This window comes from Globicephala melas, chromosome 15, assembly GCF_963455315.2.
Source record: "Globicephala melas chromosome 15, mGloMel1.2, whole genome shotgun sequence".
In the NCBI taxonomy this organism is placed as follows: Eukaryota; Metazoa; Chordata; class Mammalia; order Artiodactyla; family Delphinidae; genus Globicephala; species Globicephala melas.
In genome coordinates this window covers 58,751,402-58,823,490 of record NC_083328.1, presented here as the reverse complement: position 1 = coordinate 58,823,490, position 72,089 = coordinate 58,751,402, and the positions used below count along the sequence as shown (strand labels likewise).

General features: G+C 42.3%; 1 protein-coding gene across 2 annotated transcripts; it reads left to right on the top strand.

Moving 5' to 3' along the window:
• The first annotated feature begins 16,643 nt into the window (after positions 1–16,643).
• Positions 16,644–68,948, top strand: PSMF1 (proteasome inhibitor subunit 1). Of its 2 annotated transcripts, none has more exons than XM_030831004.3 (7): positions 16,644–16,944; positions 23,190–23,342; positions 24,857–24,939; positions 36,712–36,894; positions 66,632–66,685; positions 67,824–67,982; positions 68,524–68,948. In XM_030831004.3, exons 1-7 carry the CDS (start codon positions 16,816–16,818, stop codon positions 68,573–68,575), a joined length of 813 nt encoding a protein of 270 aa, XP_030686864.1. In that variant the 5' UTR covers positions 16,644–16,815; the 3' UTR covers positions 68,576–68,948. The 2 variants fall into 2 exon arrangements, with proteins under 2 accessions (XP_030686864.1, XP_060140490.1); XM_060284507.1 differs by having other exon boundaries at positions 16,863–16,982.
• The last annotated feature ends 3,141 nt before the right edge of the window (positions 68,949–72,089 follow it).

The window sequence follows — 72,089 nt, the reverse complement described above, 5'->3', positions numbered from 1 at the left end:
ATTTATCTCTTGTAAAAATAAAATACAGTGTGTGTGTGTGTGTGTGTGTGAGAGAGAGAGAGAGAAAGAAAGAAAGAAAGAAAAAGAAAGAAAAAGAAAGAAAGAAAGAAAGAAAGAAAGAAAGAAAGAAAGAAGGAAAGGAAGGAAGAAAGAAAGAAAGAAAGAAGGAAAGGAAGGAAGGAAGGAAGAAAGGAAGAGAAAGAGAGAGAGAGAGGGAGGGAGGGAGGGAAAAAAATTATGGTTTTCTCAGAGTATATGCCCTCACTAGGCTCTTTTGTCTCCCCAGGATTGAGAAAGGAGCACTGGCTCTGGAGTCAGGAAGTCTGAATTCGAGTCCTAAGTTTGCTTCTATTCTATTGTGTGACCCTGGATGCACCAGTTTCTCTCTGTGTGTCTTAGTTTCTCCATGGATAAAATGAAGTGGTTGGCTGATTATCTCCTATTCTCCCCCAAGATTTTGGGTTTTCCCCAAGCCTGAAGTGCCCACCAGACACTCAGATGAAGTTATGACCCACAGATGGGGGGCAGGCCTGGATGCTCCTGCTATAGAGAGTTGGTGGCAGCTGTCACAGACTTCTCTGGCCCAGCCTAGTTGTCCAGAGGCTTTAGGTGACTCTAGGGGAAGTTTTTGCCTGATGGGGCTGTCACTAATGACAGGGTCCCTTATCAGCTGTGCCATGGGGCCCAGGCCACTGATTCCCCTTCTGGTGCCTGGTCTGGTCCTCCGAAGACCAAGGAGGGCCAAGCTTGGAAGGGGTGGTCCTTGCTTCATCTTATTCTCCCCCCACTTCTCCCTATGTCAACTGCCCTCTCCACCAAAGCCTACAGGAACCTGACTCTTCTGTTAGGCCATGGAATAAAGAACTTGCTTTTCAAAAAAAATTTTCCAAGTATTTTCCTAATATTTGGCTTTAGGTGATGCCTCTGACCTCATCTCCCACCTCTCCCTCCCTCCCTGGGCTCTGGACACACATGCCTCAGACACAAAGATCTCAGGGTCTTTGTACTTGCTGTTCTATCTGTCTGGGATTTCCACCTCCTTCAGGTCTGTGCTCAAATGTCCCTTGTCAGTGAGACCCTTCCCTGTCCTCCCTAGTTAAAATATGCCCGCCTTACTCTTATCCACCCTTTCCCGTCCCCATTTCATTTTTTCCTTGGGACGGACAGTTTTGTTACATAAGCCAAAAAATTGTGGGTTTTGTCCCAACTAATTTGAATTTTCCTTCCTGTACAAACTAGGCATTCCTAAACATTACAGCCCTTGATGAAGACTTGACAGCTGACCCCTCCAAAGAAAAGGGCCCCTCCCTTAGCCTCACCAAAGCACTTGGCATAGAGTCGGGTACATCAGAGGCCATGACCCAAAGCAGGACAACCTGCCTTGTGGCTGCAGTTGGCACAAAGATGCTCTAAGATAACAGATGTGTGTAGGATGACAGCTGGGCCATGGATAAGGCAGAGGAAACACATTCATTCAGATGGAGCTGGCCTGTGCCCCATCTTTCCCATCCTTGCCAACCTAGGGTTTAACCCAGTGATTGGGAAATACCTTTTCTTTTTTCCTTGTTAAGGGCCAGCCAGGGCCAGCCCTTTCCACCGGGCCTTGTGAGCAAGGTTGAAACTATGGTGCTTCTGGGAAGGCTGAGGTTTGTGGCTAGAGGCTGGACCTGATCCCTGCCATGTCCCTGACAACCAGTCTCCCTGACCCTGCACACCCACGCCACCTACCCACCAGGCCATTCCCAGAGTTGCTCTGGCCTGGCCAGCTCAGCAGCTGTGGAGTGCCCCAGAGAGTGGAGGGAATGTGAGATGTCATTCAGAAGCCAGCTGATGCAACCCTCCTGGAGAGATGGGCAGACTGAGGCCAGTGAGGGGAGGAGACCCGCCCAGGGTCACACAGACGTTCAACAAAAGCCCAGGGCTTGTGAGACCAGACCAACCTGGGTTTTAACCCAGTCTTCGCTTAATTTCAGAGTGGCTTTGGGCAAGTTCCACCACCTCTGTGAGCCTCGGTTCCCTAATCAAAGGTCAGAACAGTCTCTCTTGTATTGGGTTGTGAGCAGGATGAAATGAGGCATCTACACAAACAGCAGGGGCCTGACCCCCACAGTCCATCAGCAGGTGGTGACTCCCCCCCAAGAATAGCTCTGGAGCCCCAAAAAGAGGAGGCCCCATCCTAAATGCACTACTCCACCAGCTCATTTCACCTTCACAACAGTCCTGGGACGTAATACGATTAGTAACCCCATTTTACAGATGAGGAAACTGAAACCCCAAAAAGTTGAGATGTGCTACACTTCCCCAGGATGAGAAGCCTGGATTGTTCCTGCCAAGATGTACCCCATCTTGGAAACCACAGCACACCCTTGCTGTCTGATTCTAGCCGTGTTCATTGTCTTTGAGCTATTTTGCACCTTTGTAAACCGTAGGTAACTGATGAATGTGCAAACTCTGTCTTGTCTGGTAGAATTGACTTCCCTCCCCTTTGTGGAAAAACTAGCATTGCCTCTATTTATAACTCAATTCCTTTACTCCATATAAGTTTGTGCTTTTTTGACTTTTCCTTTGGGCCAGTTATAACACTTATCTGGTTCTCTTACTGTTTAACAAGTAAAATAAAACCTTCAACACATCATTTTTAGATTTGTATGAGAGTCATGATTTTACCTTTTTCTGAAGGTTATCTTTGAACAAGGCCTAAGAAATCAGGGCCTGATCCTTATGGCAACAGTCCTGGAAATCAACTCTCCTGTCCTCCCTTGCTCACCTCCAGTGCTCCGGACTCAGCCCTTTCATGTGTATTTTCTAGATAATCCTCATATAGGATGCTACTTATCACCCTTCAGTTTACAAATGAGGAAATTAGGGCTCAGAGAGGCAAAGCAATTTAGCCAAGGTTACACAGCTAAAGCCAGCAATTTCTCCTTCTGGAGCTCTGTGTGTGTGTGTGTTTGTGTGTGTGTGTGTGTGTGTGTGTGTGTGTGTGTGTGTCCTGCCTCCTTGACTAGATTGTGAATCCAGCTCCAGGTGGAGTCCAAAGAATACATTTGGAAATGGTGTGGTGTGTGAGGGAGGCCAGGGGATACCGTTAAATAGCAGCTTCCAGAGGCCTTGGCAGGTCGCTCAGTCTCAAGGGAGTGAGGCTGCAGTGTTACAGTTGGCCGTGCCTTTGACCCCTCCAAATCCTGAAGGATAGTCCAGGCCTATGCGGTGGCCCCCTCTGTCCCTTCCTGTATCTCCCCACTGAGAAGGTTGCCCAAGGTCAAACAGTTTGTAAATGTTGGAGCCTACACTTGAACCCAGGAAGTCCAACTTTGCATGCTGCAGTCTTTAAGACCTGGACTTAAGTCCAAGGTTTTTCTTCTCAACAGTGTGTGACCCTGGGCAAGTTATTTAACCTCTCTGAGCTACTTAACCTCTCATGAAGTAGTTAAGATAATTGAATTAGATCATGCAAGCCAAGTGCCAGAAACATGGTAAATCCTCAATAAATAGTGCTATTTCCCAAGGCCTCATTATCTCAAATAATGAGCCACCACTTAGGACCCCTGCCATCTGCCAGGCACTGTGGGAGGTGCTTTGGTGACATCATCTCCAGGAATCATCCCAACAACCCTTGGGGAGAGACTATGGTGATCCCTATTTGACAGTTTGATGCCATTTGCTCAAAGTTACACAGAGAGTAAGCAATAAGGTTGCGATATAAACCAGGTTGCCTGACTCCAAGACCTAGACACTTTTCCACTCTATGCATTCATTAATTCATTCGATTCAACAAGTATTTATTGGGCATCTACTATGTATGCAAGGCAGCGTTCTAGGAGGTAGAGATACAGCAGTGAACCAAACAGACACAAATCCCTGTGCTCATGAAACCGACGTTCTAGTTACAGGAGCATCAAGAAAAGCTTCTGGCCTTTCAAGGTGAGGCTGGTCACCCATCCCACCTGCTTGACCAAGGCGGGGCAAGTACCTGATGGGACATTGGAGTTGGAGCTGGACATGGCTAGGGTAGTGGGCAGGGGAAAGGATCAGGACCAAAACTATGAAAAGATGAATACAAAGCTGTCTGCTGAGAGAAGTGGGGAATGGCCTCAGAAACAACAGAGCAGAACCTCAGTGCCCCTGGGACTTGGATTCCCTGAGGACTGTTTTTTCTCTGAGGTCAACAATGCCCAGAGCTAAAAGCAGGCATTTCCATGCATGAAGACTCTGACTACACTGTGGACAGAGCCTGCTTTGGGGCCCCCAATCTAGGGCTCCCCGAACCTCCAGGTAGATAGAATCAGGATGAAGGTGATACGTACACCTCACTCGGCACGGCTGCCTTCGGTGGATATTTGGGTGGGCCCAGGCGCCCTCTTGTGGCTTCCCTTGTCTATGCATGGACCCTTCATGTGTCCCTGTGGTTGGAGGGGCTGCCTGTGCCTAGACCATTTCTCTATTTCCAGCCTGGACCCTTTCCCCTATTCCCAGCTTTTCCTGCCTCCAGCTGAGGCCTGAAAAACTTACTCAGTTTTGTCATCTTTTACTGCGTAGACCTTGGAACACAAAATTGGGCGCCTGCAAGCCCTTTGATGCTATCAGCAGGCACAGCCATGTGGTGGTGTAGCACATAGGCACACCATTTGGTTCAAATCCTGACTGTATCCGTCACTTAGGAGCAATTGTACAGCCTTGCTGGGCCTTACTTTTCTCATTTTAAAAATGAAGATCATAATAGTTTCTACCTTAAAGAGCTATGAGAATTAAATGCGATAATACTCATTGGCCAATTTATCTGTTAAAGCCACAGTACCATTCCTGTTCTACACACACACACACACACACACACACACACACACAAATGCTGTGCCTCTCCCCTATATTGCAGGGGCCTGAAGCCTGACTTGCCATCAGAGTTCCAGGTTAGATTCAGCCAATGGGAGGCAGCAAAGGCACATTATTGCTTCTCCAACAGCAGTAGGAGAATCTCTAGTTTCGGGATTCAGTTTTACAGACACCTCCGCAGGCTTTTCCCTGAACACAGCCTCAGGATAGGAGGCAGCTGTGATCATTGTCAGTGGTTTCCTGCAGTTCCTACAACTTCCAGACTCTTTGAAAGCTGTCTCCAGCCTAATCTTTATATTTTAAGCCATCTAATGGTTTTGTAAGCTCCCAGTTTTTCATATTAAATCCATTCCTGCTGGATGCAGAGCAACTAGGGCTCTCACTCATTGTTCTGGAAGTACAGCATGGCACACCCACCGTGGAAATCCATTTGACGGTTTCTTATAACATACACTACTACCACATGACCCAGCAATCCCGCTCTAGGAATATACCAAAGACTAATGAAAACATATGTCCACACCAAGACCTGTGCGTGAATGTTAGTAGTAGCATTATTCATAATTACTCCAACATGGAAATAATCAAAACATCCATCAATAAGATAAACTGTGGTACAGCCATAGAGCAGAATATTATTCAGAAATAAAAAGGAAGGAACTGATACATAGAACAACATGGATGAACCTCAGACATGACGAGTGAAGAAAAGCCAGGCACAAAAGAGTGTATATTTTATGTGGCAGCCATGGACGTGTGCCAGTCTCTCTTCAAGAAAGAAACTGCCAATCAGCTGTGAGGAGTGAAGGTCTCCAATAGCCCACAGCTGTAGCAACTTTGATAATGCTGAGGCCACGCTCTTCATGGCACCTCACCCAGTGACAGGTCACAGAGGGAGTACAGAGGGATGCCCGGCTGTTTCAGCCCAACATGGGACTCTATGGGAATCTTCGTTCTGGGCTGGTTGAGATTTTCTAAGAACTGCACCGAAGCCTGAGGCTCCTCCTCTCCAGTTTTCATTTCTTCCCCCTCTTCTTTCACAGGTGTTAGACCTGCATCGTAGTATGAAAATCCTTCCTGTTCTCCTTTTTCTTTTTTCTTTTTTTTTTTGCGGTACGCGGGCCTCTAACTGCTGTGGCCTCTTCCGTTGCGGAGCACAGGCTCGGGACGCGCAGGCTCAGCGGCCATGGCTCACGGGCCTAGCCGCTCCGCGGCATGTGGGATCTTCCCGGACCGGGGCACGAACCCGTGTCCCCTGCATCGGCAGGCAGACTCCCAACCACTGCGCCACCAGGGAAGCCCCTGTTCTCCTTTTTCTTTCACAAGCGCTATCTGCAGTAAATCTCTAGAACCGCTAACTCCATTCTGACATCTGCTTCCCAGGACCCCAAACTGACATTCTTTTTTATGAAATTTTAAGAGGGGCCAAATTAATCTGTAGAGACAGAAAGCAGATCGGTAGTTGCCTGAGCCAGAGGTTGGAGAGACGGACTGCAGAGGGGCATGAGGAAACTTTTTGGAGTAATGTAAATGTTGTATATCTTGATTATCATGGTGGATACACTGGTGTATACATTTGTCAAAACTCATTGAAGTGTACAATTAAATCAGTGATTTTACTGTATACAAATTATACTTCAATAAGGATTTTTTTAAAATCTCTGCTTTCGAGAAATATCTAGAGTGTGCGTGGTAGTTATAGGACTGTGCACACTTGTCAAAACATAGACTTGTACACTAAAAAGGAGGATTTGTATTATGTATGCGTTATACTTTCATGAAAAAAAGAATGAATCAGGAAAATAATTTTTACTGATTATCTCAAGAGATGATATGTATGGGGCGGGGGATGCTCCATTGGAGGAATCACACTTCCTGATTTCAAAAATTACTACAAATCTACAGTAATCAAGAGTCTAGTACAGGCATAAAGACAGACATATAGCCCAATGGAACAGAATAGAGAGCCCAGAAATAAACCCTTGCGTATATGGTCAAATGATTTTTGACAAGGGTGCCAAGACCATTCACAGGGGAAGAACAGTCTTTCTAACAAATGGTACTAGGAAAACTGGATATCCACATGCAAAAGAATGAAGATGAATCCCTACCTCACACTATACACAAAAATTAACTCAAAATGGATCAAAGTCCTAAATGTAAGACCTAAGACTATAAAACTCTTAGAAGAGAACAGGGTAAAAGCTTCATGATATTGGACTTGGCAATGATTTCCTCGATCTGATACCAAAAACACAGGCAACAACAACAAAAATAAGCAAACTGGACTTCATGAAAATTTAAAACTTCTGTATATTCAAAGACACTCTCAACAGAGTAAAAAGCAACCCACAGAATGAAAGACATTTGCAAATTATATATCTGATAAAGGATAATATCCAGAATATATAAAGAGTTTTTAAAATTCTACCCCCCCACACACTCAAAATCCCAATTCAAGATCTATATCAGGGAAACTACAAACAACTCTGATGAAACAAATCAAAGAAGAACTAAATAGAGAGATATTCCATGTTCACAGATAGGAAGACTCAATATTATTAAGACGTCAGGTCTTTCAAACTTTATCTATAGATTCAATGCAGTCCCAATCAAAACCCCAACAAGCTACTTTGTGGATATCAACTTATTCTAAACTTTATGTAGAGAGGCAAAAATCCCAGCATAGCAAACACTATATTGAAGGAGAACAATTACCTGACTTCAAGACTTACTATAAAGCTACAGTAATCAAGACAGTGTGGTATTGGTGAAAGAACAGACAAATAAATAGATCAGTGGAACATAACAGAGGGCTTAGAAATAGACCCAAATAGATATAGTCAACCGATCTTTCACAAAGGAGTAAAGGCAATATAATGGAAAAATGATAGCCTTTTCAACAAATGGTCCTGGAACAGCTGGACATCTACATGCAAACAAACAAAAGAATCTGGACACTGACCTTACATCCTTCACAAAAATTAACTCAAAATGAATCACAGACCTAAATCTAAAATGCAAAACTATAAAACTCCTAGAAGATAACATAGGAGATGTTATCTAGATCAGCGGTCCCCAACCTATTTTTAGCACCAGGGACCGGTTTCGTGGAAGAAAATCTTTCCACGGACTGGGGGTGGGGGGGATGGTTTGGGGATGATTCAAATGCATTAAATTTATTGTGCACTTCATTTCTATTATTATTACATTGTAATAATATATAATGAAATAATTATACAACTCACCATAATGCAGAATCAGTGGGAGCCCTGAGCTTGTTTTCCTGCAACTAGACGGTCCCATCTCGGGGTGATGGGAGACAGTGACACCGGAAGTGTGTTGCTTATGTCCAGTCTACTCTGTATTCTCATTTTGGTTGCTGTCGCTGCAGAAAACCCTGCTTCACAAAGATAGGATGCTGGAAATGGAAGCAGGCTTTTCAGTGCTTTTGTGGCAATCTCAGGATATTCTGCCTTGCCTTTAATCCAGAACATACGGAGATTTGAAGTTGTCTCAAGCATACTTTTAAGGCCACCGTCATTTGAGATCTCAAGCAGTTGATCCTCTTCTAGCACAGACAAAACTTTCAACTGATTCACCTGGCTTATTCACAAATGGGTCGCGGATCCATTCCTTCCCACTTCAGGGGTCTTTGTTGTTGGGAAGTAATGCTCAAAGTCTTTTGAAAGCTGAGATAGGTGATCACGCACCAGCTGGGAGAAAGAAGGCCCTGGCTCAGTCTCTTTCAAAATCTCTGCTAATGTTTGAAACATGTCCAAAGTCCCAATGCTCACCCATCGCTCCCATAATTCCAGTTTGGCTTTGAATGCAGCCACTTTATCTGCCGACTTGAACACAGCTGTCGTTACCCCCTGAAGTGACAGACTGAGTTCGTTGAGCAGGTTGAATATGTCACACAAGTAAGCAAGTTTTGCGACCTATTCTGTGTCACTGAAATGTGCTGCCAGTGGTGACTGTTTTTCTAAAAGAAATTTCTGGAGCGGCTCTCGTTAACTCAAAAACTCTCGTCAGTGATCTACCTTTAGAAAGCCATTTCACTTCTGTGTATAAGAGAAGACGTGTGCTCTGGGTCCATCTCCTCACAGAGCTGTGCGAACAGACGTGAGTTAAGGGCATGTACTTTAACGTGGGTGATAATTTTAATCACATCCTGCAAAATGTTAAGTTCAGGTGACATTTTCCAGCTAGCCAGCATTTCTCTTTGGATGACACAGTGCATAGACTCACCTTCAGAAGCGACCTCTTTGACCCGAGTAGTGAAACCAGAAAACCGTGCAGTCGTGGCAGCTGCTCCGTCACACATATACCAGCACAAAATGACCAATTCCGTTTTCCTGATATGTAATCATTCAAATACTTGAATAATTATGCAACTGTGGTGTTCCCTGGCAACAAAAGTGCACATAACATAGCCTCATGCATAACCTCCTGAAAAATGTATCTCACAAAAACAAGCATTGTTGCCTTGTTGTCAACATCGGTAGACTCATCAACCTGGATTGCATACCACGGTGACTCATTAATCCTCTCTAACAATTGTCCTCAATATCCTCTGCTATTACAATTCGTCTAGTTATGCTGGTAGCCGAAAGAGGAACACGTGCCACTATTGAACTGCAGCCTCTCCTAATAGGTCACGACAAATGTCCTTAGCAGCAGGCAGGATCAACTCTTCACCGATAGTAAAGGGCTTCTTAGCTTGAGCAATGCAGTTAGCCACTAAGAATGATGCTCTCAGTGCAGACGCATTTGATGAAGTAGTGGCCTTCAATAATTGCTTCTGTTCCTCGTGTCCACATTTTTCTTTTGAAAAACTCCAAAGGCTTGTCTTTTAACGCAGGGTGCTTGGTCTCCATGTAGTGAAGCAGTTCTGAAGGTTTCATGGCTTCGTTGGATAGCTGGTCTCCACATATTATACAAAGCGGGCTTGGAGAATGTGAATCACCTGTTGCAATGAACCCATAATTTAAGTAGGACTCTTGGTATTTTCTTTTAAATGCAGCTTTCTTTTTGTTGGCAGTCTTAGAGTCTTCTGCTGTCTCATCATTGGGTCTTTCTTCCTTTTCAAAGAAGCTCTCCCGCGATGCTTGTGTTTTACTCATTTTGGCTAGAGTTAGCTTGTGGGCTTACCAAAACTGTGACTGAGACAAGTACGCAGTGCGGGAAAGAGGCACGGACAGAAGTGGTAAATAAAATAATGGGCGGGGGGTCACATGCAGACTAAAATAAGTGTCGGATTCTGTCTTAAAACCTGCCACCAGATGCAGCTGTATGATTGAAGTACATCAACTCACTTGCCACTTTAAAGCCTGCCACCAGATGCAGCTTGTCACTTACTGATAGGGTTTTGATATGAGTCTGCAAGCAACTGATTTATTATGGTTTCTGTGCAGTCACACCTCTCTGCTAATGATAATCTGTATTTGCAGCCGCTCCCCAGCACTAGCATCACCGCCTCAGCTCCACCTCAGATCATCAGGCATTAGATTCTCCCAAGGAACACGCAACCTAGATCCCTCGCATGCGCAGTTCACAGTAGAGTTCGTGCTCCTATGAGAATCTAATGCTGCTGCTGATCTGACAGGAGGCAGAGCTCGGGAAGTAATGCGAGCGATGGGGAGCGGCTGTAAATACAGATGAAGCTTTGCTGGCTCACCCGCCGCTCACCTCCTTCTGTGTGGGCCTGTTCCTAGCAGGCCACGGACCGGTACCGGTTTGTGGCCTGGGGGTTGGGAACCCCTGATCTAGATGACCTACAGTCTGGCAATAACTTTTTAGATACAATACCAAAGGCACAATTCATGAAAGAAAGAATCAATAAGCTGGATTCCATTAAAATTTAAAAAGTCTCCTCTGCTAAAGACACTGTCAAGAGCATAAAAGACAAGCCACAGACTCGGAGAAAATATTTGCAAAAGTCATATCTGATAAAGGACTTTAATCCAAAATGTACAAAGAATTCTTAACAACAATAAGAGTTGTTCAACAATAAGAAAATAACCTGATTAAAAATTGGGCCAAAGACCTGAACAGACACCTCATCAAAGAAGATACACAGATGGCAAATAAGCATACGAAAAGATGCCCCACATCATATATCATCAGGGAAATGCAAATGAAAGCAATGAGATACCACTATACACCTATTAGAATGGCCAAACTTCTGAACACTGACAACATGAAATGCTGGTGAGAATATGAAGCAACAGGACCTCATTGCTTGTGGGAATGCAAAATGGTACAGCAACTTTGGAAGCAGTTTCTTACAAAACTAAACATACACTTACCATACTATTCAGGAATTATGTTCCTTGGTATTTACCCAAAGGAACTGAAAACTTATATTCACACGCACGCCTGCCCATGTATGTTTATAACAGCTTTACTTATAATTGCTAAAACTTGGAAACAACCAAGATGTCCTTCAGTAGGTGAATGGGTAAACTGTGGTACATCCAGATAGTGGAATGTTATGCAATGCTTAAAAACAAAAAAACAGACCAAAAAAAAAAGCTATCAAGCCATGAAACATATGGAAGAATCGTAAATGCATATTACTAAGTGAAAGAAGCCAGTCTGAAAAGACTACATACTGTATGATTCCAGCTCTATGATAATTTGGAAAAGGCAAAACTATGAAGATTAAAAAGAACGGTGCTTACCAAGGATTAAGAGGAAGGAAGAGATGAATAGGTGGAGAGCAGAGGATTTTTAGGGCAGTGAAATTAAATTTCTCTGTATGAAAGTATAATGGTGGAAACATGTCATTATACATTCGTCCAAACCCATAGAATGTACAACACCTAGAGTGAACCCTAATGTAAACTATGAACTGTGGTAATAATGATGTGTCAATGTAAGTTCACCAATTATAAAAAATGTAGTACTCTGTGGGGGATATTGATAAAGGGAGAGGCTGCGCATGTGTTGGGGGAGAGGGTATGTGGGAAATCTCTGTCCTTCCTCCCAGTTTTTGCTGTGAATATGAAACTGCTCTAAAAATAATGCCTATTTGAAAACAACCTAATTCAAAAATGGGCAAAGGACTTGCACAGACAGTTCTTCAAAGAAGATATACAAATGGCCCATAAGCACGTGGATAGATGCTCAACGTCACTAATCATTAGGGAAATGCAAATCAAAACCACAATGAGATACCGCCTCATACCCATTAGGATGGCCACTATCAAAAAATAAAACCAAAAACAACAAGCGCTGGCAATGATGTAGAGAAATGTGAACCGTTGTGCACTGTTGGGAATGTAAAATGTTATAGCCTCAGTGGAAAACAGTATGGCAATTCCTCATAAAATTAAAAATAGAATTACCATTGGTTCAGCAATTCTACTCCTAGGTATATATTCAAAACGACTGAAATCAAAGTCTGAAAGAAATATTTGTACACACATGTTCACAGAAGCATTATTCATAATAGCCAAAAGATGGAAGCAACCTAAGTGTCCACCAACCGATGAGTGGATAAGCAAAATCTGATAGGTATAGCTATTCCATTAGATAGATAGATATATAAATATATATATAGATATATATCTATGATACAGATATATACATGGAATATTATTCAGCCTTAAAAAGGAAAGAAATTTTGAGACACGCTACAACATGGATGAAACTTGAAGACATTAAGCTGTGAAATAAGCCAGTTACAAAAAGACAATACTGTATGATTCCACTTAAATGAGGGATCTAGAGTAGTCAGATCTTTAGAGACATGATTCTACAGAAAGCAGAATGATGATCGTCAGGGATTGGGAAGAGACGGGAATGGGGAGTTAAGGTTTAATGGATACAAAGTTTCAGTTTTGCAAGATAAAATGAGTTCTGAAGATGAATGTTGGAGACTGCACAACAATATGTATGTACTTAATATCACTGAAATGTACACTTCTAAATAATTAAGATAGTTAAATTGTGTCATGTGTATTTAACCACAATAAAAGACTTTCAAAAAACTAAGTTATATTAAAATTATATATATACATATATATAATTTTTTTAAAGAGTTATCTCCTCCAGGTGTCAAATATGCTGGGCACCCATCGACAAGGGGAATGGGAAGTTCAGATACTATTGAACAGTATTAATCACGGAGGGCTTCTCGGAGGAGGTGTAGTGGTTGGGCTGATGCTAGGCCAAAGGGGCAGGATTCCAGTGGTGAATGATTCCACCTCAGTGTTCATCTGGATCCTGCTTCTCAGCTCACTGCTTCACAGTTTCCATGGAGACAGTTTCCAGAGAACTTGGAATACCCATGTTGCTGTCACTTGGCAACCAAGAACTGGTAGCTGCAGCAACCTGCCACGTTCTTTCCATCATCCTGGGCCCTCATCTCCGGCATGGGCTCTGTACAGCCCAGGCACTGGGGGCCCAGCTAGGGAGGCACCTTCCACCTGCTTTCCTCTCAGCCACTCACAGGCCTCACAGGGACAACTGAGACTCTTGTTGATGGAGGTAAGTCCACAGAAAATGCTAGATGGACTGGGGTCAGGACACAGACAACCTCCAGCCCCACAGGATTCTCCCATTTGCTTCCATCCATGGAGGATCCTGGGGTCCAGTGTGGATGGAACACAGTCCTGATCTCAAGGGACTCACAGCCTAGTGCAAGAGACAGAGCTCACTTCATTCTTTCAGTACCCAGATGCTAGTGCCTACTCCATGCTGGCTGCTGACCCACAGACTAGGGTGCGGGGGATGAGGCACAAAGCAGACTCCATGGTGCCTCACTCAATCCTCAGCAGGCACCTCTAAGAACCACAGGCTTCTTTCTTTAAACTTCGCAATTCTCTGCCTGAGGGCTTTTCATGCCCCCAGAAGCAGCCCTTGACCTGTGGCAGATGGGAGTCAGTGAACAAAACACACCAGTTCCCTTGCCTTCAATTGAAACAACTCTGAGACATGTCCTACACTGTTTGCCAGAGTTGCCTGGCAGGACTGAGCTCCAGGTGCCCAGAGCTCCTGGCTTGAGCACATAACATACATTGGCTGCCTTTCATCCCGTGTCACTTCTCTACTCCCTTATTGCTATCTCCTGGAATCAGCTCCCCAATAAACCACTCAAATCCTCATCTCAAATTAGCTTCTGAGGGAACCCAAGCTAACAGGGATGATGTATAACAAGGAACCAAAGTTCTGTGAGATGCGAGCTCTAACCGATAGCACGCAAAGCAGTGGCTGAACCAAAGGGAGCTGTCTGCCCAGGGCAGGCAATAGTGGTAGGGGGGACATTGTCTTTAAAAACTTAAAAGCAGTAATAGCATGGACCAACAGCCAGTCTACTTTTTATTATCACCATGAACCAGTCATTCTAACCAACTTCAGTGATAAAATTCCCCTCCCCACTGAAGCTGATAGATCTCACTGTCCCATGCCTGCTCCTTGGCACTCCACTGAGGCCAGCTGCACTGAGGAGAGAGTCACTGTGGGCAGGGGAGAAGGGGGAAGGCCTCAGTTTGTAGCAGTGACCTTCTAATCACCCAGTACCAGCTGCTTGGTACAGTCCTCCAAGTGCCCCTCTGCCATGGCAGTTTTCACTAGGATACCTCTATCTGTAATTTTTTTTAACCACTAGACAGTGAGCTCCATAGAGGCAGGAACTACGGCTTGGTCATCTGGGACTTGCTCATAGTAGACACTTAGGAATGGGGCTGCTACTGGGTGGGTACTTTTGTGCAGTGCACAGCCTGCATCACTATCCATGGCAACCCGGCCTGTGGAGGTTTAGTGAATTAGTGAATGAATGAATGAATGAATTGGTGAGAACTTCCAATAAGTGGGGAAAGACTTTGCAAGCGGAAGAGACAGAGTAAGCAAAAGTAGGAAGCTTGTAAGTGCAAAGCTTCTTAGTGGAAAGGGCAAATAGCTTTATGTCACAGGCAGTACATCTCAGGAGTTCCATAGCCACCAGCTTTAGCATCACCCAGAGTGTCGTCAACATACCTGCACTCCACTTCAGAAATGCTCAGCCAGAATCTCTGCAGATGGGGTTCAAGAATTTGGGCATCCCAGGGGAACCCCAAGAACACAAAATTTGGAAAAGTACAGGGCCAGCTAACAAAGTGAGTGGTGGACTGCAAAGCGGTGAGACTGGCCCAGTTGGCCTGAGCCCAGGCCAATAATTCATTCATTCAGCATTCATTCATTCAATAAGTATATATTGAGCCAGGAAGGCATTCAGGTATATACCTGTGCACAAGACAGACATGGTCCCTTCTCCCTTGTCACAGTTTAGTGGGAAGACAGTCATTAAATAATTAAGCAAATAAATATCTAATATAGTGTCAGCTTATGAGTAATGCTTTGCAAGAAAGAAAGCAAGGTAAGGGGTTAAGAATAGAAGGTTATTTTAGATGGGATGTCAGGGAAGCCCTCTGCTGAGACTGATAGGAGGTGAGGGACGGAGTCATTTAAAATGAAAGAGCAAACCATGCAGATGTTTGGGGAAAGAGCAATCCAGGCAGAGGGAGTATATGCAAAGGCCTAGAGAATAGAACATGTGGAAGAGGGAGACTGGTTAGGAAGCTTCTGCAATAGTCCAAGTATGAGATGCCAGAGGCTCAGACCAGGGTGGAGGCAGTGGAGGTGGGTGGAAGTGGTCCGATTCAGAATATATTTTGAGGGTTAAGTTGACTAGCTTTGCTGTTGGATCAGATGTGGGTGTGAAAGAAGAGGGGAGTCAAGGTTATTGCAGTCAAGAGTGCAGGGAAATTGGAGGGAGTAATGTTAGAGAGAGACATTGGGGTGGGGAGCACAGACCACAGGAAGGTTCCTGCAGACCATGGGAAAGACTTACTTTTCTTTTGAGTGTGATGGAAGCCCTGGGAGGGTTTTGAGTAGAGAAGCGATGTGATCTGGCATGTGTTCTAACAGTATCTCTAGTTGCAGAGTGTAGAACAGACTTTAGGGAGACAGAGATGGAGTATGGCAGTTTAGAGGCTGGTGCAGACATCCAAGCGAGAGATGATGACGGCTTGCAGGGTGCTGACTGGGATGGGAAAACTAAATTTATTTGAGTAAAAACAGTAAGTGGTAAAAATCATGAAGGAGACAGACAAATAAATGACTGACATTTGGTAGTGGATCAGGAGCGCCAGCTCTCCAGTTAGCAGCTGCGTCTTCTTGGGGGAAGTGGCTTCCATTCTCCAAGCTGGTGACAAATCTGCAAAATGGGAATGATAATGGAACATACCTCATAGAGTTTTTGATAGGGTGACGTGAATGTTTTGACACAGGATCTAGCACACAGGAAACATTTAATAAATGTTGTCCAAGGAGCCAGACTGCTAGATTGCAGTACCATCTCTGCCACTCACTCATCTTTGTGACATTTACCCCTCTGTGTGCCTGTTTACCCATCAGTAAAATGGAGCTATCAAATACCAACTTTATGGGGTTGGGTGGTGAGGATTAAATAAATGAATACAAGTAAAGCATTTAGAATAATGTTCCATGGAGCAAGCACCGCATGTGTCAATTATTATTCTGAATATATTATAGCCCTATTTCATGACCTCTTCTCCCACCAGCATACGTCCACCCCATTGTGCAGATGGGAGGTCTGTGGCTCAGAACAAGGTAACCTCTCTTCAAACGATGCCACAACCTACGTGTAGCGGATCTGCCCGCTGCGGGGAAGACGGAGATTCCAGCTTTGAGGGACCTTGTCCCCAAGGGTCCTGTCCCGCCCGCGCGCTGCCTGTTGGAACCCTTTAGCGTCTCCCTTCTGTTTCCAGCCGGGCGCGCTGGCGCAGCAGCGCCGGAGCGGGAAGCTACTTCCGGCGGCCACACCCCAACGCAGAGCGTCTCCATTTTGGCCGCGCAGGTGGAGACTCGACGAGAACCTGCGGAGTAGCGGAGTGGAGTCAGCAGAACTGTGAGGGCCGAATCGGCTCACCGCACTTTCTCCCTTTCTTCCTCCGCCCGCAGAAGCTGGGGGCTCTCATGGCGGGCTTGGAGGTACTGTTCGCGTCGGCGGCGCCGGCCATCACCTGCGCGCAGGACGCGCTCGTCTGCTTCCTGCACTGGGAGGTGGTCACGCATGGCTACTACGGCTTGGGTGCCGGCGACCAGGTACGCCACGGAGCCGCCCCGGGGCCAGTGTGGAGGGGGTAAGGTGTCTTCTGCCCAAACCCAGAGGACCGGAGGCTCGGTCCAAAGTGCCTGACCTTCCCTCCTCCCAGGTCTGGGTCCTAGGAGTCATGACACCGTGGGTACCTGTAGTCTACGGGTCGGGGAGGCGCTCTTTGTCCTAGCCTAGCTGGCACAACACGATTTGAAAACGCAAGGACGAAACTCGCTGCAGCACAGGCTGGCAGCCTCCGAGGCCGGGATTGTGCGGGTCTGGCAGCGAGACAGGCGTTCCTCTCCTGAGTACTCCTCACCTACCCGAACGCCGCCAAGCTCCTTCCCACGCTGCTTGGGTGGGGTGGGGCTGGACCCAGTACTACCCTCCTCATACTGTAGTCGAGCGCCCACCAGACATCTGGATCCAGGCACAGGTATGGGGGGAGGTTGGGCCGACTCAGCTCCAGTCAAGGGCCCTTAGAGCTCAGACAGCCCTTCACGCTTTACTGAAGGGCCTGGTGCAGCCCACTCACCGTTACGGTCTTCACTCAGGCTCCGGGGGAACAGCCACCTCCCACACACGTACAGACATGCACCCTGGGTGTAGGGCCAAGTAAGTTTCCTCCCCAACAGCTGTCCCATCCTCAGGCTCTGCCTCTTAGAGCAGGGGGCCCTGTGGTCATCCCCACAGAGCCCCAGGACTGGCGGGCCCGGCCGACCTCACTGATTCTTTGCCGCAGCATGCTCCCATCTTCCCTGCCGCTTCCCTGTGACTGTCCCCCTGTACGTCATTGTACACACCAGCTTCCTGTGAGAACGGGGCCTGGGCCCCTTACTGCCCCTTCATGTCCCTTCTGCTCCATCCGAGGAAATATCCTCCCATACACACGCTCAGGACTCACTGTCTGCCCCTCGCTGTCACTCTCTTCTCACTCTCAGAACCGAGACCAGCTCTGGGGAGCAGGGCGCTTCACTCCTTTCGTCTTACAGTGAGATTTTAACCTCACTCTCATTTCTAACTGCTTTAGTTCTCAGATACCCTAATCCTTTTTTAGTTTCTCAGATATACATCCAGCGTCTTAATCTTTCCTCTTCTGACACAGAGCTTTAGGGATCCCTCCTCAGACAGAGTTTACACATCCTGGGCTCCTAGAGCCAGGTTCGCCCCCCCACCCCCACTGCTCCATTTCTCTGTCCCTTAAAACTCGTGACCAAGACTATCACACCCCCTCATGCTTTACCCTCACCAACAGGAATAAGAAACACAAGAACTGTCATGGATTTCTGGCTTTTTTTCCCCCCCTCCAACCTCAAGTGTCTCAGTGGGACCCCAGATACACACAGTAAACTTCTCCACCACCACCTCCAGGCTTACGGGAAAAGACGGACCAGCCTGACACACAGACACACACACTCACCCACCCACACACCCTGGAAGCAGGAACCATTCTCCCTCCCAGATGCCTTTGTTCCTGGCCTTTCTGTTCACCTTTTACTTCCTTCCACTTACCTTGCCTTTCAGCACTTCAGACCTTGGGATCAGGTAGAGGCAGGGCCCAGAATCCTGAGTGTCAGGTTTCCACTTTCAGTATGTAATCACCCCAAAAGCAACCTTATGTCTCCTCGCTTGCCTCATTCCAGCTTTCTAATCTTTATCAGCTCTTTCACTTGCCCCAGGCATTTCATTTCACCTTTTCCTGGGACATTCTCCCAGAAAGCTGATGTGTAGGATGGTGCAGGGGACAGTGGAATTGGAGAGGGGTAAGACTTGTTCCTGACCTTCGGGCTCCCCTTTCGACTCTCAGCGCTGCCCCCCCACCCCTCCCTGCCCCTTGCCCTGTCCTTCAGATCTAACAGGTTTGCCCTGCTTTCTCCCCTCCTCATATACCTCACTCTCTGTATTTTACTCTCAGCTAGCTACTGCTGCCCTGACACACTGTTAGAATCTCTCCCCCCAGGAACAGGAACTTGTTACAGAGAGCCTGTGTGACTCCCTTCTCTTCTTCCCCTTCAGCACTGCAGATCTGCTCCCACCACTCGTGCCCTCACAAATCCTGTCAGCAACTCTGTCTGAGTCACTTTGACAGCTTAGGGACATCAGTTCATGTAGGTCATTGCCTCCTCCTAACTGGCACCATCCCCTTGCCATGTACTCCAGTCTTCCAAATTTTCAGAAAGAACACAATCTCATTTCAATACTGGTCTAAAAAAATGAATAAGAGATCCTTAACTGAATCCCAAAGGTCCATCTAATTCCACTCTGTTTATGATGCCACATGTCGAGTTCATGCAAGCCAGAAAAAGATTCTGGCTCCAGACATCCTAGGGGAGGCCCGGGGGAGTGCGGATGGTGGTTTAGAAGGCATTGCCCACTGTCCATCTGTCCACCCCAGTGCTGAATCAAGCATGTTCCCCCATGGTGGGGGATGGGCATTTGTTCTGCACACTAGAGCATGGTGTGTTTTTGCTTCTCTCTGCCCCTTAAGTGCCACTGGACTTCAGGTTGCACTTGTCCTCCTCTCACTTCTGCTGAGTTTACTTTCACTCAGAGTAGAAACCTTTTGGAGGCGCATCTTTCCTATTAGTTTATTTAAGAGAGGTTTTAGTTTTCCAGTGTGGGGCCAGCAGTCTCAGCTGAGACCAGTAGTATTTGCCAAGTTCAGAGGATGTTTATGTTGCCTCTCCAGCCACCTCCTGCTTCCCACCCTTCTGGGGGTGATAAGAGAGAGAGGAAGGTCCTGAAATTGTGTACTTGATCATTTAATATGTTGACAGTTAAATAGAAAGCTAAATTGTCTGCTTTTCTCTTTGGTTTTGTGTCCTCTGGTACAGGGGAATTGTGTACATAAAACTTGATTAGAAGAGCAATACAGCTTCAATAAAAAATTCAATATTTGAATTTCGATTTCTTTCTTGAAGTCAGCACCACTCCTCATAAGAGCTTTACAGCTGTGTCAGGTGGTTTAAGTAGCAAGGGAATAGAGATGGCCGTAGACTTAATTTTGAGAATATTGTTTTCTGTTGTAGGAATCTAAAGATTATGACAAAAGAGAGAAGATGCCCCAAATGATCTTCTTTGGGTGCATGTTAGCCCAGGGACACTGGAATGAACTCATGGCCATTAAAGAATGCTTCCAGCCCCAGGATTTTGCCTAAGGGGACAACTATCTTTACTTTTGGGGGGCCCATCTGGGGGACTTGGCTGGGAAGATCTCCAGCCATAGGGTGGGCAGTCAGGAGCTCTGAATGCCAAACTGAGCTCTGCACTTGACTTACCATGACCTTAGGCAGTTTTCAGCCCCCCTTAGATTTTTTTTCATCCAAACGAGTTAAACAGCACAACCATGTACTTTGGCTGCTTTCCAATCGTAGCTCTTTGGGAGGTCTGATATTTGATGTCCCGCTCTAGAGGGCAGTTGAATGCCATGTTTGGCTTGATATCACCAAGGCCAGTCTCTTTCAATCCCACCTGTTTTCCCATATCAGGGCAGCCCTTGAGCTGGGGAACATTGGTTCCACTGCAGTGAGAGGTATCAGTCTCACTAGGCCCTAGGATTCTCTCTTGCTCTGGAAGCCTGAGGTTATGGGAGAGTGAGCAGGCTGAATTATTTATACTCCAAGAAGAAATTCTGGTGGGTTGAATGCTGTAATGGAGGGTATAAATATAAATTCAAAGGCCTTTGATAGAACAAAGACAAGGCATGTCATCAAATTCTTGGCTTCCAAAGTAAACCTTAAATCCAGGACACTAAACATGGTTATAGGAAATTTACCCAGTTGAGGGTGAGGGGATAGTTTCTCTTTCTTTTAGCAGAGTGGGCTGATTAGTTTCACTTTTGTTTTCTGTCACTCTCATTTCTCTGCTTCAGGCCTGAGTTTCCTTGTCATTTAGCCAGGTTTGAAACCATGCCAGTTGCAATGTCTTGAATTTTATTTGGGACCACTTTCCCAGTTTGATTCCTGAGCCCCAGAGGTGACCAAAGCGGCCCACGATCTCTGTTCTTGGCCTTCTGTTGTCCTTGGTGAGGTGTGAGGTCTGTGTTGCTGGATCTTTGTCTTTTGTTGTTGTTTTTCATCTTTGGTCGCACTCCCTCCCGCTGTAGTCTCACGAATACAGATCTTCCCAGTCCACTTGCTGCGTGTTTAGCTGTAGAACTATGCTTCTATGAAAACAATATATAGATTTTTTGTGTGTTTTAAAATTTTTTACATAAATGGTACCTGGCTATAAATCTCATTTTTAAAAAATTTTTCTTTGTCACATTGTTTACTTTTATCTATAATACTGCAGTTAGATCTAGTTTGTTCCTTCTAACTGCTATACAGTATTCCACTGTGAACATATTTTGCATTTTAACTCCCATTTGGTTCCTCCAACAGGGTTGTGATGAAGATCCCTTGTCATATTCCCTGTGCCTCTGTGCACAGAATTTCTTCCAGGCGTGAAGGTTTTGGGTCACGGGGTGTCAGCTTACCTAATTGCACTGAATATTACCAGATTGCTCTCCAAAAGGGTTGTAAGAGTGTGAACGGCCACCAGCAGTGCCTGGAGGTTACCATTCTCCCCACACCCACACAAACGCTGGCAAAAAAATAGAAAAATAGATAACAGCAGTCTGATGGGTGGATCCTGGTATCTCATATTTTAGCGTATGTGTGTCTGAGTGCTAGTAAAGTTGAATGATCCTTTATACACTGTTAGCTGCTCTTATCTTTTGCTTGTTCATACCTTTTTCAAATGGGTTCCCGATTTTTATTGTTCGTTTTCCAGGCATTCCCTTTTTGTACTAGTTATTAATTTGTGTTGTGCCAGCTAGGCTAGGACATAGCTCATCCTAGCCCGTGACTGCCTGTTAACTTTGTCTGTAGTATCTGTTGTTTATCTGGAGCTTTAAATTTCGAGCAGTGTCAAAGACAGCACTTTTTTTTTTGTGGACTCATTTAAGAAATCTTTCCCCACCTGGAAACACTGTATTAGTTTTTACTATCAAGGTAGTTTCAGAACTATTTCTCAAACGTTAGTATGTAAAAAGAAAGTCCTAGGATTTTTTTTTTAAAGAGATGAGGCCATCACAACTCACAGTGATGCATTTTTACTCCCATTAGGTTGGCAAAAATTTTTAAATTGGACAATAGCAATGTTGCTGACCTCGTGGAACAAGAATTCTCATACATACATTGCTCATGGGAGTGTAAATCCGTACTTCTTTTGAAAACAATTTGACTTTATCTTATAAATTAAAAGTTCTTCCCCTAGAGATACTCTGTAGGAGTTCATCCATATGTGTACTAGAAGATGTGTACAAGAATGTTCATAGCAGCATTTTTATAATAGCAAAACAAATAAACTGGAAGCACTCCAGATATCCATCAACAAGTGAGTTTGTAACTTGCAGCATATTCATGCAATGATGGGCTATATGGCTGTGAACTATATAGCAAAAACTGTACAGTGAGTCAGCTATAGTTAAGTGCATTGACATGGATGAATCTCAAAACAATATTGATTGAAAACGGCAGACAAAAGTGATGCTGTTTATATAAAATTCAAAAACATTTGAAACAGTATATTTTTAGGGTTTGTGTATAGTAACACAACTATAAGGAAAAGTAAAGAAATTTTTAAAACAGCTTAGTGATTACCCATGAGGAAGGAGGAGGGAGATTCATTGGGAATAGGCTACTCAAGGCTTGAACAGGTTTGGCCACGTTCTGTTTCTTAAGCTGGCTGTAGGTACGTACATAGGTGTCCATTTTATAATTCTTTTTTTATCTTGTACGTGTGCTATATTTTGTATGAAAGTTGTTCATAATTTTTATTAAGGCACTACAGTAGTCTGGTGAGGTGTACATTAGAATCTGTAGTTTTACTCAACACTTTTGTGATCCCTTTGCAGATGGCCTGAATTCCAAACTTCGAGAAACACTGTCTTAGAATTTCACAGTATCCCTTTAGGTGACTGGCCTTATTCTTGACAGGGGGATAGAGAAGAGATTGTTAAACCAAGACTACAGATTCTTGACAGGTTCCAGTGCTCTGTCACAAAGGCAGTCAGATATGAGGGAGGATCACTAGAGCAGGAGTCCAGAGACCCCAGACCTCTGACTTGCTGTAGGACCTTGGACATTTTACTTCTCCTGACCTCCGTGTCTTCATCAGTGAAGTGAGGGAGTGGGATTAGATTATCTGTAAGGTCCTTTTTAGATCTGAGGTCATGATCTTTCACCTCTCATCTCTGGTGTCTTCTCAGCCAGGTCCCAATGATAAGAAATCAGAACTGCTGCCAGCGGAATGGAACAACAATAAAGACCTGTATGTCCTCCGGTATGAGTCAAAGGATGGGTCCAGAAAGCTCCTTGTGAAGGCTGTCACTGTGGAGAACAGCATGATCATCAATGTGCTGGTGAGTCCCTAGGACACAGAGGGCTCTGCTGATGGGAGTAGATCTTGGGATCGCCTTTTTGAAACCCATTTAAGAACCCTCAATGTTCGTGAAGACTTTACTCAGTGATCCTACTTCCAGAACTTTATTCTGAGGCCAGGACCCTAAATGTAGAAATGCTTTGTGTTCAGAGATGTTCCCTGCCTATTACTGTAAGAGGAGGGACTTTCCTTCACAGAGGAATAGTTAAGTAAATTAAGGTAAATCCATTCAGGGACAGCTTGGGAGAAAAAAGCTTATTGTAGCCTCGGGGGCTACTTTTAGTTCTTTAGATAAGCTTAGCTTTCTGCCGCCTTGGAGCCTGTATACTTCATGTTTCCTATGCTGGAAAGCTCTTCCTCTGTACCATTGCCGCCTCACACAGATACACACCCTCCACCCTTCCTTTAGCCTGACTGACTCCCTCTTGTTTTTCACTTACTCAAGAAGTTCAGTCCTGACTACTTACTCTCATCTGCCAGAAAAATCTAAATTATGCCTCTGCTTCATCATTTTATTTTCCTGCCTGATACTTAACACAGTTTGTAATTAGTGTGCTTATTTATGCTTTGGTGTAATATTTGTATTCTACCACTATAGCAGAATATTCTGTAGTCTATGTAATATAGACTATAAGCACCCTGAGGGCAGTGACCCTTTTTTTAAGTTTGGCCTGGTTGTCTGTATTTGTACAAAAGTATCATGCAGTCTGTATTGTGCTGCACTTTGCTTTTTTTCCCCTCAGTATGTTTTGGAGGTCTTTACATGGGAATGCATATAGCTATATCTTATTCATTTTAGCCACTATGTAGTATTCCATAATACCATAATTTGTTTATCCGTCTCCCTTTTGATGAACGTTTAGATTTTGTATCACACAGCGTTCTTAGTTATAAACGACAGAATCCCCTCAGGTTTGTTTAAACAGTCAGGTTTATTAAAAGAACTGGGATAACTCACTGAATTGTTGGGAGGGCTGGAGAAACAGTTTCAAGGCTGGGCTTCCAGGGCATTGCTCCAAACCATGCCATGGAAACCACTGCTGCTGCCACCACCCCAGGGCATTAGGTACTGGCTGACTGCCAACCCAGGTGCCCCTTCTCAGGAGCCACTGATGTTGTGACCCCTGCTGCCTCTGCTGCTACTCTTGATAGCAAGACGTCTGCCCCTTACTCAGCCTGTTTATCCATGGTGCTCACCTCCAAGTTGAAGTTGTGCATCCATTTGGCACCTCAGTTAAATGCCTGTGTCCAAGCTGCAAAAGAGCCTGGGAAGTAGGTTTTTCTGGGCTCTGCCTCAGAAAGGCATTATTCCTAGATCAGAGAAGTCCCCAAGCATGAGACATGCACTTCATCTATTACGAACAGTCCTTATATATGTCTCTTTGTATTTCTTTAGGTTGAGTATTAAATTGTTCCTCTCCCCCCACCGCCCCGCCGCTTACTCATTAGACCAGAAATACCCCAGTCTCTCATTTTCTGTTTTCATTTTTCTAGGAACATGGCTCACAGCAAGTGTCAGACTTGACCCTGAACTTGAATGATTATATCGATTCAGATCACCTGGTTGACTTCCACAGGTATTTCTAAGGGTTGGCCTTTCCCTGGGAAAAAGAAGAGAGAACCAGTGGTCAGATATAAGGAATGGACTTGAGGTGTCAGAGAATGGAGGAGGGTTAACAGAAGGATCTTTCTCTCTTGGGCACAGTCACTTCTCATTTCTCTTTTCTGTTTATTTGAAGAGAAGATTCACGTGGGAAATGCCACTTGAAATAAAATGATGCAGTCAAGAGTCCACAAGTCTACAGGGTAGAGATGGGGCCTAGCCAGTGGAGTCAGTCGGAGTGAGTTCCTAGGAGGAAAAAGTGTACCTAATCTGGTACACTCCATCCCCCAATTTTTAAAATAGACTTCATTTTTTACAGCAGTTTTAGGTTCACAGCAAAATTGAGTGGTAAGTGCAGAGAGTTTCCTTGAACCTCCCCCCTGCCCCGCACTCTCACAGTCCTGCCCAGAATAGTGCATTTGTTATAGTTGATGAACCTACGCTGGCACACATTATCACCCAGATTCCATTCTTGGTGGTGTTGGAATGTGTTTACTTTCGTAAGAAACTGCCAAACTGTCTTCCAAAGTGGCTGTACCATTTTGCCTTCCCACCGGCAGTGAATGAGAATTCCCTGTTGCTCCACATCCTTGTCAGTGTTTCAGATTTTGGCCATTCTAATAGGTGTGTAGTGGTATCTCATTTTTGTTTTAATTTGCAGTTCCCTGATGACATATGATGTTGAGCATCTTTTCATATGCTTATTTGCCATCTATGTATCTTCTTTGGTGAGGTGTCCAGGTGTTTGGCCCATTTTTTAATCGAGTTTTCTTATGGTTGAGTTTCAGGAGTTCTTTGTATATTTTGGGTAACAGTCATTAATCATATATGTGTTTTGCAAGTATTTTCTTCGAGTCTGACTTGTCTTGACTTTTTATTTTGAAATTTGCAACCCCACAGAAAAGAGGGTTGGCAAAAATATTACAATGAACACCCATATACCCATCACCTAGGTTCACCAATTTTTAACATTTTGCCACTTTTGCTTAGTTTTTCTGTATGCTTTTTTGTTCTTGAACCATCTGAGAATTATTTCCAGACTTTATAAACCTTAACCCCTAAATATTTCATCATGTATCTCCGTGTTCTTACACAGACATCCTCCTGTTACCACAATTAGGAAATGTAGGATTGATGCATTAATGTCATTTAATACACAGTCCATGTTCAGATTTCTGTAGTCATCCCAGCAGTGTCCTTTTTAGCTAGGCTTTTGGTTTTAGGTTTGAGGTATTTTTTTTCTTATCCAACCAAATACCACACATTGCATTTATTTTCACGTCTTTTCAATTACCTTTCATCTAGAACAGTTTCCTAGACTTTTGTTGTTCTTAGCATTGGTATTTTTGAAGACTTGAGGTCAGTTGTTGTGTAGAACATTCAGATTGTTTCCTCATCATTTGATTCAGGTTGAACATTTTCAACAAGAACACTATGTAAGGGAAGCTGTGTTCTCCTAAGTGTTTTACATCAGGCACGTGACATCTGTCTTATTGTTGATTTTGTTCAGTTTGATCATTTGGTTATGACAGTGTCTGCCACCTTTCTCTCCAGTAAAGGCATCTGTTTTCCTTTGTGTTTAATAAGTGATCTGTGGTATTATATTAGCAGACTGAATTTTCTGCCTCCCAACAGTCTTTTACCCAGTGGTTTTAGCATCTGTTGATGATTCTTGCATGAATCAGCTATTACTGTGATGATTATAAAACAGTAATTTTCTATGTTTATAATTCTTTCTACATTTATTAGTTAGATTTTTTAATTAAAAGCTTTCTATTCTCTGTCCCCCTTATTTTTAATTTTTTAAATTTTTAAATTGATTTTTGGCTGCGTTGGGTCTTCATTGCTGCACGTGAGCTTTCTCTAGTTGAGGCGAGCAGGGGCTACTCTTCGTTGCGGTGTGCAGGCTTCTCATTGTGGTGGCTTCTCTTGTTGCAGAGCACAGGCTCTAGGCACGCGGGCTTCTGTAGTTGTGGCGCACGGGCTTAGCTGCTCCGCGGCATGTGGGATCTTCCCGGACCAAGCTCGAACCCACGTCACTTGCATTGGCAGGTGTATTCTTAACCACTGCGCCACTGGGGAAGTCCCTATTTTTAATTTTTAAAATATCAAAATAGACTCCTGGGTTATTTTTATTCAAAGTTACATTCCATTTCTGTCATTCTTTGAATGCTCAGCTTGTTCCAGAGTTGACCAGTAGGAATTCCCTCAAGCTACCTCACCTGTCTTTTTGACATGTCACCATGTCAGAGCGTTTTCACACTTCCTGGCACAATAAGGTGTTCTGCCCTCACCTTGTACTTTACTTGCCCCTGCCTTGAAACCAGGGATTTTCTTAAGGAAACATGATTTCTGTTGGTGGGTAATAGTTTCCAAAATCTGGGCCCTGAGTGTGCTCATTAATATGAAGGATGTCATTGCTTTCAGGCTTTTTCAGAGAACAGAGCTAGGAAACTTTCCTGGAGTTTTTTTTTTTTTTCCTTAACATTTCAAACTGATACTTTTATTTTTAATCTAACACTGCAGAATTTGTATTCTCTTATTCTGTACTTGTAACTCCCTTCTGTGTTGAGAACCCTGATGCCCAACAGCCTCAAAATACTTAACTCATTTGTTTGATTCTAAAATACACACAGATAGTTTTTGAACTGCTACATCAGTGCCGACCAAGAACAGATCTACTAAGTAAAGTCACAAATACAATTTCTTTCCAGTTCTTTTTGTCCTTTGACTGTGTCCCACTGAGCATATATATTGTCAGAGTATTGTGTTCAAAATGTATTTAGATTTAATGCTTGTTGGTCCATCAGTGTAATGAAATTATCTGTTTGATAGCTAGTTGGGCCCATTTGTTTCCACTTTATTCCATTTTGGGGACTTTATCCCCATCCTCATTGACCTCTTCAGGGTTTTGGAGGAAGCCTGGCATCACTATAAATTCAGTCGTGAGAACTGCCTGGAAACCCTGTTGGATTTAATTGCATCTAATCAGCGATAACCATCTTTAACCCGCTCCACTTCTCTCAGACTTCGGACAACCTGCCCGCATCATTCTGGCCACCCCTCTTTGTCTCCATCCTTCTTTCATGCATCCTCTGTGTGAGGAGATCCCAACTTCCACTCCTGGTCATCACCCTCCAGTCAGTTTCCCACACAGCAGTTGGACCAGCGTTTTTAAAACACAGATCAGGTTATGATTAAAAGTCTTGCTTGGGGGCTTCCCTGGTGGCGCAGTGGTTGAGAGTCTGCCTGCCGATGCAGGGGACGCGGGTTTGTGCCCCGGTCCGGGAGGATCCCACATGCTGCGGAGCGGCTGGGCCTGTGAGCCATGGCCACTGAGCCTGCGCGTCCGGAGCCTGTGCTCCGCAACGGGAGAGGCCACAACAGTGAGAGGCCCGCGTACCGCAAAAAAACAAAACGAAACAAAACAAAAGTCTTGCTTGAAATCCCTCAGTGATACCACCTCACACATGTTAGGAAGGCTACTATCAAAAAAACAAAATAACAATTAGTAAGGATGTGGAGAAATTGGAACCCTTGTACACTGTTGGTGAAAATGTAAAATGGTACAGCAACTATGAAAAATGGTGTGGTGGTTTCTCAGAAAATTAATTACCATATGATCCAGCAATTCCGCTTCTAGACATAAACCCAATAGAACTGAAAGCAGGGTCTCAAAGAGATAATTGTGCACCCACGTTCATAGAAGCGTTTTTCATAGTAGCCAAAAGGTGGAAGCAGTGTAAGTGCCCATGAATACCTAGGACAGATGAACGGATAAACAAAATGTGGTATATACAGACAATGGAATATTACTCAGCTTTAAAAAGGAAGGAAATGCTAACAAATGCTTCAGCATGGATAAACCTTGAGAACATTGTGCTAAACAAAATAAGCCAATCACAAGACAAATTCTATGTGGTAATATGTATATGAAGTACCTAGAATAGTCAGACTCATAGAGACAGAAAGTGAAATAGTGGTTGCCAGGGACTGGAAGAGGGGAGAACAGGGAATTATTGTTGAATGGGTACAGAGTTTCAGTTTTGTAAGAGGAAGTGTTTTGAAGATAGGTGGTGGTGGTGATAGCACAACAACGTGAATATACTTAATACTACTGAACCGTACACTTAAACTGGTTACAGAGTTGGTAAATTTCTTACAAATTAAATCTAAAAAAGAAACCCCAAACCCTTCAGTGAGTGTTCATTTCTCCAGGGATGAAGAACAAAATCCTTGATGAGGCCTAAAGCCTAGGGCCCAGCCCCTCTAACCTCATCGTTTGCCACTTCCCACTTAGTTCCGGTGTCTCAGCTGTGGTGCTGTGTGCCTCCTCCCTCTTCAGCGCTCTCCCCTTGGCCGAGAGTGCTCTCCCCAGCCTCTTCCCACAGCCAACTACTCTTCTTCCTTCAGTTTCCATTTAAACATCAGCTCCTCAGAGAAGCCTCCCCTGCTCCCCCCATGTTTGAACCTTTTAAGCATTTAATAAGTGGGTATTTTATGATTAACTGCCTACTAGCCTGTGATCTCCTTGAGGGCAGGATCTGGGTCTTTTTCACACAGTAGACAAAGGAATGAAGGAGTGAAGTGAGGCCAGGCCTGGCCTTGGCAGAGCTGCTTTTCTGGGTGCTGTCCACACCATGACCCTACCTCACCCCTTCAGAGGGTAAAGGGAAGGACACTGAGAGTGTGGTCTCTCTCTTGACTTTTTCATTCTGGAATTCCATTGGGAGAGCAATTGACAAAACCTCTGGAAAAACCCAGGCCTGTACACCAGGCTGGTCATGCTCCTGAGAGCATTTAGTCCCCTCAGCAATACTGAGAGAGAAACGGTGATAGCCATTTTTTTTTTTTAATTAACATTTGTTGTTTTGTGTGTGCTTGGGGGTGTGTGTTTTGATTGCTGTAAAATGACATAGTAGGACTATGAGAATGAGATGAGATGTCAGCACAGAGTGCTTAGTGCTGGGCCCAGCCCTTCATGAATATGCAAACGGAAAGAAATCTGATCACAAGGAATCATCTCCGTGGAAACTGAGGCTCAGAGAGCTGGGGTATAGATCTCTCTCCTGATCATAAGGCCCTCCCTCTCCTCTGCCTTTCTGGCAGCAGCACTGAGCTGCCTGCTTCTGGCCCCCTTCCACCATCTGGCCCTCCTTGTTAGGTCGTCATGGCATGTCATGTCTGTTCTAGGTAGAAATCTGTGCCCCTAGTTGAGCAAACTGATTTGCTAAGGAGTATAAACCTGTTCCTTTCTGTCATGCCTCTACTATGTTAGGATGACAGGCTGTCTTTTGCTACTACCAAAATGGCAGTTCTCCTAAGGCTTAGAAATCATGCGAGAACTTCTCCTTCAGGACTTAGTAGTTTTTTAATCAGACCTGAGTTCTACAGGTAAACCTTTTGCATAGGGAGATCAGAGGGCTTCCACCTGTATCACACACAGTTCATCTGACTGAAAAGAAAGAGGACTTAGATATATCCCCGCTACCCAACTTGGTCAGGGAAGCAGCATGGTGTACAAAGTTCTGTGTTCTAAGTAGGAACCTGATCTTTGTAGGAATGTATGGACCACAGGCCCTTAGAACTTCTAAACCATTGCAGGTATTACACTTTTTAGTCATGGAACTCTTTATTCAAGCACGCATAATATTCCATTGTCTGTATTGACCATATTTTGTTTATCCGTTCATCTGTCCTAGGTATTCATGGCCACTTACATTGCTTCCACCTTTTGGCTACTTTGAATAATGCTTCTTTGAACATGGGTGTACAATTATCTCTTCATGTTCTTTAGGATTCTGGAGGAAAGAGTAGGGACAGCAAATGGAGGTCCTTGTGCCCTATCCACTTGGCTTTCTCCATTGCCCTTCCTGGGCCCCCTTCCATGCCAGAGAAGCCCTGAAACCACTGATCTAGTCTAATCTCAGTGATTTTATGGTTATGTAATAAGTGATTTTTTAATTAAACTTTTTATTTTGAGATAACTTAGACTTACATGCAGTTGTAAGTTGTAAGGTATAATACAGAGAGACTTGTATCCTTTATACATTTTACCTTTATACATTTCACCTCAATTATAACATTGTATAAAACTACCTTAAATATTAATAGTAAGGATATTGACATTGATACACTGACAGTAAGTATTTCCATCACCACAAGTATCCTTCCTGATGCTTTTTTATAGCCACACCCCCTCCCCCTCCCCACCCTTCACCCCCTGGCAACCATCATTTATTCTCCATTTCTAAAATTTTGTCTTTTTTTTTTTTAAATTTTTATTGGAGTATAGTTGATTTACAGTGTTGTTTTAGTTTTAAGTGTACAGCAAAGTGAATCAGTTATACATATATATATATACACCGCTCTTTTTTAGATTCTTTTCCATATAGGTCATTACAGAGTATTGAGTAGAGTTCCCTGTGCTATATATATTAGGTCCTTATTAGTTATCTATTTTATATGTAGTAGTGTGTGTATGTCAATCCCAGTCTCCCAATTTATCCCTCACCCCGCTGATAACCATGTTTGTTTTCTACATGTGTGACTCTACTTCTGTTTTGTAGATAAGTTCATTTGTACCATTTTTTTAGATTCCACATCTAAGTGATATCATATGATATTTGTCTTTGTCTGACTTACTTCACTCAGTATGACAATCTCTAGGTCCATCCATGTTGCTGCAAATGGCATTATTTCGTTCTTTTTTACAGCTGAGTAATATTCTATTGTATATGTGTGCCACATCTTCTTTATCCATTCCTCTGTCGATGGACATTTAGGTTGCTGCCATATCCTGGCTATTGTAAATAGGGCTGCAGTGAACATAGGGGAGCATGTATCTTTTTGAGTTATGGTTTTCTCTGGATAGATACCCACAGAGGGATTGCTGGATCATATGGTAGCTCTATTTTTAGTTTTTTAAGGAAGTTCCATACTGTTCTCCATAGTGGCTAAACCAATTTACATTCCCACCAACAGCGTAGGAGGGTTCCCTTTTCTCCACACCCTTTCCAGCATTTATTGTTTGTAGATTTTTTGATAATGGCCATTCTGACCCGTGTGAGGTGATAACCTCATTGTACTTTTGATTTTTGTTTCTGTAATGATTAGTGATGTTGAGCATCTCTTCATGTGCTTTTTAGCCATCTGTATGTCTTCTTTGAAGAAATGTCTGTTTAGATCTTCCACCCGTTTTTTGATTGAGGTTTTTTTTTGATATTGAACTGCATGAGCTGTTTGTATACTTTGGAGATTAAACCCTTGGGCGTCTAGTCATTTGCAAATATTTTCTCCCATTCTGAGGGTTGTCTTTTTGTTTTGTTTATGATTCCTTTGCTGTGGAAAAGCTTTTAAGTTTAATTAGGTCCTACTTGTTTATTTTTGTTTTTATTTTTATTACACTAGGAGATGGATCAAAAAAGATCTTGCTGCAATTTATGTCAGAATGTGTTCTGCCTGTGTTTTCCTCTAAGCGTTTTATAGTATCCGGCCTTACATTTAGGTCTTTATTCCATTTTGAGTTTGTTTTCATGTATGGTGTTAGGGAGTGTTCAAAAATGTTATATAAATGGAATCATACAGTATGTAACTTTCGGGATTGGCCTTTCTCACTCAGCATAATACCCTTGTGATCCATCTGAGTTGTTGCATGCATCAATAGTTTGTCCCTTTGTCTTGCTGAGTAGTATTTCATGGTATGGTAGGCATGGCATTTCACAGTTTGTTTAACCATTCACTAGTTGAAGGACATCTGAGTTGTTTCATTTTTTGCTATTACGAATAAAAGTGCTATGAATATACATGTACAGGCTTTTGTGTGGACATATTTATTTCTCTACAATAAATGCCAAGAGTTCAAAGGTAATTGCATGTTTAGTTTTTTAAGAAACTGCCAAACAGTTTTCCATAGTGTCTGTACCATTTTACGTATCCACCACCAGTGTATGAGTGCTAGTTTCTCTGTATCTTCACCAGTTTCTGGTGTTATCGCTATTTTTCATTTTAGTTATTCTGATGTATAGTAGTATTGCATTGTGGTTTCAAATTTGCATTTCCCTGATAGCTAATGACAGTTCCTTGTATATTTCAGATGCAATTCCTTTGTTGGATGTTGGTTTATAAATGTTTTCTCCCAGCCTGTAGTTTGTTTTTTCATTCACTTAACAAGGTCTTTTGCAAAGCATAAGTTTTTAATTGATAATAGCTATTTGATAAATTTTTGCTTTTATGGATCAAGCTTTTGGCGTCAAGTGTAAGAACTCTTTGCTTTGTTTTAGATCTCAAAGCTATTCTCCTGTTTTCTTTTTCTAAACATTTTATAGTTTTATGTTTTACATTTAAGCCTGTGGTCTATTTTAAAGTAATTTTTGTATAAGTTGTGTGCTTTAGGGAGAGGTTCATTTTCTTGCCTGTGGATATCCAGTTGCTCCAACACCATTTGTCATTGAATTGCTTTTGCAACTGTGTCAAAAATCAGTTGTCTGTACTTGTGTTGGTTTATTTCTGGGTTCTCTTTTTTTTTCCATTGATCTTTGTGTCTGTTCTTCTGCCAGTGTCACACAGTATCTATTATTGTAACTGTGTATCAGTAGTATACCTGAATATTGAGTAGAGCCATTCAAGATCGCCCAATTCTTCTTTGTCAAGATAGTTTTCACTATTCTTGAGTCTGTGCCTTTCTGTATAAACTTTAGAGTAAACTTCTCTTTGTCCATAAAAAGCCTTGCTGGGATTTTGATAGGATTTGCATTAAACTTACAGATCATTAAACCTAAAATGGAAAAAGTTGACATATTTACTATGAATGTGGTATGTCTCTCCATTTATTTAGGTCTTGCTCTGTTTCTTTCATCATCATTTTATAATTTTTAGCATATAGGTCCTGGACATGTGTTTTGTTCTTTTCGGGTGTGAGAGGTGATTATAAATGGTGTTCTGTCCTTGGTTTTGATTTTCAAATGTCCACTGTTAGTATATAGAAATGCAGTTTATTTTTGTGTGTTGATCTTTTATCCTGTCACCTTGCTGAATTCGTAGTGTTCTTGGAGGGGTTTTTTTGGTAAATTCCTTGGGAATTTCAAGGTAGACTGGCATGTCATCTGCAAATAGGAGCAGTTTCATTCCTTGTTTTCTAATCTGTGTGCATTTTCTTTGTCTTGCCTTACTGAAGTGGCTGGAACTTCCAGTATTATGTTAAATAAGAGTGGTTAGAGAGAACATCCTTACCTTGTTCCCAGTCTTAAAGACAAAGTACTCAGTCTTTCATTACTAAGTATATTGTTAGCTGTAGTTTTTTTGTAGATGCTCTGTATCATGTTGAGGAAGTTCTCTTCTATTCCTGGTTTGTTGAGAGTTTTTATCATGACTGGATTTATCGTGTTGGATTTTGTCAAATACCTTTTCTGTATCAATTGATATAACCATATCATTTTTCTTAGCTTATTGATATGTAGGGATTTGTAACTATTGAACCAGCCTTGCGTACATACAATAAATCCTATGGCATTAAGTCTTTTATATATTTTTGAATTTAATTTGTTAATATTTTGTTGAGCATTTTTGCATCCAAGTTCATGAGAAATAGTGGTCTGTAGTTTTTTGTTTGTTTTTTTTTTAATTTTATTTATTTATTTATTTTTGGCTGTGTTGGGTCTTCATTTCTGTGTGTGGGCTTTCTCTAGTTGGGGCAAGCGGGGGCCACTCTTCTTTGCGGTGCACGGGCCTCTCACTGTCGTGGCCTCTCTTGTTGCGGAGCGCAAGCTCCAGGCGCGCAGGCTCAGTAGTTGTGGCTCACGGGCCTAGTTGCTCTGCGGCATGTGGAATCTTCCCAGACCAGGGCTCGAACCCGTGTCCCCTGCATTGGCAGGCAGATTCTCAACCACTGCGCTACCAGGGAAGCCCTGTAGTTTTCTTTTTTTTGTACTGTCTTTGTCTGGATTTGATATCAGCATAATACTGGCCTCATAAAAATGAATTGGGAAATGTTCCCTTCTCTTGTATTTTCTGGAAGTGACTGTAAATTGGTGTTAATTCTTTAAATGTTTGGTAGGCTTCTCCACTGAAATCATGTGGACCTGGATATTTCTTTTGGGGGGTGCTTAAGTAGGAATTGTGTTACTTTAATAGAACTATTCAGATTATCTATTTCATTTTGCCTAAGTTGTTACAGTTCGTGGTTTTTGAAGAATTAGTCTATTCTAAGTTGTTCAATTATGTTGTTATTAGTATTCTCTTATCCTATCAGTGGCAACAAATTTGTTATAATATCCCATTGCATTCTTGATATTGGTGATTTGTGTCTTCTCTCTTTTTATGTTTGCTGCTCTTGCTGGAAGTTTATCAGTTTTGTTCATTTTTTGGAAGAACCAGTTTTTTGTCTTTTTAATTTTCTCTTGTTTTTCTGTTTTCTCATTTATTTATTTTTATTCTTTATTATTTCCTTATTTCTGCTTGCTTTTGGTTTAATTTGCTCTTCTTTTTCTAGGTTCTTGAGGTTAGAATTTAAATTGTTGATTTCTTTCCTCTTTTCCAATGTAAACATTTAGTGCTATAAAGTTTCCTCTCAACACTGTTTAGCTATAATCTCATTTAGCTATAATCTCACATAATTTAATATGTTGTACTTTTATTATTATTCAGTACTTTGTATTTTTTTCAAGACTTCCTCTTTGATCCATGGATTATCTAGAATTGTATTGCTTAACACCATGTATTTAGAGACTTCCTTCCAGTTTTGATGCTTAGTATGATTCCATGTGGTCGAGGAACATACTCTGTATGATTTCAGGTTTTTTTTGACATTTATGAGGTTTGCTTTTTTTAACTTATTTTTTATTGAAATATAGTTGAATTACAATGTTGTGTTAATTACTGCTGTACAGTAAAGTGATTCAGTTATACATGTATATACATTCTTTGTCATATTCTTTTCCATTATGGTTTATCACAGGATATTGAACGTAGTTCCCTGTGCTATACAGTAGGACCTTGTTTATTCATTTTATATATATTAGTTTGCATCTGTTAATCCAAACTCCCAATCCAACCCTCTCCCACCCCCCCTCCCCCTTGGCAACCACCAATCTATGTCCCTGATTTATACGGTTTGCTTTTTGACCCCGGATATGGCTCATTTTAAAACACCAGATTTTTAGGAACTCTGTGGAGTCCTGCCCACTCCCTGTTACCTCAGTCTGCCTCAACACGTCAGCTATAGCTCACATTGCTTGTCTCTCACCAGCAGAGAAAAAAGGCCTAGAGCGGCCTTCCAAGGGCCCCTGAGTTAGTGACAGAATTGGACATTAAGCCCTGAGAGCCCTGCCTACTTGGACTAGGAACCTGGTTCATCATCCCCGTGGAGACTTGCCTTCCATGACCCCTCCCATGACATGTGATGAACACACAATGAGGCTGAGGGTGGGGTGGGGTGGGGTGGGCAGGGTACAGAGGAGTAGCCAGTCTAGGCCCTGTGCCCCTACACCCTCACCGCTTTCTAATGGGGTGGTAAACGAGAAGGGGCAACTCAGATGCCTAAGAAGCTTAGGCCCAAATCTCGGAGACAACGCCAGGCTGTTACTCCCGTCACCCAGGTCCGCCGGGCAGCCCGTTCCCACCCTTGCAAACAGTCCAAGCGTGACGCCAAGAGCTATCAGCGCCGCCGCCGCCGCCGCCGCCGCCGAAATACTATACGCAGGGTTGCCAACCAGCTGCAAGCAGTTGACACCTCGTGTCCTTCCTGCAGGGTCTACAAGAAGAGTGAGGAACTTCGGTCTCGTCTTGTGTCTGGGATCATCACACCTATCCATGAACATTGGGTCAAGGCTAGCGAAAGTCCCCAACAGGAGTTTCCCCCTGCCACTGCCAGAGAGATTGACCCACTCCAGATTCACCCACACTACCCACATACCAGCCGGCAGCCTCCCTGGTGAGTACAGAGCCCACAGTGGCAGCCCATGCCTCTGAAGAAGGAGTCCAGCCATGACCATCTTGCCACTTGACCCCCCTCTGGCCCCCATGTGTCTTCAACAGAATTGTCAGAGTCTTGGTATATGGAGATAGAAAGTGGAGATGTAAGTGGAGCAGTGAGTTCTTGTACTGCTACTAGTCACCCCAATAACCCAGCATCCTAAGGCTGCCTGCCTCCTTTCTAGAGGCCACACACAGCCTCTGAGTCTGCCCAAGGGTCAGCGCCTCTGAGGCGTGTGTGCAGTCCTCCAGAGTTGCTGCCCAGGTAGTTCAGTTTTTTATTCCAGAGCTCTTTGTATGTGCAGGACCCTGGACCAGGCTTTTGGGGAAAATGTAGAAATACTGGAAGTTCCTGGAGGGAATATGTTCCCAATGTTCCCTTTCTTTGCCTTTCACTTCATTATAGTCCCCTGATCTCTTTTACAACTTGAAAACTTTGCCAAAACAGCATGAGGTATGAGCAGGTCATATACAAGGTCTTTGCAGATTAGGATGGCAGCACTTAGGACTGGAGACTTCTGCTCTGAGGGAGAAGACAAGGACCAGGGACACCTTAGTCTCTGGTTGAGATGGCATGTTCCAGTTTGGAGTCCACAGTGTGGTAGTAATGGTGGGGTTGTGGGGGAGGGCTCACTGTGCGGCCATAGTAAGCACTCAATAAGGGTTAGCTGCCATTGTTAAAAATGACTCTGTTTTGCAATTATATACCTTTGGTTAATTAAATAAATAGGAAATTTGTTTAATTACTATAATAAGTAATAATTGGCAAGTCTCTGGCAACCTTTGGAAATATTGGGTTCTGTGGGGAGAGTGGAGGATAATAAAAAGTGGTTGAAAGGTTGGGAACAGCTTGTCTGATTTAACCTCTTTATTTAAGATGACCTGCCTAAGGTCACTAGCCACTAATAAAGAGACAGAGCCAGGGCTGGGGGTCCAGGTGTCCTCACTCCAGCACAGTGCTCTGTTGTGATGCAACCAGAATATGGTAGGAAGATTTAAGGGTAAGCCCTGGACAGCAATCAAATTGGGGGAGACTTTTAGACCTTAAGTAGATAGTAATTCTCAGGTCTCTCAGATTCACTTCCTATTTCAAAACAAATATTCTCTGAAGTCTCCTTCACTGTCTCAAAATGGAATTCATAGATGATCTATGAAACTGTACCAAATGGACAGTTTCAAAAAGGATCAGTAGAAAGTCCTGACTATAATATAAATGAGAAATAAAAAGTGAGTAATTAATAAGATAATGTGTGTTTCATTGTGTAGATGCCTGAGCATGATTACACTGGAAAAGATAGGCATTTGCACTTGTATATGGAATTATTTTGAATTCGACAGTAACAAAAGCAGGCACGTGCTATGTTATAGTTACATTTCTGGAAAAATTTTTATTGAAACAGTATAAAAATACTTTGTGTTCACATATAAAATGGCCTTAGACTAACTTATGGTAGGTAATTTTATGTAGGCTTTACATCTCTATGAATGTCTAACAAGACTTTGGCAAGTTGTGTAGGATGTAGATTATTCATTATGTGGAGCTCTACTGTGGATTATAGAGCATGAAGCATCTTTGGTCTTTGCCTATAAATGCTATAAGCACTCTCCAATCACTGTGACAAACAAAAACACCCCCGGGGCTTACACAAAAACACCTCCAGGGCACCTGGAGACTCTGCCATCCTAATTGGGAATCATAGACCTGAATCTGGAATTAGGAAGGTAAGAAATCCTAGCCTTGGAAGAACAGAAAGAATGAGAAAATCACCATATTGCAGCTTCTACTGAAATAATGTAGTGACTAGGCACAAATTGTCAATGGTTGCTAAAACCATTAGGTAAAAGGTTGATGAGCAACTTTATAATGGATGAGTCAGACTGATAGCACCTGAACCCATAGGTCAATCTTAACACTAAAAGTGGGACAGCCAGACTTTGTGAATTCTAATATAATGCAATAGTAGGTTCACAACAACATGAATCTAGATTGAACTCCCAGTTTAAAAGAAGCATGAGAGGTAGAAGAATGAGTTAAAAAGACACATGAAGATACATGGGTTCCAGCCAATGTATGGAACATGAAAAATTTTTACAGGATTAATTGATCTTGTTTTTTTTCATCAAATAATGGCATGGGGAGAAAAGGGAGAGGGGGCTTGTTAATTAGAGTCTTATCAACTAAATCCAGTGTTGGACTTTGTATTGATCTTGATTCAAATAAACTAATTCTAAAATTATTTTTGAGATATTTGGGGAAATTTGAACAGGGACCAGGTATTTGATAATGTTACTGCTAATTTTCTTAGGTGACATAATTAAATTCTGGTTATGTTAAAAAAAAAAAGAAGTCTTTGTCTATTGTATATATATAATTTTATTAACTGAAATATTTAAGGGTGAAATGATGTGTCTGGGATTTGCTTTAAAATAATTTCACCCCCTAAAAGAGTGAGACATTGGGAAATGAGTGTAGGGGAAATAAGAATGGTAGAATATTTTGTTTTTTAATTTATTTATTTTATTTATTTATTTTTGGCTGCTTTGGTTCTTCTTTGCTGTGCGTAGCTTTCTGTAGTTGCAGCGAGCGGGGGCTACTCTTTGGTGCGGTGCATGGGCTTCTCATCATGGTGGCTTCTGTTGTTGCGGAGTACAGTCTCTAGGCACGTGGGCTTCAGTAGTTCTGGCACACAGGCTCAGTAATTGTGGCTCGTGGGCTCAGTAGTTGTGGCTCGCGGGCTCTGGAGCACAGGCTCAGTAGTTGTGGCGCATGGACTTAGTTGCTTCACAGCACGTGGGATCTTCCTGGGCCAGGGCTCGAACCTGTGTCCCCTGCATTGGCAGGTGGATTCTTAACCACTGTGCCACCAGGGAAGCCCAGAATGGTAGAATACTGATAATTATTGAAACTGATTGGAAAGGTACATTGGTGTTCATAAATTAGACTTTGTACTATTTTTTGGTCCCTTTGAAAATTTCCTTAATAATGAGTCTTTTATTGATACCAATCCTTCAAAAATTCTTCCAAAAAATAGAAGAGGGGGCTTCTCTGGTGGCGCGGTGGTTGAGAGTCCGCCTGCCGATGCAGGGGACACGGGTTCATGCCCCGGTCCGGGAAGATCCCACATGCTGTGGAGCGGCTAGGCCCGTGAGCCATGGCCGCTGAGCCTGCGTGTCCGGAGCCTATGCTCCACAACGGGAGAGGCCCCAACAGTAAGAGGCCCGCATACCGAAAAAAAAAAAAAGAAAAAAAAAAGAAGAGGGAGGAACACTTCCCAACTCATTCTGTGAGGCCAGTATTACCCTGATACCAAAACCAAAGACATCACAAGAAAAGTACAAACAAGTAGCCCTTATGAATATAAATGTAAAAATCCTCAACAAAATACTAGCAAAAGAAATCCAGCAACATATAAAAAGGGTTATACACCATGACCAAATGAAACTTATTCCAGGAATGTTTGGTTTAACATCTTAAAATACATCAGTGTAATATACCGTATTAATATAACAGTAGACAAAAAACACATGTTCATCTCAATAGAGAAAAAGCATTTGACAAAATCCAACACCCTTTCATAATAAAAGCATTCAACAATAGAAGGAGACTTTCTCAACTCCCAAAGCACACAGCTAACATCCTACTTAATGGAGAAAGATGGAATTCTTTCCCCGTAAGGTCAGGAACAGGATAAGGATATCTGCTATTGCTACTTTTCTACAACATGGTACTTGAAATTCTAGCCAGCATAATCACTCAAGAAAAAGAAATTAAAGGTATCCTGATTAGAAAGTTAGAAGGAAAGCAATCTTTATTTGCCAATGACATGGGATCCTGTATATAGAAAATCCTAAGGAATCCTTTTTAAAAACCTTCTAGAGCTAATGAATGAGTTCAGCAGCGTGACATGATGTAAGATCAGTAAACAAAAATCAATTGCATTTTCTATACACCAGTAGTGAACAATCTGAAAATGAAATTAAGGAAATAATCTCATTTGTAATAACCCCCAAAGGTATAAAACACTTAAGAATAAACTTAACAAAAGAAGTACAAGACTTATATACTGAAAACTACAAAATGTTGCTGAAAGAAGTAGGAAAATTGAAAGAAAAAGATATCCAGTGTTTCATAGATAGGGAAACAGTATTTGGCAATACTCCCCAAATTGATCTGCATACTCAGTGCAATCCCAATCAAAATCCCAGAGTTTTTTTGTTTGGTATGGGGTAGGGGGGTTGGAGGAGGCTTGTGCGTGTGGGTTTTTCTGGTAGAAATTGGCAGGCTGATCCCAAAATTCATATGGAAATGCAAGGGAACCAAAATAACTAAAACAATCTTAAAAAAGCAAAGTTGGAGGACTCACAGTTCCCAACTTCAAAACTTATTACAAAGCTACAGTAATTAAGACAGTGTGCTATTGGCCTAAGGATATGTAAAGCAAGGGAGTAGAATTGAGAGTCCAGAAATAACCCGTACATTCATGGGCAATTGATTTCAACAAGGGTGCCAAGACAGTTCATAGGGGAAACAGTAGTCTTTTCAAATGGTGCTGGGACACTGGATATCCACATGAAAAAGAATGAAGTTGGACCCATTCTTCAAACTATACACAAAAATTGACTCAAAATGGATCATAGACCTAAGTGTAAGAGCTAGATAGGACTATAAAACTCCTAGAAGAAAACTTAAGAATAAATCTTCATGACCTTGTATTAGAGGTGGTTTCTTAGATACAACACCAAAAGCACAAGCTACAAAAGAAAATATAGATGAATTGGACTTCAACAAAAATAAAACCTTTTGTTGCATCAAAGAACAGTATCAAGAAAGTGAAAAGACGGCCCACAGAATAGGAGCAAGCATTTACAAATCATATATCTGACAAGAGACTTGTATCCAGAATACATAGAGAACTCTTGCATCTCAGTAATGAAAAGACAACCCAATTTTAAAAAGGTTAAAGGATTTGAATAGACATTTCTCCAACTAATATGTACAGGTGGCCCATAAACATGTGAAAAGATGTTCATCATTAATCATTAAGGAAGTGGAAATCCAAACTACAATGATATACTACTTGTTTGTGCACATATTCATGTACAACTTTTGTACATGAATGTTCATAGCAGCATTATTCATAATAGCCGAAAAGTGGAAACAACCTAAATGTCCATCAACTGATGAATGGATAAAGAAATGTGATATATGCATACGATGGAATATTTCAGCAATAAAAAAGGATGAAGTACTGATACTGATACACGTCACAACATGTGTGAACCTTGGAAACATTATGCTAAGTGAAAAAAGCCATTTATGTGAAATGTCCAGAATAGGCAGATCCATAGAAACAGAAAGTAGATTAGTGGTTGCCAGGAGCTGAGGTGGAAGGATTAGCGAGCATGAATGGGGAATGACTAATGGGTACAAGGTGTTTTTTTAGGGTGCAGAAAATGTTCTAAAGTTAGAACATTAGAACACTGTGAACATCTAAAAACCATTGTTAAGTGGCTGAATTTTATGATAACATGAAATATCCCAATAAAGATGTAAAAAAAAAATTGAAAGGTCCTAACCTTGGCTTAATTGGAAATGTGAATATATAACAATAGAAATGAGGCTCTCAGGATCAAACTATAAGAGAACTGATAATAATCGCCCATGATTGAGACTTTTGTATTTTTCCTTCAACTAGAGGGTGGTTTGGTAATACCTAAAAAATATTTTATGGGACCAACATTATACTAGCAAAAGGATTCTTGCCCCCTAAGAAACAAGGCAAGGATATCCACTCTCACCAGTCTTATTAAGCATAGTACTGAAAGTTTTGCATTTGTCTTTCTTAAGGCAAGAAAATGAAAAGGCATATAGGTAAGAAAGGAAAAAGTAAAAGTTTATATTCACAGATGACATAATGCTCTATATGGAAAATCTCAAGGAATCTACCCAAAAAAATAATAGCAAAGTTGCAGGATGCCAGTTCAACATTCAGAAGTCAATTATATTTCACTATATTTCAGTAAACACGTGGAAACAGACATTTAAGATACAATACCGTTTACAATCACTGAAAAAAATACTTGGGTATAAATCTAACAAAACATGTTTAAGACTTTTATGCTGAAAACTGTAATCAAAGAAGACCTAAATAAGTGGAGAGACATAACATGTTCAAGGACGGAAGACTCAACATAGTAAAGATGTCAAATACTCCACAAATTAGCTTACTAGTTTAATTGAATTCCTATAAAAAACCCAACAAAAATTTCTGTAGATAGAGCAAGATTATTCCAGAAGTTATCTGGAAAGGCAAAGGGATTTGGAGTAGCTAAAACAATTTTGAAAATGAATAAAGAGGGAGAAATCACTCTACCCAATGTTCAGGCTTATTATATAGCTACATTAGATGGATGGACTCATAGATCAATAGAACAGAATAGAGAACCCAGAAATAGGCCCACAGACATATAGCCAGTTGACTTTTGACTGGGGTGCACAAGCAAATCAATGGAGCAATTGGATAGTCACAAGCAAAAATAAGAGCCTTGACCTAAACCTCACACCTTAAATCCAGTTTAACTCAAATTGGATCATAGATTTAAATGTAAAACTTAATATTACAACACTTTTAGAAGAACTCAAAGGAGAAAATCTTAAGGATCCAAGGCTTGGTGAAGAGTTCTTAGATATGACTATAAAAGCACAAACTATAACAGAAAAAAAATCAATAAATTGGACTTCATCAAAATTAAAAACTTTTGTTCTGTGAAAGACCCTGTTAGAATAAAAACATAACCTACAGATTGGGAAAGAATGTTTGCAAACCACATATCTGGCAAAGGAATTGTATCTAGAAAGATAATCTTAAAACTCAACAGGTTAAAAAAATGAACAATCCAATTAGAAAATGAGCAAAGGATATGAAGAGATGTTACACTGAAAAGGATATACAGATGGCAAATAAGCACAGGAAAATGTGTTCAGCATTACTGGCCATTGGGGAAATGCAAATTAAACCACAGTGAGATACTTCACACCTATTAGAAAAGCTGAAATGAAAGTAATGATACCAAATGCTGGAGAGGGTGCAGAGAACTGGGATCTCTCACACATTGCTGGTGGAACATAAAATGGTACAGCTACCCTGGAAAATTGTTTGGCAGTTTTTTAAACTAAACATACACTTAATGGTAAGACCCAGGAATCACACTCCTGGGCATTTATCAGATATGAAAATTATGCCACACAAAAACCTATCCACAAATGTTCATAAATAGCTTTATTTGTAATAGCCAAAAACTGGAAACAACCTGGATGTCCTTCAGTTGGTGAATGATTAAACACACATCCATTCCATGGAATACTACTCAACAATATAAAGGGATGAATTGTTGATACACAAAACAGTTACATGGATCTCAAGGTCATCAGGCTGAGTGAAAAAAGCCAATTCCAAAAGGTCACGCACTGTATGATTCCATTTATATAATATTTTTTGCAATAACAAAATTATAGAGGTACTAAACAGACTAGTGTTACCAGAGGTTATGGATGGGACAGGGCTGTGGGTGTGTTAATAAGAGGGGATAGCATGAGGGAGATCTTTGTGGTGGTGTAACTATTGGGGAAAACTGGGTGAGGGTACACAGGATTTCTCTGTACTACTTTTCCAACTTCTATTTCAAGGTAAAAAAGTTTATTTTAAAGTTTAGATGCTGAGGAGTCACGTAGGTTCTTAAGTCCACCGTATTTACTGAGCTCACTATATGCGGGGCACTAGATCTCCCGCTGGGTGCTTCACAAAGGCCAATGATGCCATTCATGCTCCTGCTCTTACCTCATCTCATGGGGATGAACAGGATACTTGGGAGCGCGTAGGAAGAGGAACCTGAACCACACTTGGTGTTCAGGGAAGGCTTCCCTAAGAAGGGACTCACCTCCAAGCAGGAGGAGATGTTAGCCAGGCAAAGAGTAGGGTAGAATGGGTGCTCCAGCCTGAAAGCCTGTCCTGTGCAGAGCCCTGGAAGGACAGGTGGTGTGGTTAGAGCCGGGCAGGGGTACAGTGGTGGTGTTCCTTTGGTTGGCTAAAACTCCTGGCCCCCTAGCCCTGGCATTCATCCCATCTTTGACAATACTACCACTCAGTTATTTTTTGTCTAATTGCAAGATTATTGGCTTTTTCCAAGTGCATATCCCCTTTGCTCTACTTTTTCACCTCTTTGTATCTGCATCACCCGGACCTATGCCTTGCACATTTTTGGTGAATTCTGTGTTCAGCAACTGTTCGCCTCTGGGTTCAGCGATCCCTGGGCCTGGGCTCCTACTCTTGAGGCATGTGCTCTCCCTCTGACGTGGGAGACAGGTGAGTAAATAAGAGTGCCATTGCAGAGGTTAGCACAGAGATCCTTCATAGGTAACCTAGGAAAGGCTTCTTGGGGGAGGTGCTGCCTGAGCTGTGTCTTCACGGGGAAGAGGAGAACTATTCCTTAAGCTCCTTTTCTTTTTTCCTTTTCATGTGTCTGAATTATTTCCTAAGATTCCTTTCGTGGGGAGGTTGTTCCAGGTTGAGACCAGCAGGCCAGAGGCATCAAGGTCTGAAAGCGTGGGACTGTCCCTGAATTTTGTCTAGAGAAAGAATTCATGTCAGAATCCTAGGATATAACAGCTGTGAAGGTACATGAATCTTCCCCCATGGGCAGTTGGAAACCATTGAAGGATGCTGATGAGAGAGGGTGTTAGTGTCTTTGGCTCAGGATCCTGGTGGATTGGAGGGAGTGAGGCAGAGGGCCAAGCCTCATCACTCCTGTATACCACTCTTAGCAGATGGGACTTGTTCCCTTCTTTCTGCTACCTCACCCACCTCCCATGTCAAGAAGAGAGTATTATATGGCAGTTAGCAGCACAGGCTTCGGAGGTTGATCAGCTGGGTTCAAACCCTGGCCTTGTAGCTTTGCCTGTCTCTCAGTGAGCACAGTTAGCCTTGGTTTTCTCATCTGCACCTTGGGAATTATTATACCTGTCTCAGGTTTCTTCGCATGGAATATGATGATGTCACGTATTGAGCTCATGGCTCAAAATATAGTAGATGCTTAAGAAATACTCCATGGATCCTATTCAGGTAGCAAGCAGAGATGAGAACAAGACTGAAGGTATAATGACTAGAGGGTTTCCCGAAAGAGAGAACCTCTTTTATTTTTTAAAATACATAGTCTGTTCCTCCTAGAAAAGGATTTGATGCTGTGGAACCACTTAGATGTGAGAGTATCGACCCAGAGGGTGTGCTGGGCAACTACATTTAGGCCCAGGACCTTTATGGACATTGTTTCCTCTGTCATCACGTTGGCCACCACTTATCGAGGATAGGAGAAACTGCCATTTCTTGGCTGTCCACTATGTGTTGACCACCATACCAAGTGTTTCCATTTATGGTTGCTCATCTTCCAGGCGGTCCTACACGGAAATCAGCAGCATCCCTACTTTTACAGAGGGGTATACAGTGGATAAGGGAGGTAGCATAACTTCCCAGAATTATCTAACTGAGGGGGTGAAGACTGGGGTTTGCCCCTACATGGGACTCAGAAGCTTATGCTTTCCCCATTGCACCCTTCAGTGTTAGTTCATGTAATCAATTTGTGTACAAGTTCAGTGTAGTGAGTGCACACTGATGATGGAGAAAAATCCATCCCCTAACCCCCCTCAGTTTGATCTTTCTTAGGCAAGCTTATCTCCCAGGACTGGAACACTGAACTAGAAGATGAGGCGGAATGTTTAGGAGGCTTTTTGTCAGCCACTAGCGAATTGACAGGTCTTGCCTCTGTAGTCCCCTTCACTCTCCACCCCCACCCATTGCAGCCTCCTTCCTCTGTCAGCACAGATGCCTATAATGACGACTTCTTTGTGAGAGCCCCATCACTACCATGTTGCTGGGCAACCAGCCACTCATACTTTCACCTTTTTGTTTTTCCCACAAATGCCAGATTTAAGGGTGGGGCCTTAGGGCAGGAAGAAGGGAAAGGAGAGCAGAGGGCCCATCTGGCTGCTGCAGGTTGTTAATTACCCTATCACTGAACAGCCTTAGTTTATATTCTGAGTAGGAAACAACAGCCTCTGCCCCTTCCCATAGGATACAGTTCTGTGTCTCACCCCTCACTTTCCACACCATATTGCCTATCCCACACCTGGAAACCTCCAGATGCTAACTGAAGTTGGGATGTCTTGCTTCACTAAGTGTGTGGTGATGTGTGTCCAGACCTTGTCAGAGGCTACTGGTGTGATGCTGGTATAGATGGAGAGGATATTCCATTGTGATAGAGAATTGAGGGTGAAAATTAGGTCTGTTCTACTCCTGAAATCTCTAGGGAAGAAATACTGAAAACAAGCCATCTCTAAGGGAAGTTTTTTTCATCTAAGCCTAACTTTTTGTTGTTGTTGTCATTACAATTCTAACCCATTTCCCTTTGCTCCATCTGTCCTCAGTCAGGAGACTGTATGCCCCAAATCTTGTTCTTTGTTTTGAAAAATCAAAATTTCCTATGCTTAACCAGCTTTGCTAAAACTAATCCTTAAATATAAAGCTCTTATTTATGTCATTCAGAATTTATTTTTAATCCCATTCACTCTTTATCTTTACATATTTTCTAAATGTTCCCAATATTTGTGTTCCACATTTTCTTTTTCTTTTTTTTTTGTTTTTGTTTTTTTCATTTTAACATCTTTATTGGAGTATAATTGCTTTACAATGGTATGTTAGTTTCAGCTTCACAACAAAATGAATCAGTTATGTATATACATATGTTCCCATATCTCTTCCCGCTTGCGTCTCCCTCCCTCCCACCCTCCCTATCCCACCCCTCCAGGCGGTCACAAAGCACCGAGCTGATCTCCCCGTGCTATGCAGCTGCTTCCCACTAGCTATCTACCTTACGTTTGGTAGTGTATATATGTCCATGCCTCTCTCTCGCTTTGTCACAGTTTACCCTTCCCCCTCCCCATAGCCTCAAGTCCATTCTGTAGTAAGTCTGTGTCTTTATTCCTGTTTCACCCCTAGGTTTTTCATGACATTTTTTTTTCTTAAATTCCATATATATGTGTTAGCATACGGTATTTGTCTCTCTCTTTCTGACTTACTTCACTCTGTATGACAGACTCTAGGTCTATCCACCTCATTACAAATAGCTCAATTTCGTTTCTTTTTATGGCTGAGTAATATTCCATTGTATATATGTGCCACATCTTCTTTATCCATTCATCCGATGATGGACACTTAGGTTGTTTCCATCTCCTGGCTATTGTAAATAGAGCTGCAATGAACATTTTGGTACATGACTCTTTTTGAATTATGGTTTTCTCAGGGTATATGCCCAGTACTGGGATTGCTGGGTCATATGGTAGTTCTATTTGTAGTTTTTTAAGGAACCTCCATACTGTTCTCCACAGTGGCTGTATCAATTTACATTGCCACCAACAGTGTAAGAGGGTTCCCTTTTCTCCACACCCTCTCCAGCATTTATTGTTTCTAGATTTTTTGATGATGGCCATTCTGACTGGTGTGAGATGATATCTCATTGTAGTTTTGATTTGCATTTCTCTAATGATTAGTGATGTTGACCATTCTTTCATGTGTTTTGTTGGCAGTCTGTATATCTTCTTTGGAGAAATGTCTATTTAGGTCTTCTGCCCATTTTTGGATTGGGTTGTTTGTTTTTTTGTTATTAAGCTGCATGAGCTGCTTATAAATTTTGGAGATTAATCCTTTGTCAGTTGCTTCATTTGCAAATATTTTCTCCCATTCTGAGGGTTGTCTTTTGGTCTTGTTTATGGTTTCCCTTGCTGCGCAAAAGCCTTTAAGTTTCATTAGGTCCCATTTGTTTATTTTTGTTTTTATTTCCATTTCTCTAGGAGGTGGGTCAAAAAGGACCTTGCTGTGATTTATGTCATAGAGTGTTCTGCCTATATTTCCTCTAAGAGTATTATAGTGTCTGGCCTTACATTTAGGTCTTTAATCCATTTTGAGCTTATTTTTGTGTATGGTGTTAGGGAGTGATCTAATCTCATACTTTTACATATAGCTGTCCAGTTTTCCCAGCACCACTTATTGAAGAGGCTGTCCTTTCTCCACTGTACATTCTTGCCTCCTTTATCAAAGATAAGGTGACCATACGTGCGTGGGTTTATCTCTGGGGCTTCTATCCTGTTCCATTGATCTATATTTCTGTTTTTGTGCCAGTACCATACTGTCTTGATTACTGTAGCTTTGTAGTATAGTCTGAAGTCAGGAAGCCTGATTCCTCCAGCTCCGTTTTTTATTTTCAAGATTGCTTTGGCTATTCGGGGTCTTTTGTGTTTCCATACAAATTGTGAAATTTTTTGTTCTAGTTCTGTGAAAAATGCCAGTGGTAGTTTGATAGGGATTGCATTGAATCTGTAGATTGCTTTGGGTAGTAGAATCATTTTCACAATGTTGATTCTTCCAATCCAAGAACATGGTATATCTCTCCATCTATTTGTATCATCTTTAATTTCTTTCATCAGTGTCTTATAATTTTCTGCATACAGGTGTTTTGTCTCCTTAGGTAGGTTTCTTCCTAGATATTTTATTCTTTTTGTTGCAGTGGTAAATGGGAGTGTTTTCTTGATTTCACTTTCAGATTTTTCATCCTTAGTGTGTAGGAATGCCAGAGATTTCTGTGCATTAATTTTGTATCCTGCTACTTTATCAAATTCATTGATTAGCTCTAGTAGTTTTCTGGTAGCATCTTTAGGATTCTCTATGTATAGTATCATGTCATCTGCAAAGAGTGACAGCTTTACTTCTTCTTTTCCAATTTGGATTCCTTTTATTTCCTTTTCTTCTCTGATTGCTGTGGCTAAAACTTCCAAAACTATGTTGAATAAGAGTGGTGAGAGTGGGCAACCTTGTCTTGTTCCTGATCTTAGTGGAAATGCTTTCAGTTTTTCACCATTGAGGAAGATATTGGCTGTGGGTTTGTCATATATGGCCTTTATTATGTTGAGGAAAGTTCCCTCTATGCCTACTTTCTGCAGGGTTTTTTAATCATAAATGGGTGTTGAATTTTGTCAAAAGCTTTCTCTGCATCTATTGAGATGATCATATGGTTTTTCTCCTTCAATTTGTTAATATGGTGTATCACGTTGATTGATTTGCGTATATTGAAGAATCCTTGCATTCCTGGAATAAACCCCACTTGATCATGGTGTATGATCCGTTTAATGTGCTGTTGGATTCTGTTTGCTAGTATTTTGTTGAGGATTTTTGCATCTATGTTCATCAGTGATATTGGCCTGTAGTTTTCTTTCTTTGTGACATCCTTGTCTGGTTTTGGTATCAGGGTGATGGTGGCTTCGTAGAATGAGTTGGGGAGTGTTCCTCCCTCTGCTATATTTTGGAAGAGTTTGAGAAGGATAGGTGTTACCTCTTCTCTAAATGTTTGATAGAATTCACCTGTGAAGCCATCTGGTCCTGGGCTTTTGCTTGTTGGAAGATTTTTAATCACAGTTTCAATTTCAGTGCTTGTGATTGGTCTGTTCATATTTTCTATTTCTTCCTGGCTCAGTCTTGGGAGGTTATACCTTTCTAAGAATTTGTCCATTTCATACAGGCTGTCCATTTTATTGGCATAGAGTTGCTTGTAGTAATCTCTCATGATCTTTTGTATTTCTGCAGTGTCAGTTGTTACTTCTCCTTTTTCATTTCTAATTCTATTGATTTCAGTCTTCTCCCTTTTTTTCTTGATGAGTCTGGCTAATGGTTTATCAATTTTGTTTATCCTTTCAAAGAACCAGCTTTTAGTTTTATTGATCTTTGCTATTGTTTCCTTCATTTCTTTTTCATTTATTTCTGCTCTTATTTTTATGATTTCTTTCCTTCTGCTAACTTTGGGGTTTTTTTGTTCTTCTTTCTCTAATTGCTTTAGGTGCAAGGTTAGGTTGTTTATTCGAGATGTTTCCTGTTTCTTAAGGTAGGATTGTATTGCTATAAACTTCCCTCTTAGAACTGCTTTTGCTGCATCCCATAGATTTTGAGTCGTCGTGTCTTCATTGTCATTTGTTTCTAGGTAGTTTTTGATTTCCTCTTTGATTTCTTCAGTGATCACTTCGTTATTAAGTAGTGTATTGTTTAGCCTCCATGTGTTTGTATTTGTTACAGATCTTTTCCTGTAATTGATATCTAGTCTCATAGCGTTGTGGTCGGAAAAGATACTTGATACAATTTCAATTTTCTTAAATTTACCAAGGCTTGATTTGTGACCCAAGATATGATCTATCCTGGAGAATGTTCCATGAGCACTTGAGAAAAATGTGTATTCTGTTGTTTTTGGATGGAATGTCCTATAAATATCAATTAAGTCCATCTTGTTTAATGTATCATTTAAAGCTTGTGTTTCCTTATTTATTTTCATTTTGGATGATCTGTCCATTGGTGAAAGTGGGATGTTAAAGTCCCCTACTATGAATGTGTTACTGTCGATTTCCCCTTTTATGGCTGTTAGTATTTGCCTTATGTATTGAGGTGCTCCTATGTTGGGTGCATAAATATTTACAATTGTTATATCTTCTTCTTGGATCGATCCCTTGATCATTATGTAGTGGCCTTCTTTGTCTCTTCTAATAGTCTATAGTATTTTAAAGTCTATTTTGTCTGATATGAGAATTGCTACTCCAGCTTTCTTTTGGTTTCCATTTGCATGAAATACCTTTTTCCATCCCCTTACTTTCAGTCTGTATGTGTCTCTAGGTCTGAAGTGGGTCTCTTGTAGACAGCAAATTATATGCGTCTTGTTTTTGTATCCATTCAGCCAATCTGTGTCTTTTGGTGGGAGTATTTAGTCCATTTACATTTAAGGTAATTATCGATATGTATGTTCCCATTCCCATTTTCTTAATTGTTTTGGGTTCGTTATTGTAGGTCTTTTCCTTCTTTTGTGTTTCTTCCCTAGAGAAGTTCCTTTAGCAGTTGTTGTAGAGCTGGTTTGGTGGTGCTGAACTTTCTCAGCTTTTGCTTGTCTGTAAAGGTTTTAATTTCTCCATCAAATCTGAATGAGATCCTTGCTGGGTAGAGTAATCTTGGTTGCAGGTTTTTCTCCTTCATCACTTTCAATATGTCCTGCCAGTCCCTTCTGGCTTGCAGAGTTTCTGCTGAAAGATTGGCTGTTAACCTTATGGGGATTCCCTTGTGTGTTATTTGTTGTTTTTCCCTTGCTGCTTTTAATATGTTTTCTTTGTATTTAATTTTTGACAGTTTGATTAATATGTGTCTTGGCGTATTTCTCCTTGGATTTATCCTGTATGGGACTCTCTGTGCTTCCTGGACTTGATTAACTATTTCCTTTCCCATATTAGGGAAGTTTTCAACTATAATCTCTTCAAGTATTTTCTCAGTCCCTTTCTTTTTCTCTTCTTCTTCTGGAACCCCTATAATTCGAATGTTGGTGCGTTTAATGTTGTCCCAGAGGTCTCTGAGACTGTCCTCAGTTCTTTTCATTCTTTTTTCTTTATTCTGCTCTGCAGTAGTTATTTCCACTATTTTATCTTCCAGGTCACTTATCCGTTCTTCTGCCTCAGTTATTCTGCTATTGATCCCATCTAGAGTATTTTTCATTTCATTTATTGTGTTGTTCATCATTGTTTGTTTCATCTTTAGTTCTTCTAGGTCCTTGTTAAATGTTTCTTGCATTTTGTCTATTCTATTTCCAAGATTTTGAATCATCTTTACTATCATTATTCTGAATTATTTTTCAGGTAGACTGCCTATTTCCTCTTCATTTGTTAGGTCTGGTGGGTTTTTATCTTGCTCCTTCATCTGCTGTGTGTTTTTCTGTCTTTTCATTTTGCTTATCTTACCGTGTTTGGGGTCTCCTTTTTGCAGGCTGAAGGTTCGTAGTTCCTGTTGTTTTTAGTGTCTGTCCCCAGTGGCTAAGGTTGGTTCAGTGGGTTGTGTAGGCCTCCTGGTGGAGGGTACTAGTGCCTGTGTTCTGGTGGATGAGGCTGGATCTTGTCTTTCTGGTGGGCAGGTCCACGTCTGGTGGTGTGTTTTGGGGTGTCTGTAGACTTATTATGATTTGGGGCAGCCTCTCTGCTAATGCGTGGGGTTGTGTTCCTGTCTTGCTAGTTGTTTGGTGTAGGGTGTCCAGCACTGTAGCTTGCTGGTCATTGAGTGAAGCTAGGTGCTGGCGTTGAGATGGAGATCTCTGGGAGATTTTCGCCGTTTGATATTATGTGCAGCTGGGAGGCCTCTTGTGGACCAGTGTCCTGAAGTTGGCTCTCCCACCTCAGAGGCACAGCACTAACTCCTGGCTGGAGAACCAAGAGCCTTTCATCCACACGGCTCCTTAATTTGGGATGATTGTTGTCTATTCAGGTATTCCACAGATGCAGGGTACATCAAGTTGATTGTGGAGCTTTAATCCGCTGCTTCTGAGGCTGCTGGGAGAGATTTCCATTTCTCTTCTTTGTTCTCACAGCTCCCAGGGGCTCAGCTTTGGATTTGGCCCCGCCTGTGCGTGTAGGTCCCCGGAGGGCGTCTGTCCTTTGCTCAGACAGGACGGGGTTAAAGGAGCCGCTGATTCGGAGGCTCTGGCTCACTCAGGCCGGGGGGGGGGGGGGGGGGGGTAGGGAGGGGCACTGCGTGCGGGGTGGGCCTGCGACGGCAGAGGCCGGCGTGACGTTGCCAGCCTGAGGTGCGCCGTGCGTTCTCCCGGGGGAGTTGTCCCTGGATCCCGGGACCCTGGCAGTGGCGGGCTGCGCAGGCTCCCAGGAGGGGAGTTGTGGAGAGTGACCTGTGCTCGCACACAGGCTTCTTGGTGGCGGCAGCAGCAGCCTTAGAGTCCCATGCCCGTCTCCGGGGTCCGCGCTTTTAGCCACGGCTCGCGCCCGTCTCTGGAGCTCCTTTAAGCAGCGTTCTTAATCCCCTCTCCTCGCGCACCAGGAAATAAAGAGGGAAGAAAAAGTCTCTTGCCTCTTCGGCAGGTCCAGACTTTTCCCCGGACTCCCTCCCGGCTAGCCGCGGTGCACTAACGCCCTGCAGGCTGTGTTCACACCGCCAACCCCAGTCCTCTCCCAGCGCTCCGACTGAGGCCGGAGCCTCAGCTCCCAGCCCCACCCGCCCCGGTGGGAGTGCCATTCGGTCCTGATCCTCTGTGCAGGAATCTCTCTGCTTTGCCCCCCGCACCCCTGTTGCTGTGCTCTCCTCCGCGGCTCCGAAGCTCCCCCACTACGCCACCCGCAGTCTCCGCCCGCGAAGGGGCTTCCTAGTGTGTGGATACTTTTCCTCCTTCACAGCTCCCTCCCGCTGGTGCAGGACCCGTCCCTATCCTTTTGTCTCTGTTTTTTTTTTTCTTTTGCCCTAACCAGGTACGTGGGGGGTTTCTTGCCTTTTGGGAGGTCTGAGGTCTTCTGCCAGAGTTCAGTAGGTGTTCTGTAGGAGTTGTTCCACGTGTAGATGTATTTCTGGTGTATGTGTGGGGAGGAAGGTGATCTCCGCGTCTTACTCTTCCGCCATCTTCCCAGAAGTCTCCACATTTTCTTTTTAATTTTGTATTTTGTTTACTAAGGTGGTAAACATATATATATATATATTTTTATTATTATTATAATCATGTCATATTGTCTGCTTCTTTGTCCGCCTGATAATTTTTTTTTACATCTTTATTGGAGTATAATTGCTTTACAATGGTGTGTAGTTTCTGCTTTATAACAAAGTGAATCAGTTGTACATATACATGTTCCTTTAACATATATTTTTTAGTATCTGATATTTTATTCTACCAATATATGCTGTAGTTTGCCTAACCTCCACAGGGAATTTCAAGAATGTCCAATTTTTCATTTTAAACAGTACACTGTGAACATCTGTATTTAAATTTTTTCTTTTGTTTCCTGGAGTTATATTTTCTGTGCTGGCAGATCTCAGGCTTTTTTGTCTCAGGAACTCTTTTGCATTCCCCCAAATTATTTAGGACCCCAAAAGAGCTCTTGTTTGTTTGAGTTGCATCTATCAATATTTACCATATTATAAATTATAGCTGAAATTTTTAATTAAAAAATTAAATTTTAAATTTAAATATACATTTATTCATTCATTTAAACATAATAATAAACCTGTTGTGTGTTAACCTAAATAACAAATTTTATGAAAATAACTATTTTCCAAATCAAAAACTTAATGAGAAGAGTGACATTGTTTTCATTGTTGCAGATATCTTTAATACTGGCATAGAAGACAGCTAGATTCTCATTTCTGCTTCTGCATTTAGTCTGTAGGTGATAATGTTTTTGTTTAAGCCTTAACATAGGTTGTTGGAAAAGAGAGTAGTAGTAATTGTGGATATTCTTTGCATTACACCAAAACTTTATAAGTGATAGTTTCTTTAAGGTGTTAAGGTAAAACAATAAAATAGCCAGTTATTACCAACAAAACAGGTTTATCCAGGAGCAGCAAAGAATTGCAGTTTGGGGCATGCAGCTGTGGTTCACCACATGCAAGTCTGGTAAAGCAAAGGAGAATTTCTTTTATAGAGAATAAGGGGAAGTTGGGAGGGGCTGTTATAAACCTAAAGTCCATTGGAGAAAACTGGGAGTTTGCAGTATAATGGCTTTTCATTGGCTGAGTTGTGAGATGCTTTCATTGGCTGAGCTGTTGCCGGACAAGGAGAAAATCTTTCTTCCTCTTCCTGGCAGTAGTAAAGTAGTAGTACTTCCTGTGGGAGATGTAAGGTACTCTTTTCCTTCTGGGGTCTGTGTTGATGTCAAGTGATTCGTGCATGAAGGCTCTGCTCTCCCTTCTGGCCTCTTGATTCCATTTTAGTTAGTTTCCCTTTATTAATTTTCACAAAGGGTTAGTTGCAATGTAGAATCTGAATCTATATCAGTGAACTTTTTGTACATTATTACATTAAAATCCATTGCTCTATCATGCCCTTTTAATGGATCTTTTACCAGTGCATGCTATTGGGAGATCATGAATTGGTTATTTGGAAACTGTTGGTCCACTGAGATGTGCAGATTCGCTAAACGTTGACACATTTATTACACAATATTTTAAAAATCAGATTCATCAATATTACTGATCTGATCAGCATCAGTATGGGAGAGCCGTCAAGCTAGTGGTGAATACAAATTTCCAAATTGCTAATTTTCACTTGAAAGCTTGAATTTTATCATTGGCAACATATACTGTCAGTTATTTTCCTTGCAGTAACAGGTTCACATGGTTTTCAAGAAAGTATCAACTGGGTAGCCCAGTCTGAATAACCATGTTTTGTTTGTCTGTCATTGTTTTGTATAAAAATGGTTTTCCATGGAAAAAAACGGCTACTTCAGCTAGCAACTTAAACAACTGCACGAGTACTTCTCTTTGAGACAACCGTTGTATTTCTACATGCACAGAAGTACTTTATGCATATTTCCCATTTCATCACACAGACTATTAAAAAGAGGTGTACTCAAAGATTGAGAGTTTAGAATACTTGGTAATTTTCAACGATTCTTTAAGGACATTCTGAAGGAAAACTGGATGGGGGTGGGAGTGGGAGTGGCTGGTGAGGGAGGTTACAGTGACTGCTAGTTGAATGCTTCTGCTTTGATTCATGCTAAGTCATCAACTCTTTTACCCACCATTGCTTTTGCACCATCAGTGCAAATATCAACACGGTGAAAAAGCAGATAGCTTCTAAGATGAAATAGTTTTGACCTCATGGACCCCCCCTGAAATGAGAGTCTCAGGAACCCCCCAGGGGTCCATGGACCACATTTTGAATCTTTTTTTTTTCCCTCTTGTAGTTTGTCTTTTCACTCTGTTAATGGTGTTTTTTAAATTAAAACATTCTTAATATTTTATGTAGTTTGGCTTATCAATACTTTACCTTTATATGTGATGCTTTTTTGATCTGTTTGAGAAATTTTTGCCCTACCCCAAGGTCATGTAGAATTTCTCATATTTTCTAGAAGCTTTGTTGTTTCACCTTTTATATTAAGATAATCCGTTTGAAATTAATTTTTATGTGTTGTGAGATAGATTCATATTTTAGCTTTGATCTAGCACCAAATTTTGAAAAGAATTATCCTCTACCTATGCTACCTTAATAATTTTCATTTTTCATTACTTGTGAAACAATAATAGTTGCCCTCATTCTTTTCCTTAGAATGGACGAAATCTTTATCCCTTTGATCTTTTTCCCATGGATGGCAAAGCTAGTTCAGTAATATTTAATATGGCTACTTTTTATTGAATGCCAACTATTGCAGACAACATACTAGTCATTTCATCCTCATGCTTTTATTTAATCCTCTCAACCCCATGAGATCAGTAAGGGCTATCCCCCTTTTACAGTTTACATGAAACTGAGGTTCATGTGTAAGTAACTTGACCACAACCATTAAGGAGCAGAAGTTGTGTTATAATAATAGAATATTGGATACTGCTTATTAAACTCTTTATTGTATACCAGGTGCTAAGCTTTTATAAACATTCTCATTTAATCCTTATAACAACCCTGAGAAATAGATACTATTGTCTGTATTTTACAGGGGAGAAAACTAAGGCTTAGAGATTTCATGATTTGCCCTAGGTCAGACAGCTGTTAAATGGTGAAGCCAGAATTTGAACTTGGGTCAAACTCTGAAACCTTTGCTTTTATCCTTTACACAATTTTTTAGCCCCAAGTGGGTCTAAGTGTCAATTATGTGTCAGATACTGTGCTAGGCACTGGGAATACATGATGAGGTATGGACCTAACTTTCAAGGAGTTCACAGTCGATTAGGGCTGATTGCCCCTTTTATTCCAGACCGTTAACTCTTTTTAAAATCGTGAAAGAAGTATGTCTGAGGTCTTCTGCTCAGAAGAGGTTGATTATTATGAAGGACTGAGTTGAGATAGGATATAGAAGGAAGGGCTTCACTGAGATAATGCATGATGAACTAAATTTTAAAGGACTAATAAAAAATCTGTAGTATTGGGAGTAATTGGTATTTGTGGCCAAGGGAACAGTGGGGACAAATGGGGCTATGAAATCATCTTATCGTGTGTGTGTGTGTGTGTGTGTGTGTGTGTGTGTGTTTGTAGGCAGGGGAGGGATCAGGGGGTTATATATTACTTGTGCTGGCATGTGAAGGGAGAATAGGTAAACATGGGGGCCACATCACAAGGGGCCTTATGTGCTAAGGAGCTGGGTTTGATCCTGGGGTAATGGAAGCCATCAAAATGTTTTGGTTAGCAAGTGATCCATTTGGGACCCCTTTAACCATTGACTTTTTTTTTTTTTAAGGGATCCCACTTAGATTCTGGCAACTAACATAGGTAATATTTATTGAGCCTTTACTGTGTGCTGAGCTATTACGTTAAGTATAAAGTATAATCTCTTTTAACCTTCATTAACAAGAGAATGAGAGATAGGTGCTAGTGTTATCCCCATTTTATAGAAAAGAAAACTGAGATACAGAGAGGTTAATCAACTTGCCCAGAGAAACACAGCTCAAACATTGGTGTGGGATTCAAAGGGATATTTTCTCCTTTTGGCACCTATATCAGCAGTTGCTTCAAAAGAAACTGTCTTGGCTTGGATTATTCCAAGAACAAAGAGAAAGCTAGTATGGTTGGAGCATGGTGCAGAAGAGTGATGGGAGATGACACTGTAGGGGTAAGCAAAGGACAGTTTGTGTAGAGCCTGGGTCATTGTCAGGAGCAGGGAAGCCACTAGGTGTATTTAGCAAGAGAGGGACTTGATATTATTTACCTTTTTTTTTTTTTAAATTCTTCTGGCTCCTTTGTAGAGAATGGATTAGAGAGGGACAAGAGTAGAAACAGAAAGACCAGATAAGGGGCTGACACAGGCATCCAGGCAAGAAATAATGATGGTAGGTGGTAGGTGGTAGGTGGTGGCAGATATGTAGATGATCTGGGATATATTTGGAAGTATACTATACAGGACTTGCTTATGGGTTGGCCTGATGATGGGAAGAAAAAGCAAGGATGATGCAAGGAGTTTTTTTTTTTTTTAGCCCAAGTCATTTCTAATTTGGGGCTACCATAGGTAATGCTTCAGGGAACATACTTTTCGTGCAACTTAGAACACATCTGAATATTTCCTTAGCATGCATTCCTGACAGTAGAATTAATATATTAAGGACTAAGCCTCTTTTTAAAGATTTTGATACGTATTGCCCAGTTGCCTCCCTAAACAGTAGTATTAATTCGCATTCCCCCTATATTTTGGTGTCATTTCCACATCCTTTTCACTGCTGGAGTTAGTCTTTTTCTTTCAAATTATTTAGAAAGGCATCATCCACATAACATTTGTAAGCTAACTGAACCCAAATTCAGTTTCTTGTTACCCCATTCCTCACTGGCTATTGGCTGGAGGCCTCTCTCTCACCTCCTTAAACCTCTTGCATTTCTTCTCACGTGGCTGCCTCCATATTTAAAGCCAACAGCAGTGTGTCAGGTTCTTCTCATGCTTCAAATCTTCCCTTCCACCTTTACTTCTGCCATCAGCTAGAGAAAGTTCTCTGCTTTTAAAGGTCCATATGATTAGATTAGCTCACCCAGATAACCCCCCCCCCCTTTTTTTTTTTTCCCGGTACGCGGGCCTGTCACTGTTGTGGCCTCTCCCGTTGTGGAGCACAGGCTCTGGACGCGCAGGCTCAGCGGCCATGGCTCACGGGCCTAGCCGCTCCGCGGCATGTGGGATCTTCCCAGACCGGGGCACGAACCCATGTCCCCTGCATCGGCAGGCGGACTCTCAACCACTGCGCCACCAGGGAAGCCCAATCCCCCCTTTTTGAGGTCAACTGTGCCATAAAACATAAATGCAGGAGTGATTTCTCATCACACTCACAGATTCTGGGGATTAAAGGGTGTGGAATCTTGAGAGGGGGACATTTCTACCAAAGGCAAAATACATTTCCCCTCCCCCAGCGTTCTGAGGAGGCTTTTGCCGTTACTGTATCAGCTCAGCCTAAAATCTTATCTAAATCTCATCAGCTTAAAGGACCTAAATCTAACCTTGTAAATCATCTAAATCAGGTACAGTTGAAGCTCCTGAGTACAACTGCTTTCTGTCTCTTGACCAGAGAAATAGGTTGTCTGTTCCCATCATACAGTGGTCGGATGGGCAAAGAATAACAGTTATCGATTTCTAACCTGGAAAAAAATATGAGCATGAAAGTTATTCATTACAGCATTATTTATAGTTAACACACACCAGAAGCAATACCCCAATACCTACAGTAGAAAATTAAGTAAATTTAAAAAATTTGCTTCACTTGAGTGACTATTATTTGGCCATTAAAAATGTTAATAGCAAAGAAAAACAACATGAGAAATACAGGACACAAGTGGAGGAAAACAGTGAGATCTAAAATTATATTTATTATAATTGTCTAAAAATATGCTTCTAAAAAGACTAGGAAAGAATAGCAAAAATAGTCATGGTGTTAGAGTCAGATGATGGGTGACATTTTTCTTATAATTTTTTAGTATATGCATATATTTTCTTTCTCTTTTGAAAATCTTTGTTCAGTTAGCCTAAATGTAGTATTTTCCAACCATTCTCAGTCCCCAGTTCACCTTTGAACTCATAGGATATCCTATCCTGTGAGTTCATCGAGGGGTGGGGAAAAGGAAAGGTGTAGTGCCCTGCTTGCTCAGAGCACATAACTGGTGCTCTCCTTGTTGATGTGCACACACTGTTGTCTATAGCTATCAGCATTTCCATTTTCCCAGTCCTAAGTTTCCACACTTGGCAGGACAAAGCAAATAAACCCAGACCACAAAAATTCCCCAGCTTGTACCCTCGCTGGGATGCAGCCTAGCCATTGGTGGTCTCCAGACCAGCAATGCCAGATCATGTGGGAGCTTTCAGAAAATGAAGGATCTCAGGTCCCATCCCTGATCTTCTGAATTAAAACCTACATTTTAGCAAGATTCTCCCACTGATTCATGTGCACATTACAACTTGAACAGAACTGGCCTAGGTGGTTCAAACAATGCCATGAAAACTGACTCAGGGATCAGGGTCTAGAAATCTTCAGGTAATTGCTGCTGGATGCACTGTGAAAGCACAGCCGGCACTCCTAAAGAATTCTGATGTGCATATGGAGAGCTTTGCGTTCATGCCTGGTGATCACCAGTGGGTGCAGACCAGCAGCTGTGTTGAAAGCAGCCATATTGATGTTCTGTACCAGCTAAGAGCCTAGGTTTGGAAGACTCTGGTTCTGGAATAAGCACACTCCTTCCTGACTTTCCCATTGACTGCAGCTATATAGAATGCACAGCGCAATTATTTGAGGATGCTGAAAAGTAGTAGCAGATAGATTGGGAAAGAAGACCAGAGGTTGAAATACCACCATACTGGCCTCCAGTATGAACTCAAGGAAGCCCAAAACAAGGAATTAGATATTGGCATGGAAAGAGAGCACTCCAGGACAGCCCTCCATTCTGGCTAAAGGAGTGGGAATGGGGTCTAGTGCTCAAGAGAGAATGAGGAAAATCTCCCGTGTTTCTTCTTCCTTTTCTCCATTGTTTTATACCCCAGCATGTGACAGTCCACAAACTTAAAACTGAGGGAGAAGACCCTTCCTTTCCAATAAGACTTGTGTCAAGAGTATGGAGTGAACCACTGTTGCTTTTTTTTCTTTCTTTGTTCTCCCTCCATTTGATACAGGCATGTGGACACAGGCACTGTCAGGGGAAGTACATGGCAGAGCAAGGTAAGCAATGTCCCAGCTTTCTGGCCAGAGGACCAAAAGAGGAGCCCCAGGGAACTGGAAGGTATCAAGGAGATAGATCACAGAAACGGAAGAGTTCAGAAAGCAACTCCATAAACTTATGGACTCCAGGCCTTACCTGCAAACTGTACATAAGTGGATCTGATTGTAAATAGCACACCAAAGACTTTGAGAACAGAACTGCAGGATAGCCCACTGCCAGGTCTCAGACTGACCACTGGTTAGCACATACGTGGTACACAACTGGATAGCACTGCAAAGGCTTTCCAGACAGAACTGACATTGAAACCTGAACTTGGATCCCAAACCCAGCTGGGTCGATTGCCTGCTAAGACAAAAATACCAGGATTCTCCCCAAACCTCATGACAAAATGTTCAAAATTATTGGGCATACAAAGAATCAAGAAAATTTCAGCTCACAAAAAGACAATCAACAGATGCCAATATGCCAATGTGATGCAAATGTTGGAATAATTATGTGACAGAGATATAAAGCAGCTATTATAAAAATGCTTAGAGAAGTGAGGGCAGTCTAGAAACAAATGGAATGATAGAAAATCTCAGCAAAGAAACAAGGTACAAAAAAGAACCCAATGGAAATTTTAGAACTGAAAAGTAATAATGCAGTAATCAAAATAATTTCACTGGATGAATCAGTAGCAGAATAGAGATAACAGAGGAGAGATTAAATGCTTGACATAAATCAGTAGAAATCATCTGAACAATAGAGAGAAAAAATATTTTAAAATAAAGTTTCAGGAACCTGTGGGACAATTATAAAAGAGCTGACATTGCGGTCATGAAAGTCTTAGGAGGAGAGGAGAAAGAGTGAAGTACAGAAAAATTATTTGAAGAAGATAATGGCTGAAAACTTCTCAGATTTGGCAAAAGACATAAACCTACAGATTTAAAAAGCTCAGCAAATCCTAAGTAGGATAAACCCAAAGAAGTCCATGCTCAAACATAATCAAATTGCTAAAAATGAAAGTCATGAAAGCAACTAGAGAAAAAAACACATTGCTTATAGAGGAATAAGAATTTGAATGATTATGGATTTCTCATCAGAATACATGGAAACCAGAAATAAGTAGACCACCATTCTTAAAGTATGGAGAAAAAAGGATTGTCAGACCCAGAATTCTATGTCCAGCAAATACATCATCTTTATTTCTGAAGGATTTTAAGATATTCTTAGTAAAAGGATACGAAGAGAATTCATAGTCAACAGATCTTCTCAGAAGGAATTGCTAACGAAAGTTCTCAGACAGAAGGGAAGGGATACCAGATAGACACTTGGAACATCAGGAATAAAGGAAGAGCAATAAGAATGGTAAATATCTAGATAAACATAATAGACTGTTCTCTTGAATTCTCTAAAACATGTTTTATAATTGAAAGCAAAAATTAGAACAAATTCATTGTAGTTATAATATATATGTCATATAATATGACAATATTGTATGTTATATAAGACAAGGAAGGTGAATGAAAGGACTTACTTATGCTGATAAGGTTTTTACCTTCTACTTGAAAGGGTAATATACTATTTCTCAGTAGACTGTGAAAAGTTACATCTGTTTATTGTAATCCCTCAAGCAACCACTGAAAAAACTACAAAGAGATCTAGTCAAAAACTCTGAAGTTGAATTAAAAAGAGAGAAAATAGAGGAAAGAAAAAGAACAATTGGAAAAGCAATAGTAAAATGGCAGATCTAAATCTAAACATATCACATTAAATGTAAATGGTCTCAACACACCAATTAAAAGGTCATGGCTTTTGAAGTTGGGTAAATCTAGTGTGAATTCATTCTTGGCCACTTACTACCCATCTGGCCTTGTGTAAGAACACTTGCTTTTCTGAGCCTCAGTTTCCTCACTTGTAAAATAGGAAAAAAATTGTACTTCCTTAGAGGGCTATTGCAAATATAAAATAAGGTAATATTTATAAGGAGCTCAGCATATCCGTCTGTTTAAAAAGTAGGGGAAATGCATATTTGCTCATATATGCAGAGTATGTTTGGAAGAACATACATGAAACTGATGTCATTAGTTGTCTGTGGGTAGCCTGGAGGACAGGGCTAAGAGGGAGATTTTTTTTACTTGTAGGGGTCCACAATCTCTTATCTTACAACTCTGAAATCAGAAGAGCTCTGAAAACCCGGTGTTGTTGATTTTTTTGTTTTGTTTTGTTTTGTTTTTTTCATAAGATTGATGCCACACCTTGTTTGGTAGCAGAACCTGAACTGAAGTGGCATTAAGCTCCTTATATGTTCATTTTGTGTCAATTCTCATTCATTTTGCAGAAATATTAAGGTATTGGTTATAGGATACTACACAATAATATGTTAGGTATATTCATCTGACCTTTCTGAAACATGAAAAATAGTGAATTCCAAAACACATCCAGCCTAAGATTATGGATCTGTGTATCCTTTGAATTTTGAATTCAATCTGTGTATTGTTTTGAATTTTGAAACTGGTGAAGGCATTACCTATTCAGAAAATTAAATTTTAAAAACTAAATTTAGCATGGTGCCTGACACAAAGCAAGCTGTCAGTAAGTATCGGCAGCTGCTATTATTCCATTCTTCCAGGCCTTTCCTGTCAACAAATCTGTTCATGTCCAATACTATGTTTCACCATGACAGCAGACTCTGAGTGTTACTACTTAGATTTTCCATCGTAGAAGACTGAGGTGCAAACCAGCCAGACCCCTGCCAACCAGCCAGACAGTCCCCCACCCAGAGTCCTGAGGTTTTTCCTGTTCACCAGACCACCTCAGCCATAAGAATGGCGTCAACAGGATTTGTGTGCCCAAGAGAGGCGTGTTGTTTTTATCTAAGAGGAGAGGAGAGCACATAAGGAGGAATTGTGTGCGGTCAGGATCACCCCCAAATCCCAAAGGGCCTTCAAAGGGCCCCAGTCCCAAAGGGCCCGTTTTAAAGCTAGGCCTTACTGTCCAGTGGGCCCAGCTAGGCAGTTGCGCCTACAGCATTTAGTGTACAGCACTCGCTTTCAGCTGATTACTAGATGAAGTTTTAGGGGCTTGATTCTAGAGACCATTTACAAAAATTAGCTTCTTTTTTTTTTTTAATCCCGAGAGCCTCATTCAGCATATCCAGTACTGAGACTGTTTTATAATCGGATCTGGGCGTGTATATAATGAGCTCACAGAAGCGTGCATGTGTTGCAGTTAGACTGTGTTGAGTGTGAGCCTAAAGGATATGCCGTGACAATTGCAAGAAAGCAGATTGTTGGGGTGGGCCTGGCAGCTGCCTTTCTAGCCTCCATTGTTCTTTATCTCTTCTTTCCTCCCCACGCTCTGTGGCCTAGGAGAGAAAAACAGAGATGGCTCCATGTTTCAGGAGCCATCAGGGCTCTGTTTTCCAAGTCATTTTTATAGCCACTAGAAGCTCCTCCTGCTTGCTGCTCTGTAGGGGGCAGTTTGTGGAGACAAGTGTAAAATGCTTGCTGCCCTCTGCACCACTTGGTCTGTCCAGTGAGGCAGTTGTTGGGAGGCCACCAGAAAGTTTGAACTGCCAGCTCCGTGAACCATGGCTTGGAAACAATAACCTAGGTCGGGAAAAATTGCTTCCCTTGGAAGCCATGTCCATCTAAATCATGGTGTCCTTTCCAGCTCATAAGGTAGAACTACCTGGAGAAGCACCTACTTTTGGATTATTTTCCTAGTTGCTTAATTAATGGCTTCTTACCTGTAAGCTTTGATTAGCTGCTATTTACCAGGCTTTTCTGAGGTCTCCCATGCCCCAGAACTGTCGGGTTTGTATTGCTCACTGGGGCTCTAAGCAGATTCCAAAGCACACTTTTTCAAATACCAAATCTTCTTTGTTTTATTATATCCATAGCCATATCCTATATAGAAAAAATAGGAAAGTATAAAGAAGAAACTTCTCCCAGGTTTAACTGTCACTGTTTATATTTTCAGTTATGCTTCTTTCTAGTTTTATTTATACACACACACACACACATTTTTCATAGTTGATTTCCTAGGCTATTGATAATGCCCTTTTCTCCCACAGTTAACAATGGAGCATAAACATTTTCCACATCATTTTAAAACATTCTAAGAACATTGTTTCCATGGCTGCATTACCATGATCTGCCTAACTGGTCCCCATTTACAGCCAATCCTGTTCCTTTGGTTAAAGTCTTTATGATGATATTTTCATTTGAATTATGTATTATTTTTTTAAGATGGATACCTAGGCATAAAAGTATCAGATCACAGAATGTAAAGATACAGAAGGCTTTTGAGAGACAGATATATTTTGCGTGTATATATATATTAGTATAGACTTGGTCTCCACAAAGCACACACTGATTTATTCTCCTGGCTCCTGCAGTCTCAGTGTGGGCAAAAATTGGTTCTTGATTGGGGGGTGAAAAAAATCTTAGAAATTACAATGGTTTGTGGCTATCCAGTGCAGTATCTGTGATATTAGCATTTCATGCAGGGGCCATAATGAGAAAAAGGTTGAGAAGCACAGTTCTAGTTGCATATGAGCACCCATCTCACTCCACCCTTCGAAGCTGTTAAATCTGAGCTTTTGGTTTGGGGTTTTAGAATAGTATTTTTCTGATCTAAATGTTCTTGGTTCTTTGTACAAACTTTAGGAGCCTGGGAAAGGTATGAATAAAATAAAATTTATCTGGTTGCCACTGTTCATATTTTTATCTTTCTACATTATTGGGATCCTCCATGTTTCTAGTTTTATGTTCAGCTCTTTTCGCGTAATTGCCATTGTAATAATTTCAGTGTTAGTCTGTGCCGAGGATCACTTTGAAATATCCCTTGTGTTCTGGTCTCACGCAGGGGCTTCCCCTGTCCCCCATGCCTGGGAGTACATTTGTGTCCCCAAAGGCATCAGGTTTGGACCTCTGGGAGCCCAGGCTGCTCTGGGACTTTCAGTAATTGTCCCTTGTTTGTTTCAGGTGTGATCCCCTGGGCCCATTTGCTGTCGGGGGAGAGGACCTAGACCCCTTTGGGTGAGTACTGCTGGGGAGGTGACAGCAACACGACTTGCTCTTATGGCCTTTCAGCCCAAGCTCATCTTCTAATTTTAGAGCTTTTCATCAGTCTTCCTTTGGGGTGAAGGAAGCAGTTGTTGCTGAGTGGCTGAGAAAGCATTGCCACTGCTCTGCTCTGCCGTACCTGGAGCAGTGCAGGAGGGCTCTGAGTGTTGGGGAGTGGCTGAGCAAGCCCGGTGGGCAGCTCCTCTGTTGTTTTCTGGCCCTGCTTGTTTTGGTGGAAGACAGCAGCTGTCCCTTGGATGGAAGGATACCATGGGGATCTATCAGGTGCAGACTGAAGAGCACACAGTGGGCTACAGACCTGAGGGCAGTCCAGGGCTATTCAGAGGTCACCTCATTTGGTAAGGGGAGTCTCTGATCCCCATTAGACTCTGGTGTAGTTCTTGTCAAGTCCCCAACAAAGTTATTTCAGCCTCAGCTAGGCACTGTCTTCTCTGAATGCTTTTAGATTTTAACCTCTGCTGCAAAGTGTCCCCAGCTTGAGTGTCTCACCTTTAGACCATGGGGAAATCATATAAGTCTGCAGTTAAGCTTGAACAGTGACTTCAAAGTTTGGGGAACATCAGCTTATTCATCCTAGTTTGAGCCATGAGGTCGGATCCATGGAATTCAATGAGGGACAGATGCTGTCAAGAGCCAGACTTGGACAGCCAAATTATGGATTGCCCTGAGACCTTTAAGGAAACAGCAAAAAAGCTAGCATCATGAATTATCTCAATTCATTAGTCCTTAGACCTAAAGTAGTAGCCTGCAGAGCCTTGTGATGGTTCTGCATTGACCTTGACAAGTTCTGGCACACGTTCTTTATCGAATTGTTCCCCCTTGGGTGCAGGAGATGGCAGGGACCTCAATTTTGTGGGTTCAGGGAGCCTGTAGAGCTGAAAGTACAAGCCATGATGGCCAGAGAAGGTGTGCTCTGTGTGTTGTTGCTCTTGCCCACTTCCTGCTGGCACTCAGGCAGCCATCCGTGTGTGTCTGCTTGAACCATCCAGCGTTGATGTCCCAGTCATTTTTAGTCCATTCTCACCACCTTCACTCCTTCTCCAACAGCTGCTTGCCACATTTGCTTACCCATCGTTCCTTCTTGCCTCAGGTGTCGGAGAGGTGGCATGATCGTGGATCCCCTGAGATCCGGCTTCCCAAGAGCACTTATTGACCCATCATCGGGCCTCCCAAACCGGCTTCCTCCAGGCGCTGTGCCCCCAGGAGCACGCTTTGACCCCTTTGGACCCATTGGGACCAGCCCACCTGGGTAGGTATTCACTCAGGTATGCTGAGAAGTAGGACGTGATGGCAGCTTAGCTCAGCATTGCAGGGATGAAGGCGTCTGACGCCAGGCGCAGAGTCATCACTACCTCTGTCCCCTGCTGCCAAGAGAGTGGAGCCTCCTCCAGGCACCTGCCTGATGCCTCCCTGGAGCCTTCCAGGAGCTTCCCATTCCTCAGTGCCTCCCTTCCCCAGCTCCCGTCACGGAGGACTCAGAGGAGGGGTTGCTACTCACACTTAATGGACTTTTTGTATGTGTCAGGAACTCACTGGATCCTTATGTCAACACTTGTGGGTAGATATTACTGTCCACATTTCACAGATGCAGAAATCAAGGCCTTGAAAGGTGGAGTAACTTATCCAAGGTGGGAGAATAAGAATTCAGACCCAACTCTAGAGTGCATGCTCTTGAACTGCACAAACCACCACATCATTCTGAGGCAGGCTCTCTCCATTCAGGACCCTGTGTGCCCGTGCGCCGCTGGCTCTCCATCGCCCCAACTCACCAGCCCCTCTTTCCATTCCAGACCTAACCCAGACCATCTCCGCCCGCCGGGCTACGATGACATGTACCTGTGAAGGCCTCAAGAATGTAACATACCATCCTTCCCTCTACTCTCCTGGAGCTGCCACTGCTAGCCCCATCAGCAACCGTTTTCTTGTGGGCTGGGGGCAAGGGACTCTGCCCATGTGTTTGCAGGCCAGCTGGGATTGCCTCCCCACCCCCTGCCAGGGCCAAGGTACCTGCTGTAGCTGTCCACCTGGCTGCATATAGGTCCCAAAGAGAAATCAGTGTCTCTCACCACCAGCTCCTCCCCACTTCCCAGGGAAGACTCCGGCAACATATACCCTCGACCCGATGCAGTCCCAGTTGCAGCACTGTAAGAACAGAACACATTTTGGATGTTATTACTAAGAACCAAATGTCAATACAAAAATCATGTTGCCAGTATCCCACTCTTCTTTGCTGCTCAGTTCCTTCCATTTATGAGACTTGAGAGTTTGAATGTTTGAGGGGCTAAATGACTCTTTTTTCCTACCCAGGGCCTGTTCTTGCTTCTCAGGCACCTTCCTTTCATAAATTGCTCTTGCTCCTGACACCACTAAGAATGGGTCCCAGTCTGGCTTCATGGATGAAAATGAGTGACTGGAAACCCCATAGGCCACAAGGATGCCTTTCTCAAGGACAGGCAGATTGTGGAAAGATTGCATCATTCTGAAAAGGGCAAAATCTTCCAGTTCTGCTTGTCTGAGCCAGTCCTCTGGGTCCCTGTGTGCCTGGGCAATGGCAGCCTATGAACAGAGGAATAAACAGAACAGACCTGAAGGCTAATCTCTTTTTGCCACTAACTTACTGAGTGACCCTAAGCAGGTCCCTTCCTCCCAGGGCCATCGTGTCTACCTACGAAATCTGAGGTGTGCCTTTCTTGCTCTAAAACATTCTGGTGTCTGCTTCTATGTCTGATGACCCCTGGGAACTGGGGCAAAAGGGAAAGAATAAAGGTTCAAGGCTTTCTATGGTGCTTACCTACAGAGTCCGCAACTGTGTGCCTCTCACCCCTCTTGCAGCTCAGACACAAGCATAGCAGCGTGGTGCTGAACTTCAGGACAAGCAGGGAGCCTGGTCTCTGAAAGCCAGTGGCAGGGGGTGGGTTGGGAGGAGTGTGTGATAGGGGTGAATGAAGGAGCTAGTGATGCAAGAAACAACCCAGGAAGTCTTTTCAGCCTGAGGCCTGACAGATGTGGTCAGGGATGAACCCCTGTGCTGGAGTGGAAAGAGCACTCTAGAGCATCAGACTCTGAGGCAAGAGATCAAGGCACTAGTCACTTTCACTCCCTAACTAGCATTTCAGCCACGGGTGGGTCCTTAAACTTTTCAGCTCCTTGGATTCCTTCCCCTAAATTAGGATGTATTATTTATCTGTGGGCAGAGGGCCACCAGAGCCTTCCTGAGGCATCTGCTAATATGCTGTAGCCTGAATTGCCTGTCTGTTGTGTCTGAGAGTGGGTTAGGAGTAAACTAAACAGGCATATGTGCCCAGGGGCAATCCAAGATGGAGGCTGGGACTAGGGGAGGCTCGCATGAGCTGGCTTCCTGGGCATTTCTGGCAGACCCCATTTCAAGCACTGATTTAGTAAAAGACCACCTTGAAGCTTTTAGAACAGCTCTGCTCTGGAGAAAGACCCAGAGGTCAGGCAGAGCTACAAATGCAGTCATTAATAGTCGTCTTCCTCAAGAGCCAGCTAATGGGTGGAACGTTTTTGTTTTGAAACTGGATCATACCTTCAACCAGAAGGACTTGGGGCAATTTGCTCATAAAAGCATCTTTTATTATAAAATGAAGCATTTAAAGGAACATCAGACAAGTGGGAGAGGTAGATAACTTTTAGGACCCTGATTCAAGGAAAGGACAAGATTGAAACAATAAATTTGCCACTTAGATTTTCTAATAGCAAAAGTGGAAAGGATAGCCATAAATATAATTCTGTTTTCTGAAAGTAGAAACTTTAGTGATCCACCTGCAGAATCAGCAGGTTTTTTGAGTGGGTCTCCTTGCATCAGGGACAGTGAGGAACACAGACTATGTCTTAGTTATGTGGGGGAAGGTGAATGGCGCCTTCAGGAACTTCCAAGTCAGGCTGTCGGTATGTGTTGTATGTCTGGGCCACTTCCCTCCTTCCAGCCAAGCAGCCAAAGGGAATGGTTCAGGTATATGTTTTGTGGAACCCAAAAGGTTGGAGCCTTAGCAATAAATATCAGCACTTAATAACCTGTTCCTCTTTTTTAAAAATACAGCTTTATTGAGATATAATTCACATACCCATAAAGTTCACGTTTTTTAAAGTGTGCAATTCAGTGTTTTTAGTATATTCACAGTGTTGTGCATCCATCACCATATCTGATTCCTGAACATTTTCATCACCCCAAAGAGAAAACCCACCCATTAACAGTCACCCCCCATTCCCTCCTCCCAGCCCCCGGTAACCACTAGTCTACATTCTGTCTCTAAACGTGTGCCTATTTTGGACAGTTCTTACACGTGGAAATCACACAATATGTGGTCGTTCATGTCTGGCTTCTTTCACTTAATGTTTTCAGGGTTCATCCATGTTGCAGCATGTATCAGTAATTCATTCCTTTTAATGGCTAAATAATATTCCACATTTTCTTTATCCATTTATCAGCTGATGGACAGTTAAGGTGGTTCCCGCTTTTTGGCTATTATGAATAAGGCTTCTATGAACATTTATGTACAAGTTTTTGTGTGGTCATATGTTTTTGGTTCTCTTGGGTATATCACCTAGGAGTGGAGTTGCCGGATCATATGATAACTAATTGTTTTGAGGAACTGCCAGACTGTTTCCCAAAGTGACTGTACCATTTTACATTCCCACCAGCAGAGTGTGAGGGTTCTGGTTTCTCCACAGAAACTACTTCAGCTTTTTTAAACAAAGAATTTTGACCTAGATCACGCAAAACAGAGACCAGAGACAGTCACCCCTGGGGAGCAGACTATGGCTTTGGTAATAGCCTTGGGATGACCACGGCTGGTGAGCCACAGAGGAGTTTGGGTTTGACTTTTGGGGAACTTTCAGGGCTGGATGTGATATAGAAAAGGTCCTGTCTGTAGGGAAGTTGCCATGACCTTTCTGGGTCTAGCGTGATTCATGGCATCACTTTTGCTTGGTTTGAAATTTCTTTGTTGATCCAGTGGCTTACAAGTAAAATAAAGGTCTGGTTCTAAATCTTTGTCTTTCAGTGAAGTGCCATAGACCACGTGTACCATCTCTGGCAGCCCCTACCCTCCCACCTTCTCTTCCTTGCCTTGTCTCTTTCCTGATTGTTAGAGCTGGCTGTGTTTTTCATTGCGTTGCATCTATCTACTTAGTCATGAGCTTCTGCCAGCCTCCATGGTGAAATCATTGGTCTCAAGACCCTGACTAAGAATGCGTTATGTTCAAAACAGATTTTATATTCCTGTGCTGGATGGTCAGTACCTGTTGACATGTAGTTAGAAAGTGGGTAGCAAGCCCCGTAACAACCTCATTCTTTGGAATTCAGCTTCCTTCATGGCCTCCCTCTACTCTCATT

Bases quoted from the DNA above. Each gene is read 5' to 3' on its own strand.
- PSMF1 (XM_030831004.3), top strand. From the start codon at position 16,816: ATGGCGGGCTTGGAGGTACTGTTCGCGTCGGCGGCGCCGGCCATCACC. The intron at 24,940-36,711 runs GTATTTCTAAGG...TCCTTCCTGCAG, and splicing joins CACCTGGTTGACTTCCACAG to GGTCTACAAGAAGAGTGAGG. The intron at 66,686-67,823 runs GTGAGTACTGCT...TTCTTGCCTCAG, and splicing joins GAGGACCTAGACCCCTTTGG to GTGTCGGAGAGGTGGCATGA.